The sequence below is a fragment of the Kogia breviceps genome, chromosome 11 (genome assembly GCF_026419965.1).
Source record: "Kogia breviceps isolate mKogBre1 chromosome 11, mKogBre1 haplotype 1, whole genome shotgun sequence".
Lineage (NCBI taxonomy): Eukaryota > Metazoa > Chordata > Mammalia > Artiodactyla > Physeteridae > Kogia > Kogia breviceps.
In genome coordinates this window covers 44,101,386-44,162,333 of record NC_081320.1, presented here as the reverse complement: position 1 = coordinate 44,162,333, position 60,948 = coordinate 44,101,386, and the positions used below count along the sequence as shown (strand labels likewise).

Here is a 60,948-nt window from a genome sequence, read left to right as displayed (position 1 = left end):
TTTTTCAAGATTAAATTCTAATATGCCCAGTTGCAAGGTATGTTTTTTATTATTTAATCATTCACAATAATGTTATGGGACAGGTAATAAAAATATAAAATAATCCCCATTTTATGGATGAGGCATTGAAGGCCTAAAATCAAGCATCAGACTAGGATTTTAAGGCACATCTGTATTTTTGTTTTTTTTGCTTTTTAAAAATTTATTATTTTTGCCTGCGTTGGGTCTTCGTTGCTGCTTGTGGGCTTTCTTTAGTTGCAGAGAGCAGGGGCTACTCTTCATTGCGGTGCGCAGCTTCTTCTTGCAGTGGCTTCTCTTGTTGCGGAGCACAGGCTCTAGGTGCGCAGGCTTCAGGAGCTGTGGCGCACAGCCTTAGTTGCTCCGCAGTATGTGGGATCTTCCCGGACTAGGGCTCAGACCCGTGTCCCCTGAATCGACAGGCTGATTCTTAACCACTGTGCCACCAGGGAAGCCCGGCACGTCTGTTTTTAAGGTCCATGCCGTCATTTGTAATACCAAAAGACTGGAAATAACCTAACTGTCCATCAGATGAACCAGTTAAATTATAGTACATTCATACAATGTAAAACTCTGCAGCCATAAAAATAAAAATGCGAATGTTCTCTATACACTTATAAGGAAATGTTTCCAAGACATAAGTGTTAAGTCAGGGGAAAACCCAACAAGGTGCAGGAGGTATGCATAGCATGGCACCATTTATGTTAGAATGGAGTAAAGAAGAGTATATGCCTGTTTTAGACTGTATGTGCATAAAAACATCATTAGAGGGATAAACAAAAACCTAGTAACAGAGTTATCTATTTGAGATGGGGGAAATGGACAGATGGGGTACAGGAACAGGAGAGAGACTTTTCACTATATACCTTTTTATACTATTTTAGTTTTGAGCCATGTATATGAATTACCAATCCAAAAAAGTAAATATGTATAAACATTTTAAAAGCAGAATAAAATTTAAAAAAACTCCTGTCCTTTCTGCTCTTCCACATGCCTTAGACATCTTTGGAAGGCAGTCTGCATCCTCTTTTCAATGAGACACGCAGGGCAGCAGGCCTCTGGACTCCTCCAGTGGCTGGAACAACAGCGTCAGCACACAGACCAGGAAGGCTGCCTGGCCAGCAAGCAGCGGCAAGCCAAGAACAACCTCTTTCCTTATCCCCGACTTAGAAAAACAAAACCAATACACAAATCCACTCATCAGCATTTCTGTAGCCAGCTGTTAACCAATCCTCTTCCTGCCCTTTACTCTTTCTTTTCTTCCTTTTTCCAGAAAAACCTGGAAAGCTCTGCAAAACTTTGTAAAACGACTTACTAGCTCTGGCTGCCTTGTTGTTTTTCTTCTCTCCTTTGGCCTGTGTCATCCTCTCAGGCAAGGACCGCAGTCTGACTTCCTGCCAGTTCGCCTGCTGGGTTCATTTCAGTGTCTTAAAAGAAAACAAAAACAACAAAAAAAACCAACTATATTTTCCTAAACCTACAAACCTCAAGTTAGAGGTCATTTTGTCCAACTTCATTCAAAGTAGAGCATCCCAGCTGTAAGATTTAGCAGAGTAAATGTATTTGGTTTTAAAAACACAATCCCTTGGTTTCACTTTGTCTATCCAATCAACTCGGAGTGACAGCTCTCATAAAATATCTGCTCTTGCTAAGAATCCCACGGGGCAGGTCTATTTGTGTGTCGAGTTTAGCTGAGCAGAGGGCCCCAGTAAATTTCCATTTAGTAATTCAGTGACTGTCAATCGACACCTAATATGTATCCATGGCTGTCTGAGGCCCTGGGCTGGGGACAAAAACAAACATGACACTCAGCTCTAGCCCTCAATCTCTAATAACCCTGTTAGGGCACCTTCAGTTCATTAATGTGTCTGGACTCCTTCGTTTTGTTCTTTAAATCCATTTGCAAGGTAACAAGTATATCTCTAAGTTGTGGACATTTTCATGGTTAGCTATGTGTCAGAAATATGATGTACAAGAATGGCTTTCTCCAGCCTCTCCCTTTTTAAAGATTTTGGGGAAATAGCTTTTACATTACAAAGATCATAGTCAGAGTTCAAACTCTAGGTAATGTAATCCACACAAGATTCTGTAACCTTTTGGGGTGTTAATTAGTTGTAACAGCGTCAGAGCGTTCAGCTTTCATTAGCTATAATTCCTTGGCTCATATGCAGGAAATTTGAGACATATGTCACGTGCATCAATGAAAGGTTCTGCTCAAATCAAATGTGAGTCTAAAAGCAAGTCATTCTCAGTGACACTGAGCTTGGCAGGGATTCAGGTATCTAGAACCATACCATATACCTCCCCTGAGGGTGCTGGGCCAGAACACTGCCATCGAGCGAGTGCTGCTAAATTTGCTGGGAACACGGGGCAGAAGGCCCCACGGAGACTGCAGGCCCGCTCCCTATTACACAGTGTACAGCATCACCACGAATGATACCATGAGATTAACTCTGTACAGGCTTATTCTCAGAGGAAAACCCCAACCAGATTGAGAATAAGGAACACCACAGACTGAAAGCAGCAGCCAGAAGCTACTGCACCACTCTGGCTTCCACAGATACATACAAAATACACTGGCAGGAAGGAGTGTTGTGTTTCTCAGGTTTCCTGTCAGGACATCCTGGCTTGAAACACAGTTTGTCACTGAAAAATATAAGCTAATTGACAGATGGGAAACTGCCAGATTGTGTCCTTGAGAATCTCAGAAATCTGTCAGCTTGCAAAAGAGAGCTCAAAAGCAGGTATGAAAATCACCCATTTCCATTAATAACAGGCAGATTTTCTTCCAGGTAAAGAAGAACATGGGAACATGGGGGGTATGAATTGATTCAAGGAATGTGGCTTGGGGAAGGTTACATGTACGGATCCTGAGCAGCAGGGCCCTGTCGGTTGTTTTTTTCTTTTTTGGCTGTTCCTCAAGGCTTCTGGGATCTTAGTTCCCCGACCAAGGATCAAACCTGCGCCCCCTGCAGTGGAAGCACAGAGTCCCAACCACTGAACTACCAGGGAATTCCCAGGGCCCTGACTTAAACAGCCTTGGACCAAATTTACAATAAGATTTGACAAACTCGGGGACTTCCCTGGTGGTCCAGTGGTAAAGAATCTGCCTTCCAATGCAGGGGATGTGGGTTTGATCCCTGGTCGGGGAACTAAGATCCCACATGCCAGGGGGCAACCAAGCCTGAACGCCACAACTACTGAGCTGAGCCCACATGCCCTGAAGCCCACATGCCACAACTAGAGAGAAGCATGTGCGTCACAACGAAAGATCCCGCACACCTCAACGAAGATCCTGCGTGCTGCAACTAAGACCCGACGCAGCCAAAAAAATAAAAAGAAAAAAAGGAAAGAAATTGTTAAAAAAAAAAAAAAAGATTTGACAAACTCAGGGTACAAGCATTACAGCATAAGGTGGTAGGCCCAATTTTGCTTGTGATTCTGAAGATCAGCTGTGAATTCCCCATTGCCCCATGGACTTTGCTACCTGCACCGAACGGTTCAGTTCAGCATAAGAGTATAAGGCTGTATATTGAACACTATAAGCCATCTCCCTGGGAGAACTGCAAGATAAAAGAGGATCCATTAAAAGGAGAGCATAGGCCAGGCCCTGTTCTCCAGGTTTGTCATGGCAAGCTCCGGATTACACAGAGCACTCATACATTAATTAATTTATTCATTTACTCATTCAACAAACATTTATAGAACACCTCTGAGGTTGCAAGCACTATGCTAGGTACTGGGAATGCAAAGGTGCATAAGACCCAGATCCCTGTCTTTGAGAAGTTTACAGTCAAATGGTGGAGAGCCAAGAACACCAACACTTAACAGTAAGGCAGTATGTGGATGTTTGCACAGAGTGTGCCTGCCTTGTTCCAAATGTGGTGGCACAAAGAGAGTTAGGGAAGAGCGATCAGAGACTGTGATGCTTGAGCTGAAAACCTGAAGAGTAAATACGAGCCAGCCATGGGAAGCAGGGGAAGGAAAGAATGTTCAGGCAGTGAGACCAACATGTGCAAAGGTAGAAGAGAGAGAGTAGACATGGCTGTGTGGATGGAGAATAGAGGGTGGGGTGGAAGAGATGAGGGTGGATGAGGACATTAGAACCAGGTGACCAAGGCTCTTGTTGTCATGCTTAGGCAGGGGCTGGGTCTCATGTTTATTTTGTCCCCCATGGGGCTCAGAGACACTGGTAGATACATATTAGTTGCCAATAAATATCTGAAGACAATGAGGGGCCACTGATGGGTTTTAAGCAGGGGAGTAACATGACCAGGTCTGCACCAGAGACAGGCATATCCGGGGAAGACTTGAAGAGGCTTAGAGTGGAGGCAGGAAGACCATGGAGGCACCTGCAGTGACTGAGGTAAGAGATGAAAATGGGGTAGTACCAGTGGGAGTGGAAAGAAGTGGGTGGACACAGGATGGGTACATCATATAGGAGAGAGGGGGCTGCCATTTTTAGATCAAAGAGTATGGATATATTTATCATGTCTCATGGGCACTGCAGAAATGATTGGTCAACCTGAAGATTCTTCAAAACCAGAGACTGAGACTATAAAGCTGGTGGTCTCCACTGCCCATTACTGTGTCTGGGTGAGATGCCACTTCTCAGGTCCCCACAGAACTTCTCTTGTGCTTATACCCATTGCCTCTTCTGTACAGAGGAAGCAAAAAGGGAAAACACTGTTCAGAAAAGAAGGACACCTAATTATCTTTAAGTGACCAACCTCTGTCCACATGAACAGGTTGGGTTATAAATGAAGAGGCCCCCATCTCTTTACAGAATGTCTAAGGGAACAACAGGGATCAATTCAAGTCCTTCTTGCACAGAAGAGGAAGCCAGAACTTCAAGAGGGAGAGAGACTTGCCCAAGGCCAGAGCTAGAGAGGAACAGAGATAGCCAAGAACACAAGTGTCATCCCCATTCCCCCCCCACCAATAGAGGAAGTCCTTTAACTTTCCCCCAACCTTATCATTAACAGAGGGGGAGGAAGAGGGGAGAGGTGAAGCCAGGAATGTAAGCTGAGCCAAGTTCAGTTACGGGCCACACCCACTTCCCCAGCTTCAAAGAGAACAGAGGTGACTACTGACTTTGACACTTGCAGGTCAGTGCAGACTTTTGAGGCCCTGTTGTACACCCCTCAGGCTTGTTCCAGTGGGTACTATCTGTTAACACTCGTAGGTCACACTATCTACCTTTGATCTCTCCTTCCTCAACCACAAGCTTCTACTTCCTTGACTATTCTGTCTTATCATGCTCATAAGCCATCAAAACATTTTCAGAATGCCAATATTTTCGTCCCAATTTCACATCTGGCACCAAGAAGGAGTATGATAAACTTTATAGCTCTGAAAGCCTTGGTCAGAAAACAGTGCTGTGACACACAAGGTGGGCAGGCTGAGATCCCTCCTCAACTTCGTATCTCCAGCCTCACAGCCCCATCTGTGAACAGGGAACCTCCTGAGGAAACACATGTGGCTCTGCAGATTCCACAGCCACCCTGCCTCAAGACCTGACTTCCTCCCCTGCCCTCCCCCACCCCCTGAGCAGGAAAAAGAGCACAGAAGGTGCTTCTTTAACTCTTTCCTCTTCCCCGCTTAGCTCTATCACATCTCACGAGGTCAACACCTATTTTCTTAGAACCATGATGTTTATATTTAGGGGTTTAGGGTACAATTCTGTTTTCCTCTATCATTGCACCTGGTTTTTCTGGCTTTCAGAAGAAGTGCTCCATTCATAGATCGTGGCTTATTTTTCCCCAGGCAGTGAGTCATATTTACAGACAAATTTTATCTCCTCAGTCACAACTTGGTCAGCTCCCCCAACTCACAGAAAATGATCAAAGACTATGTGTACTTTAATCTTTATATTAGCTTGCACATAATTCATTAAAAATTTAGAAGAAAAACACCTCAGCACATCCTCCAACCTCCCCACCCCTTGGTTTAATTTTCTCCACAGCACATCTGACATACTGTATAGCCCTTCATCTAACCCTCCTTCTTTCCCTCCCTCCTTCCCTCTCTTCTTTCCTTCCTTCCTTTCATAGTCTTTCTTTCTCCTAACTAGAATGTAAACTTTTTGAAGGTAGGGCTTTTGTCTGTTTTGTTCATTTCTATATCCTTAGGACACAGCTCAGTGGCTGGCACATAGTAGAAACTCAATAAATGTTAAACGAACAAACTGTTGAATGAACAGTTGATTTTCCTTCCCTTTCTCTGGAGCCTACCACTCCCTCTTCTGCCACAACAGTGTTTTTTCTTTGGCTAACAGCTAAGAGATCAGATGACCATGTATTTTACATCAGCTCTACAGGGGAACTTCACTGAAAAGCAGTGGGTATTTCTTCTCCACCTCCAACATCTCCACCTATTGAAATCGTATCCATTTGTCAAGTCCTACCGAATTCTTCTGTGGCACCATCCTTTAACCTCCCCTACCTCTGAAACCACAGCACTCAATGCCTGCATCAGTCATCTAGAATTTAGCACCTTCTGCCTTATGCTGATAATATAATTTTCCTGAATGTGACTGCAACAGGAAGGTCAACAATAAGACAAGGGTAGTATTTCTTTGGCAAAGCTGGCTTCCTGCTCCTGCTCCCCTTCCTTCTACCCTCTTTCCCGCAGATCCCCACTTAGCAATGCTTATCTTGCTGAATTGAACAAGGACCCAGATCTGGGCCTTACACTTTCAGGCTGGCCCATGTGAAGGGACCCACCTCTCAAACACCTATTAACCAAGTTCACACAGAGGTCGCAGGGCATATAAACCAAACGCCTATGTACTGATGCATAGCAAGGAACAGTGGACTAGAATGCTTGAATTAGCCTGACTAGATGATCTTTTCCTCATGGGCTAAAGAGTGCTTGGTAAACAGGGACTCAGAACAAAAGTAACTGACCTAAAGTTACCTCTCTCCTTTATGGCAGGGCCCCCCTTCCCTGCTACAGGAGCAGTCTGACCAAGGGAATCACAGTGTTCAAGCCCCCTTAGTCAAGACATGCCCTTCCTCAGGCAGTACCAGGCCCACTTCTTTACTTCCGAGGATGGCCAACTCCCTTCCGCTCAGTTCTCCAAACTGCTTTATAACTTAACCTAAATTACAACCACTTTCCAGCCCTTCCTTCCTGAGACTGCTCCCAGACATCTGATTAGTGTCCAGTGTCCTCAAACATTTGGGCAACAAATTTACAGACACTTTCTAGGTTTACTTTCATGGAGCGCTATTCATCCATTACATGTGGGTTTTACTGGTCTGAAAGCAAACTTATTTCCTGTCACTTAGGTATACAAGCTACACTGACAAAATAGAAGACATTTCTCCAAATAAGCACCTGAGGGCCCATGCCTTGTACATTTCAGTAAGTTCCTATGACAGTATAGAAAGGACTGCTTTGGCAGCAAAGAGGAAGAAAACAAACTCACCCTCCATTTAAAGTGGCCCAGGGTCAACTAATGAGGATCATCTGCTCTCTTGATCTAAAACACAGAAACTATCTGCCTTGCTCAAAACCAAGGAGTATTTACCTACAAAGCCCTGGGTTTTGAGGAATGACTCCAAAATACCTGGGCCCTTATTAGTTTGCCTTATCTGGGGAATTTCTCTATCTTTTGCTCTAGCCAAGTTCAAGAATTTAAAAAAAGAAAGAAAAGAAAAGAAAATGAAGAGGGGACTTCTGCGTTTGCTTCCCTTCTTTTGTCTCTTGCAGTTCCACATACAACTTAGCAGTGAGTATGGGCTGCCATTCTCAGGACATAATACAGAGAACACAGGCACCCCCATCCCCCGGAGGTAACACTGACTCTAACTTACACAGGCACATTTCTGCCCTTCGCACCGTTGACTGGCAAATGAGCAATGGTTTGTAGATAGAGCAGGTGCAGGAGAGGTGGCTCCTGCCAGATGGTGCTAAAAAAAGGCCCAAATCTGATACACAAGAGTCCTTCCATTAACCCATCCATGACCAAGGCAAAGTGTGTGGGGTGGGGTTGATCTTTCTCTGACTTTGGGGGCTTCTAGAGTCTTAAAGGGTACCCTTAAGTGATCCATCGCTTAAGCTGGTTTTGCCTTGACACAAATGGCAGGGGTGGCCAAGAGACAGGGGATATGGAGGGGAAGCCTTTACTGTAATATGCCTTCACTCATACCTTCTAGATGGTCCTGAGCTTCTCATACCCCAGAGAAGGGCTGACTAGGTACTGCCGCTTTCTTGCCAGAGTCCTGCAGTGGAACTTTAGTATGGCGTCTGAGAGCACTTCGTCTACCATATTCTTGCTGTAAGATGTGATGCATGCCATTTACCCTGCTGAACCAGTTTCCTCCTCTACATAAAGGGATAATTCTACCTAGCTCACACGACCAGCTGTGGGAATGTAATGAGATAACTCGTGTGAAAAGGCAAATACAGTCTCCTATGCATGCTAAATAAGCACTCCAGGGTACACTAGTTTTCTTCTTTCCAGGAGATAGTCTTGCATTCTGTTTACTCAGACCAACTTCCTATAAACTACTGGAGGCTAGCTTGTCCCCAGGGCTCGGGCCATTCCAGGAAACATGTCTTGACCATAGCAGTGTAACATGAGATGAAAAATTCCAGGGAGGGGCAGCTAGAGGAGAAAGACAACTGAAGGGTGCCACAAGGCAGAGTGTGCCCTAGACAGGGCTCCCAGCAGGAAATCCTGCGGCTTCTCACTTCAGCAGTATCACAGATGCTTGGGCCCAAAGAAAATCCCCCTAATACCCTTCCCTAAATTATGACCAGACCCCAGGTTCAACCCATCAGATCATGGATGGACCCTCTGCCTTTTCCTCCAGACCCACTGGGCAGGCTGTGGAGCTCATGCTAGGAAAAGGGAAGCTTCTGTCCATTAAAAATCAGTACAGGGAACCACACAAAGCCTTTTGTTTTAAGGACTACCCTGGGATTAATGCCCCTGCAAAGTGGCTCTAAGGACCCGGTGAGAAAAAGTGGAAAAGCAATTTTTATATTTTGACTGACCGACTACCATGTGCTAGACAGACTAGTAAGTCTGTGGAGTGGATATTTGGCAAAGGAGAAAACCGACAGAGATACGAACGACTCGCTCAGGGCAAACAGGCTGGCTAGAGCCCACGCTCCCTCTCGTTCCCCACCTGGCAGGACAGCCAGGGCGAGGGTCGGCCAATACCGGGAAAACGGGAGGGGCCCGGGTCCCCGGGCGCAGCTGCTCCTTCCCCGCAGAGCTGCGCGGTCTGCAGCTCAGGGTGCGGCCCGGCCCCACGTGCCCCGCCGCCCTGGCGGACCCGTGAGCAGGAGTCCAGGATCGGCCCCGCCCGCGCGAGAGTGCCAGGAAGTCGGTACCCGGCCTCAGAGAGGATCTGAAGGCACCTGGGGCACGCCTGGAGGCCTGGCCGACTAACGACCTCGGAAAGGCCTAGCGTGGGGCCGCCGGCACCCCTCCCCTCCCAGTTCGCCTCGTCAGCACCTTTCCCGCAGCCCGGCCCGCCGCCCTGGCCCACCCCGGCCCCACAGTGGGTCACGAGGCAGCGCCGGAGGATCGTCGACGGGTGCGGCCCGGTCAGTCCTGTCGGGTACAGCGCTCGGCGCCACCCCCCGCCCCCGTCCGGCGCGCGCCACGTCCCCGACCCCGCCCCCGCGAGCCACGCGGGGAACCCCGGTGACGTCACCGTCCTCCAGCTCTCGCCTTCCCGCGCTCTCCAGAAAAGACGCGAAGGTGGTGACGTGTCCGGGGGTTTAATGCGGCTGCGCAAGACACGTCCTCAACAGAACGTCCTGCGGCGCCGCCTGGTGGAAGAAAAGCACCAAACCCGCCGGAAGCGGTGGAGCGGGCGAGAGGAGAACGTGACTGACATCAGCTAGCGGAGCCCAGGCGGCCGCCGCGTGACCGGCCCCGCCCTCGGCGCCGGGAGCCTTATTATTATGCCCCTTCTTTTAAGGTTAAAACCTTGCCTTTTCTCAAACTTATCAACATAAGTTATATTGCTGTATAAAATTTGGGGGGAAAATAAAGGAAAAGATATGAAGATAAGGAATAGCGGTACCCCTTTTCATATTTACTTCCAGACTTTCTTTTACTTTAATCTTGCTGTATGGCAGTGTAAGTACAAAAGCTCTTAAGGAGGGACGAAAAGCAGCAAAGCTAAGTTAGAAAAACACGGTAGAGACTTCCCTGGTGGGGCAGTGGTTAAGAATCCGCCTGCCAATGCAGGGGACTCCGCCTGCCAATGCAGGGAACATGGGTTCGAGCCCTGATCCGGGAAGATCCCACATGCCGCAGAGCAACTAAGTCCGTGCGCCACAGCTACTGAGCCTGCGCTCTAGAGCCTGCGAGCCACAACTACTGAGCCTGCCTTACCTAGAGTCCGTGCTCCGCAACAAGATAAGCCACTGCAGTAAGAAGCCAGCGTACCACAACTGGAGAAAACCTGGGCACAGCAATGGAGACCCAACGCAGCCAAAAGTAAATAAGTAAGAAAACACGGTAGAAGAGAGAAGTGCAGAACAATAGGCAAGACGAAAGGGTAATAGTATTTAATAAGCGTTTAACAGACTATCTTATTTACTCTGCACATCATCCAGATGAGGAAACTGGGGCTCAGAGAGTTAAATAATTTGCCCAAGGTTGCACCGTTAATAAGCAGGTAGCAGAGTGGGAGTCTGAACCCAGGGGTTAGAATCTGAACCTTAAGATGGTGGTCTGGGGAGAAGGGCGAAAAACGGCAGGGAACATATACGGTAGCAGGACGGCTTTGTACTTCTGTAACTGTCGGATGGGAACTAGTTCCTAGGAACATGGCTACTGCCTCCATCAGTTGGATCAGGTTTCCAGGAGCTTGCCATAAAGCAGCCCAGGCTAATATGCTGCCTTGAAACACCTGGCTATATGCAAGGGCCACTAGTTGTGGAGTGTCACCGACCTCTAGCACTGCCAATGAAAGGTGGGAGTCAGCACCTGCTCAGGTATTAGGTCCTGCAACTCAAAGTGAGGCTTGCAGTCCAGCAGCATTTCTTCAGTCCATCAACTTTCTTCATTCAGCTTGATGTTACAAATGCGGAGTCTTGAACCTTACCCTGGAACTTCTGAATGAGAATATGCTTTCTAACTAGATCCCTGGGTGATTCCTATGCACACTAAAGAACTGTTGTTAACATGTCACCCTGCTCCCTTGGTGATACAGGTGGGATGGTAGAAAGATGTGAAGGGAGTTTGTGGAGCTGGATGGTGGGAGGGCAGGGACAGGAAGGAGGTTTTGGTTTTTGTTTTGGCTCAGCCATGTGCCCTGTGGGATCTCAGTTCCGCGACCAAGGATTGAACGCAAGGCACGGCAGTGAAAGCCTGGAACCCTAACCACTAGGCCACCAGGGAACTCCCTGTAAGGAGGTCTAAAAAGAGGATCAAATAAGGAGTATCAGCAAATATCACAAGATGTGAAGGAAGAAAACTAGGAAATCAGAATCTGGGAGATTAAAAAAAAAAAGGAGTATGTTGAGGTGGGGAAGCAGGTCCATCTTGGGAAAATTCACCAAAAAAATAGACACAAGGGCTGTTCTCTGTGACTGACTTTTCTGTGTTGTCTGTGACTTATGCCTGAGAGGGTCCATTCACTCGAAGGGCTGGAGGAGGGCAGCCCCTGTCCATTCTCTCACCTTCAGCACATAGAGTGGGATTTCTCTGAATTCTAGTGGAGGGCAAATTTTGGCCTGTTTCTGACATGGGACACCAGGCAGTGACAGCAGAGTGCTTCTTGGATGACATATACAGGTTATATTCTGTAAGTGGCCAGGCCTGGGGGCTAGTGTGGGTGCATGTGTATGCACACGTGGGCTGGAGGGAAGGGAAGTGATTGGCAGATCAGACATGACAGGAATCAGTGAATGATGGGGTGGACATATGTGACCGGAAATTGCTAGGCCCAGAAAGTCACAGAGCTGATGACATCTGGTACCTTGAGAGAGCCAGGTGGCAGGCCTACAGAACTTCACTTACATGGCTGCTTCTTGGAGTCAGATTTTCTGGAGGTCTCTGAGTGGCCTATCACTCCTCTAAATAGTAGCAAGCTGTTGAGATGATAGCAGTTCTGGTAGAGGCAGGTGTGAACCAAAGTGTTCTGGGTGTAGGAATAGCAAGCTGTTCTCATGATGCCCATCATGTTAGGGCCCCCTCCCATGTTGCCCGGAGGAGTTAAGATGCCATCCATCTCAGACCCATCAATACACTCAGTCTGAGGATGGTCCATCTGTCTGTGCAGTAGACAGGAGGCTGTGTGGGCCTGGAGGGTCTTGCACTGCTCACTCCAGAACACAAATAGTGGCTGCAGCATGGGAAAGCAGCAGGTGGGCAGCCCTCAGAGCTGGGAGACTCCAACGACTAATGGAGGTGCGCAGTGGAGGTACAGATGGGAGTATGTATGGGTGGGTGCAGGGTTTGAAAAGCACCGGACTGGTGGGAGTAGCTAGGACCATGCTACTCTTCTGGCATGGAGCAAGTGTGAAATGAGGTCAATACTGATGGTGTCCCAAAGGTGTCTGGATGCTGGGAGTGGGTGCAGCGACCCTACTGGTACTCCTAGGACCATGCTTGACCTGGTAGACACAGTATCAATGTGGAAAAGGTCAATGTAACTCTGAACCCCATTTCAGATTTTGATGAACTGTGTTGGTGGGCTGGGGTGATCCTGGGTGGAAGACCTTAGCGCTTGAGTGGGGGGGGCCTCTTTGGGTGATTTGCCCCAGCCATATGTTTTATGGCTCCTGCGGTTCTTCTGGCCCCTGTGGTTGGAGTCAAGTACTGCTAGACCCAGCCAGGATTTGCCTGTCATTCACAGGTTTGGCTTGATCAAAAAGCTGTGACTGATGTCCTCAAAGTACTCAGGTTGAAAGACTTCTCAGAATAGGCCAACCACTGTGTTTCCTTGGGTGTTTTTGCTTTTAAGGCAAACACTCTGCCTCACCTAGTTTTAATTTCTCTTCTCTATACCTATCCAAGCCCTTCCTCTCCTTTATTTTATTTTGTCCGTGCAGCACAGTTTGTGGGATCTTAGTTCCCCGACCAGGGATCGAACCCATGCCCCCTGCAACGGAAGCGTGGAGTCCTAACCACTGGACTGCCAGGGAATCCCCACCTTCCTGTCCTTTAAAGCCCAGCACAAGGTCTAATTCTCCATGGACCTCTGGACTCTCCTCAAGGATTTTCCCCATTGTCAGAAGCACTTGGGAGCTCTCCACACAAGCTAGCTCCACAATCGTAGATAGACAACCCTTAATTTGCCTACCCATCACCCTCTTGTAGGGGCACAGCTCCCCCTTTTACCAAAAATGCTCACAGACTCCCCCACCCACACCCCAGTTAGGCCCAGCAGAGCCTTTCTTTGGGGGATTTTGGACTTTGGATCAGAGAGAGTAGAGCAGTCGGTCCTGCTCTAGTGTGGAAGTAAAAGCCATACTTTCAGGTGCATTAAGAGCCAGAATTCCTACCAGGAGATGCTCTGTGCTGAGAGAGAGTGAAGCCTCAGGAGAGGTGGAGATGGGTCAGATGGACCCTGGCTGCAGGGGTTCTGAGGCCTAGCCACACCCCATCTCCACCCCAGGATGGTTGTCCAGCCCTATTTTAATGTCCATGAACCAGTCATTGATTCGCATTTTTGCCTGAGCTGGTTAGAGTTGGGTTTTTGTTATGTGCAGTCAAAACAAAAAGCCTACCTAAGGACTTTTCTTGTCTTCCCAAGGACAGTGAATTATAAGGAATTTCTATTATAAAGCAACATGACAGAGTGGAAAGAACATGCACTTTGGAATAAAATGAAACATTTTTAATGCTGTTTCCAGCAAGATACTTAATCTCAAAGAGACTGTTTAAATTTATAAAAGAAGGGGTGATGGGCTTCCCTGGTGGTGCAGTGGTTGAGAATCCACCTGCCGATGCAGGGGACGCGGGTTCGTGCCCCGGTCCGGGAAGATCCCACATGCCGCGGAGTGGCTGGGCCCGTGAGCCATGGCCACTGAGCCTGCGCGTCCGGAGCCTGTGCTCCGCAACGGGGAGGCCACAACAGTGAGAGGCCGGCATATCGCAAACAAAACAAAACAAAAAGAAGGGGTGATGGCTAAACTCAAAGAATGATGAGGACTAAATGAGAAAAATGATCAAAAGAGAATCTAAATGAAAATGCCTGGGATGTAGTAGGCAAACAGGAAACGTTCATTCCCTTCTTTCCTCCTTAAAGGCAGGGCTTTCATTCTGTGTCTTTTAGTATCTCCATTCTGTGATCAATGAATTAAAAAACAGGAATTGAATTTTACCACCTGTTAAACTTTTTGGAGAGTAAAGAAGGAAAGAAAAACCAAGTAAACAAGCAATTACAAGCATTAGTTTGAAATGTCAAATACTGCCTTGACACCTGGATCTCTTTTTCCTGTTTTACTATCACCTAAATCTCCCGAAAGGTTTATAATTTTATAATTAGGCCAACATGAGATATAATTTGGAAAAACTAGTGACGCTGTGCTTTGAGAAGAGAATAAAAAGGCATGACTGGAATTCTGCCAGGATGATCGTCAACATTCTGCCCTAACCAGGGTATTATTAACTTTCCAACACTGTTGGTGTAAGGCGAGTGCTTCTAACTTCTTAGAGAATTAGGAAAAGGTTGAAACAAACTCTAAAGGTGAGTCCTTCGAGAAGGTATGTGGGCTGGTTTTCTTTTTGTTCCTTTAAAAACTAGCCAGGAATACCACCCAATTTATAATGACGACTATACACAGCAGCACCAAAAGGGCTATGTACAAGAAGAGTTTTTCTTCAACGAAATCCACTTGAATGTGTTGAGAAACCGCACCTTAGCTAAGAGTAGTTCACTAAGGAACAGAGCCATCTAAGTGCCTAACTAGTATTTAAAGTAGTCAAAGGGTGGGGATGTGCAAATTTAGCAGCGGAAGACTCTTGTTTTGCCTCAAGGGAAAGTGATGGTGGTCAGAGGGGCCAGTTCCAAGGGCTGGTCCAGGGGGGGCCGCTGTTCTTGGTACTCCGCCACATGCCCATTGCGGTGATGACCATACTCAAACTTGATCCGCAGCTCGCCAATCTTGGATTGGGGAAGAATATCTGGGATCCACTCAATGATGAAAGGTGTTGGCTCCTTTTGATCTGGGGAAGTGTTGCCTGAAGAAAAAAAAGAAAAAAAGATTGATTAGTACAATTCCAAAATAAATTTGAGTCTGGACAGGACTCCCCTGGTGGCACAATGGTTAAGAATCTGCCTGCCAATGCAGGGGACATGGGTTCAAACCCTGGTCCGGGAAGGTCCCACATGCCGTGGAGCAACTAAGCCTGTGTGCCACAACTACTTAAGTCCATGTGCTACAACTACTGAAGTCTGTGTGCCTAGAGCCAGTGTTCCGCCATAAAGAAGCCACCACAATGAGAAGCCCGCACACTGCAATGAAGAGTAGCCCCCGCTCGCCGCAACTAGAGAAAGCCCGCGTGCAGCAACAAAGACCCAATGCAGCCAAAATAAAAAAATAATTAATTAATTAATTAAAAAAACCTTTGAGTCTGGACAGATCTTACCCTGTTCACAAATTTTAAAAGGAAATGAAAAAGAAGTTTAAAAAAAAACTATATGAGGAAAAAAAAGGGGGGGGGGGCGGCCAACAAGAAGAATCAAGGGAAGGGAAATGTGATTACTGCTGTATGTATCCAAAACAAAGTTTCAGGGAACTGTCTGGCATCCTTAAATAAAATAAGACCCAGCTTTTATGAAAATAGGGCCAAAAGAATCTTAAGGAGAGCGCAGACTAAGAGGAAAAGACAGCTGGATGAGATTAAAAGGGAGACTATCAAGAAAAGGTCAAGGTTTCAAGGAAACTAGAAAGAAACAGAATTTAAATCTACATGGTTCTAAAACATATTAAAAATCCATAATAACAAAAGAGTGTGGTACTGGCATATGTCTAGACAGATTAACAAAACAAAACAGAAAGATCCAAAAAGAACAGGAATTTAAGATAAGGTAAAAATGGCATTTTCAATTAGTAAAAGAAATACAAGTGTTTCTTATAACAAATGGTGTGCATCAACTACATAATTATCTGGAAGAAAATAAAAGGCAGAATCTTACCTCATAACTTACATCAAGATAAAGTTCAGAAGATCAAAGATTTAAATGTGAAAAACTCAGGTTAAAGAATGCTTTTGAAAAAATGTAAAATACTAGCAGAATTAAAAATAAGCATATGGTATCACCTTCAAAACTATGGAGACAATTAAGCATAGAAAACATAGTCCATTTAGCAAAAAACAGAAGAACAAAACGAGACAGAAGACCAACTATATCAATTATAATAAAGGGGATAAACTATTGAAATTGGAGAAAAATCAAAACCAACAATATAATATTGATAAGAGATTCAATAAGAACAAAGTGTCACAAAAAAGTTAAAAGGATGGCAAACATCAGAAAAATGTAAAACAAAAGAAAGCTGGTGTTACTGTTGTAATATTGAACAAAGATGAATTTAGGGCAAATGTTATTTTTACATTGATAAAGTATTGCTATAGACTGAATCTACATTCTCCCAAAATTTCTCCCAAATTTTGTATCCTCCCAAGATTCATAAATTGAAAACCTAATCCCTGATGTGATAGTACTTGGAGGTGGGGCCTTTGGGAGGTGATTAGGTCATGAGGGCATATGAATGAGATGAGTGCCCTTATTTTAGACCCCAGAGACATCCTTGCCCTTTCTGTAATGTGAGGACACAAAGTGAAGACTGCTGATGGCCGTCTTTGAGCCAGGAAGCAGGCCCTCACCAGACATCGAATCTGTTGGTACCTTGATCTTGGATTTCCCACCCCGCAGAACTGTGAGAAATAAATTTCTGTTGTTTGTAAGCCAGCCAGTTTATGGTATTCAGTTATAGCAGCCCAAATGGACTAAGACAATATATTTACAATGACATCTGTCAATAACTCTGATGTACCAAAAACATTGCATTACAATACTCAAAGTCTTTTTGCAATATCAGAAGACATTTAGAGAAACATAACTGTAGTAGGAAATTGTATCACAACTCTGCTATCTAAGTTGTATAAGTCTTAAAGCTATACAAGAATTTACATTGGATAAATAATAACATCTTTGCTAGCACAAATTAATATCATACATTAGGTTAGTGAGAAAATATTTTTAAATCCCTAAAATAAATAGAAATTGAAAAGGCACATCTTCTGACCTCAAAATAATAAAAGTAGAAGTTGATACCTAAGAATATAAAGGTCAAACCAACTCAACCAACTGGAAATTTTAAATACAGTGTTGGGGACACAGAGAAACTAAACTATTATTAGAGACTATTTAGATATTAATAATAATAAGAACCTTAAACGTTCTTATTATCAAACATGAATTTTAAAAATTAACTGATAATTCCAAAAGGTATAAAAATTTAAAAATTCCAAGAAAATGTTAGAAAAAATTTTTAAAGAGTTAGGAGAAATTTTTACAGACAAAAGCATAAAATAGTTCAAAACAGACATTCAGATAAATACAAGAGCCAGTTCTTTGAAAAAGACAATAAATTCTTGGAGTATATAACTATAGACCTAGGTTTTAAAAGTTATGTGATTATAGTGGGAAGCTGCAGCATAGCACAGGGAGTTCACCTCTGTGCTTTGTGACCACCTAGAGGGGTGGGATAGGGAGGGTGGGAGGGAGGGTGACAAAAGAGGGAAGAGTTATGGGAACATATGTATATGTATAACTGATTCACTTTGTTGTAAAGGAGAAACTAACACACTATTGTAAAACAGTTATACTCAAATAAAGATGTTAAAAAAAATAAAATAAAAGTTATGTGATTATACTCTATACCAAAAATTATAAAAATGTACACAATTTAAATTTTGGATGAAAATAGAAGAATTTTTGGGGAAAAAAAATTAAAATTGACTAAAGAAGAGGTAGAGACAGTGAGTACAAATATAAATCAGAAGAAATTAAACAAGTTTTTAGAGAACTGCCTGCAAGTAAAGGTTAGGTCCAAGAGAATAAATACTTTCAAACATTCAAGGAACAGATATTTCCTAAGCTATTTTTTAAAATTAATTTTTATTGCAGTATAGTTGATTTACAATGTTGTGTTAGCTTCTGCTGTACAGCAAAGTGAATCAGTTATACATATACATATAGCCACTCTTTTTTAGGTTCTTTTCCCATATAGGTCATTACAGAGAATTGAGTAGAGTTCCCTGTGCTATACAGTAGGTTCTTATTAGTTATCTATTTTAAATATAGTAGTGTGTTTATGTCAATCCCCAAATCCCAATTTACCCTCCCCTTCCAAGATATTTAATTTGGTCCAAAGCTTTCTAAAATCATTTTCTATATAACTATTACAAAACCTCCAAAAAGCCTCCAAAAAAGAAACTGTAGGCAGTTAATACTTATGAATCAATAATAAAAAATCCTAAATAAAGTATTAGCAAATAGAATCTACATACATATTAAAATAAAAAAAACCACTCAGGATTTATTCCAGAAAGGCAAGATTACTTCAATATTAGACATTTATTCATAAAACTCACATTGTAAATCAATTATACTTAAATAAAATAAATAAATTTCATTGCACTTGGGTCAAAACAGTTTATCTTTTGAGATTTCTCAAAATATGGTAAAAAGGTATTTCAAGGGACTTCCCCGGCAGTCCAGTGGTTAAGACTCCGCCTTTCAATGCAGGGGATACAGGTTTGATCCCTGGTCGGGGCACTAAGTTCCCACGTGCTGTGGGGTGTGGCCCAAAATTAAAAAAAAAAAGAAAAGGTATTTCAAAAAATTAAATTCTAGGGAGTTCCCTGGTGGTCTAGTGGTTAGGATTTGGTGCTTTCACTGCTGTGGCCCAGGTTTAATCTCTGGTTGGGGAACTCCAGCAAGCCATGTGGTGAGGCCAAAAAATAATACATAAATAAATAAAAATAATTTAAAAAACAACTACATTAAAAAAATCAATTCTAGTTCCTAATAAAATACTTAATAAACCAAAAATATGATATGCTGTTATAATAAAAAATTTTTTCTGAAATCAGTAACCAATAGTTCATTATTTAATAGTGAAACACAGAGCAGCTTTTCCCAGAAAAATTCTATGAAATGCTAATGGTATTCCCCTGAAAAGAGTTGACCGGTTAAATAAACTGGGGAAAACTTAAGTTAAATAAAGTTAAACAGGTATTTTAATTTCAGGATCTTTTTAATATGCAAATTTATATATATATATATAATTTATTTTATTTTTTTTTCCCTGGTACGCGGACCTCTCACTGTTGTGGGCTCTCCCGTTGCGGAGCACAGGCTCCGGATGCACAGGCTCAGCGGCCATGGCTCACGGGCCCAGCCGCTCCGCGGCATGTGTGATCCTCCCGGACCGGGGCACGAACCCGTGTCCCCTGCATCGGCAGGCGGACTCTCAACCACTGCGCCACCAGGGAAGCCCAATACATTATACTCTAAGACACTACTCCCTACTGCCTCCCTACTCCAGTTGTAACATTTTCTGTGATCTGAGTATATCATACAACCAGGGAAGTTCTCATGTGGCAAAGTTTCTTTTCCCACCAAAAAAGTTATTACAAAATTGACTGAACATCTTACAGTCAAGGGTCTTAGAATCAAAGAAATACAGTATGTAGCATTTCTCAAATTTATTAGATCATGGAACACTTTTTTCACAGCATACTTATCACTATCTCTTCTTCAAGATAGAGTTGGAAAATGCTATGCTGGAGGAGTTTTTACTATAGTAAAAACGATAGTTTTACTATAGTAAAATGAAAATCTCAGCTGCTAAGTTTTACTATTATTCATTGTTGCTCTTGAAGTTGTAGCTAATTTAACAAGAAAAAAACAATGAGATATAAATATTTGATAGGAAACAAAATTATTATTTTTCAAGTGATATAATTGATTTCCCAGAAACAACAGGTAAACAACTATCATCACTACTAGGAACTCTAATTAAGGAGGGCAATTTGATAGTAATTATATAAAAATCAAGAGCTTTCCATACATTGGCAGTAACAAGTTAGACACATGATAAACATCTTATTCACAAGAGCAGCCAAAAATATATTTCACAATAATTTGACAAAATAATTATAAATTCTAAATTTCTTGGTGACACAGTTCACTGCCCTGACAGTGCTTATAGCCTAGTCTGTGGATAGACAGGTGAGTGTTGCATGGCTAGGAGTGAAGGCTCTGGAGTCCAAAACTGCCTGGAGTTGAGGACCAGCTCCACCACTTTACTAGCTGTGTAACTCTGGGCAGGTTACTGCACCTATCTTCACCTCAGTTTATTCATCTGTAAATGGGGATCACAGAATCTACCTCTGAGTCGGCTGATGAGCATTAAATGGATTAATCTAGGTAAAGAACTTAAAATAACAGCTGGCACAGAGTAGGTGCTCATTAAGTGCTGCTTGTTACAGTTGTCATTATTATTATTAAATTATTATACCCAAGTTAAAAATAGACAAAGAAAAAGCAATTCATCAAATACAAATGACTAATATGAAAATTTACTCTCATTAACATTTGAGGGTAATGCAAAATAAAAGAATGATAAAACAATTTTTTTCTATCAAATCAATAAAGATTAAAAAAAGAAACTCTTGGGGACTTCCCTGGTGATGCAGTGGTTAAGAATCTGCCTGCCAATGCAGGGGACATGGGTTTGATCCCTGGTCCAGGAAGATCCCACGTGCCACGGAGCGACTAAGCCTGTGCACCACAACTACTGAGCCCACATGCCACAACTACTGAAGCCCGCACATCTAGAGCCTGTGCTCCGCAAACAAGAGAAGCCACCGCAATGATAAGCCTGTGCACCGCAATGAAGAGTAGCCCCCTGCTCTCCACAACTAGAGAAAGCACATGGGCAGCAATGAAGACCCAACACAGCCAAAAGTAAAAAATAGAAAAATAAAAAAAAGAAACTCTTTCATACATGGCTAGCAGGAGTAAACTGTAGAAATATTACAATCTTTCTGGAGGGCAGTGTGACAAAAACAATCAAAAGTCCTAAAAATGTACGTAAACTTTGACCCTCCAGTTTAACTTATAAGAATTTACCCAAAGGATATCCTAAATAAATTAGGAAATAATTAAGGCTATAAAAGCTTTGTCTAAAAGGAAATTAATTATAAAAGGAAGCATTGTTCATAAGAGCAAAAAGTTTGAAACAACTTAAATTCAGGATTGACTTGAATGTGATAACTTAATGAATGAACTTTATGAAGCTGTTTAAAAATGTTGTATTCAAAATAGCCAAAAGGTTGAAGCAATCCAAGTATCCAAACAGATGAAATGATACACAAAATGTAGTAGATACATATAATGAAATATTTTTCAGCCTTAGAAAGGAAAGAAAATTTGTCACATGCTACACGTGGATGAACCTTGAAGAGATTATGCTAAGTGAAATAAGCCAGTCACAAAAGGACAAAGATTGTATGATTCTAATTTGAGCAGTCAAATTCATACAGACAGAAAGTAGAATGGCAACCAGGTCTGCGGGGAGGCAGGAATGCAGAGTTAGTATTTAATGGGTAGTTTCAGTTGAGAAAGATGAAAAAGTTTTGGAGATGGATGGTGGTGATGGTTGCACAACAATGCAAAAATACTTAATGCCAGAAAACCTTATGCTTAAAAATGGTTAAAATGTTAAGTTTTATATTACATGTTTTATAATAATAAAAAAAGTTTAAAAAATAATGTTGAAGACAGACATGGAAAGCTGTTCATGATATATTTTTAAGTGAAAAAAGCTGCTGAGATATGATCCCATGTTTTAGAAACGCTTTTCCTTTTCTTTTTTTAAAAAAAATTAATTTATTTGTTTGTTTTTATTTTTGGCTGCATTGGGTCTTTGTTGCTGTGCACGGGCTTTCTCTAGTTGCAGTGAGTGGGGGCTTCTCTTCGTTGCGGTGCGCAGGCTTCTCATTGCAGTAGCTTCTCTTGTTGCAGAGCACAGGCTCTAGGCACACAGGCTTCAGCAGTTGTGGCTTGTGGGCTCTACAGGGCAGGCTCAGTAGTTGTGGTGCACGGGATCAGTTGCTCTGCGGCATGTGGGATCTTCCTGGGCCAGGGCTCGAACCCGTGTCCCTTGCATTGGCAGGCAGATTCTTAACCACTGCGCCACCAGGGAAGCACCTAGAAACCCTTTTCATGCACAAGAAAAAAAGTCTGAAAGAGTATACACCAAAATCTTAATAATGATGTCATCTACAGTGGGTGGGATTACAGGTGGTTTTTATTTTTCTCCTCTTTTATGCTCTATAATGAAATCTATGATTTCTGTATAATGAACAGGTATTACTTCTCTAATTTTATTTTTTTAAAATAAATAAATAAATTTATTTATTTTTGTCTATGTTGGGTCTTCGTTGCTGCGCATGGGCTTTTCTCTAGTTGCGGCGAGCTGGGGCTACTCTTTGTTGCAGTGTGTGGGCTTCTCATTGCGGTGGCTTCTCTTGTTGCAGAGCACAGGCTCTAGGTGTGCAGGCTTCAGTAGTTGTGGCACATGGGCTCAATAGTTGTGGCTTGCGGGTTCTAGAGCTCAGGCTCAGTAGTTGTGGCACATGGGCTTAGCTGCTCCGCGGCATGTGGGATCTTCCAGGCCAGGGCTTGAACCCATGTCCCTTGCATTGGCAGTCAGATTCTTAACAACTGCGCCACCAGGGACGCCCTCTAATTTTATTTTTAAAGTACTGGATCAGATGAAACAAAACACCTTATCCCATGACTGCCTTTACAAAATGTGTGAATGTGTCTTCTTTGTTCAAGGTCAAGCCCCAAAGTCGAGGACAGAGTAATACACACAGGTGACCCTCAAAGGAAGGTGTGCTATTGAAACCACCAATTTACTTACCAACTTTGAGAAAAGTTTTTAGTTCCAAGGGTCGCAGCACTGGTTGCTTTTCTATACGACCATAGGTTTCTGCTATGCTCTCTACTTCTACTTTAGGGCATTTAAACAGCTCATAAGTCCCATCCCGGTTCTGGATAAAACTCCGGGTGATTTCCAAAGGCATCTGCATATGGAGACAATACCAAGAAAGGTGAGAAAGGAAAACTTTCAAAGTAGACAAACATTGGATGACAACAGATTTTATTCATTCTTTTCTAAGTACACTCAAATTAACTAAAATTTCCCCTTGTATTTTCAAGTAAATTTTTTCAACAGTTCTGCCTTTCCTTTTCTCTCTGTAACTTTCATTTGAACCCTTACCAAACCATACTGAACTGAACACCTAATACCTTCATGGCTACATGACTGCTACTGGCACAGACCTGCTCTAAAATCAGTTTTATTCCCTCCCCTACTGCTCTGCTAGCAGCAATCTTCTCCTAAAAACCCTACCAATAGCACCTATAGCTGACCTCACATCCTGTGTGCTTCCACCATCCTTGGGACTAAGCCCGACAGAGCTTGAACTGAATTTTGCCTTTGCCACTAAACAGCAGGCTGAACTTCTCATAGCCTATTTCTCATCTGCAAAATACAGGTAATACCAGTGCATGGTTGTGAGACTGAATGGGGTGATACAGGTAAGTAACGTGCAACACAGAAGCTCCACGACTTGACTTTGCTCTGGGGCTGCTGCAGTGCCTCCTTGAACCCCACCCTTTTCAGGCTAGAAGCTGCTTCTATGACATCCTGCATTTAAAGAAGTTCCTCAAGTGTCTTTAGTGCCAACATAGGCCTTTCCTAAAGTTCCCATGTAAGTTCTATAGCTACCAAACAATTTATTTTTCTGAACATAACAGTGCCTTGCAATTCAGCTAATCTTAATGTATTAAATCACATGATGCTGAGTTTTCCACACTATTCCATTATCATAGGAAGGGAAAATCCTCACATTTTTAGGATCTGCTTGAAAAAAATGTTTTAAAATGTCTAATATTGCCCCTGTGAAAAAGAACACAAACTAATTAGGAATCATTTCTCTAATGAGAACTAAATTGCAGTTTGGAGAGGAACACTGAATTGTGCTGGACCCACGGACTTCACAAATAGTATATCATCTCAAATTATATACATACTTTCTAGCTGTTTGCCAGTTAACCTAGGGCTCACCGTGGCTGGTAGGGGATCATTATTTAATTTACAAGAAAGAGCATCTCTGTTTTCTGATCCCCAAGGCAAAGAAAAAAGGATACTCCAATTTAAGATACATCCTCAAGCTACAGGGAATACCTATTAAAATCAGAGTTGGAACAATAAAGCCATGAATATTTCTGAATAATCTCTTAGTATGAAAAAAAGGAATTCTCTTTGGTATCCATGACTCAAGGAGCTGGTGCAAACATACTTCCCGCACTTGCTTCCCTCTCTGCAGTCCCACGATTGTAGAAATAAACTCTTACCTCTGGGGTATCTAAGATTTGTTTAACTTGCAGGATATTCGTGATATGCCAGGTATACTTGGAAAAGGTTCCCAGTGGCAAAGCATCTTTGCGAACAAAAGCTTCAAGGTAAAAAGGGGGTAAAATTAGACTATCGAAAAATAACATGCTCTTTCACTGAATTTGTTATCCAGTTTCTGGAGAGTTCAGTGAAGTGATATTCCTGCATATAGAATCTCAGCCCTCTAAAAAAGGTATTTTATACACACACACACACACACACACACACACACACCACACACGTTTTGGGTTGGCCAAAAGGTTTGTTCGTTTTTTTCCATAAGATGGCTCTAGTATTGCTTAGTGGTCTTTAACTTCATTTGAAACAATCTTGTTAGATTGTATTGTGACAACTGTCATATCAGTTGCATTTTAAAAAAACTTAACAAAATTGGTGAATTTTTTTTTTTTTTTTTTTTTTTTGTGGAACGCGGGCCTCTCACTGTTGTGGCCTCTCCCGTTGCGGAGCACAGGCTCCGGACGCGCAGGCTCAGCGGCCATGGCTCACGGGCCCAGCCACTCCGCGGCATGTGGGATCTTCCCGGACCGGGGCACGAATCCGTGTCCCCTGCATCAGCAGGCGGATTCTCAACCACTGCGCCACCAGGGAAGCCCCAAATTGGTGCATTTTTATGTAGCCATTTTAATATTGAAGATGGAAGAAAAAAAGCAACATTTTCGGCATATTATGCTTTATTATTTCAAGAAAGGTAAACACACAACTGAAACACAAAAAAAGATTTGTGCAGTGTATGGAGAAGGTGCTGTGACTGATTGAATGTGTCAGAAGTGATTTGTGGCTGGAGATTTCTTGCTGGATGATGCTCCACGGTCAGGTAGACCAGTTGAAGTTGATAGCAATCAAATCGAGACATTAATTGAGAACAATCAACATTATACCACGTGGGAGATAGCTGACATACTCAAAATATCCAAATTAAGTGTTGAAAATCATTTGCAGCAGCTTGCTTATGTGAATCGCGTTGATGTTTGGGTTCCACATAAGTTAAGTGAAAGAAACCTTCTTGACTGTATTTCCTCATGCAATTCTCTACTGAAACGTAATGAAAATGTTCTGTTTTTAAAACAAATTGTGATGGGTGATGAAAAGTGGGTAGTGTACAATAATGTGGAATGGAAGAGATCGTGCGTGGGGCAAGTGAAATGAACCACCACCAACCACACCAAAGGCCGGTCTTCATCCAAAGGTGATGTTGTGTATGTGGTGGGATTGGAAAGGAGTCCTCTATTATGAGCTCCTTCCGGAAAACCAAACGATTAATTCCAACAAGTACTGCTCCCAATTAGACCAACTGAAAGCAGCACTCAGCAAAAAGCGTCCGGAATTAGTCAACAGAAAACACATAATCTTCCATCAGAGTAACGCAAGACTGCATGTTTCTTTGATGACCAGGCAAAAACTGTTAGAGCTTGACTGGGAAGTTCTGATTCATCTGCCGTATTCACCAGACATTGCACCTTCAGATTTCCATTTATTTCGGTCTTTACAGAATTCTCTTAATGGAAAAAATTTCAATTCCCTGGAAGACTGTAAAAGACACCTAGAACAGTTCTTTGCTCAAAAACATAAAAAGTTTTGGGAAGATGTGGGATTATGAAGTTGCCTGAAAAATGGCAGAAGGTAGTGGAACAAAAGGGTTGAATACGTTGTTCTATAAAGTTCCTGGTGAAAATAAAAAATGTGTCTTTTATTTTAAAACCGAAGGAACTTTTTGGCCAACCCTATATATATATATTTTTGGGCCGTGCCGTGAAGCTTGAGGGATCTTAGTTACCCCACCAGGGATTGAACCTAGCCCCGGCAGTGAAAGTGCTGAGTCCTAACCACTGGACCACCAGGGAATTCCCTAAAAAAGGAATTCTAGAAGCAAATCTATAATAGAGTTTTGGCAGAAAAGTGATGAATCAAATGATAAGGATTTCTGCTATAAAATGTCTCTGATGCTTCTTTTGAGATATTGCTTATTTTTGACATCTTGGAAACTTGTTTGTTTGGTAAGTCTACACACAGAGGACTCTATTATAAAACAGCCTCTTACAACTTTAGATAAGTCAGAGGTCAAATCATAATCCTTAAAATAACTACATAGAGTTTAAGCCTGCTCACATGGTTGCCAATCTATTGCCCTGCCTCCCAGATTATAAAGGGGTTCCACTGAAGGACCCAAAAATATCTAAGCAATTGGTAAAAATTAATGTATTAGGCCTAAAATGGTTTTTTTTTGTTTTTGTTTTTGTTTTGGCTGCACTACTCAGCATGCAGGATCTTAGTTCCCCAACCAGGAATCGAACCCATGCCCCCTTCAGTGGAAGTGTGGAGTCCTAACCACTGGACTGCTAGGAAATTCCAAGCCTAAAGTTTAAACTGGAATCATCAACACTGTCTCAAGGGACTTCCCTGGTGGCGCAGTGGTTAAGAATCCGCCTGCCGATGCAGGTGACATGGGTTAGAGCCCTAGTCCGGGAAGATCCCACATGCCATGGAGAAACTAAGCCCATGCACCACAACTACTGAGCCTGCACTCTAGAGCCCGCGAGCCACAACTACTGAGCCCACGTGCCACAACTAATGAAGCCCATGCGCCTAGAGCCCATGCTCGGCAACCAGAGAAGCCACCAGCCCCTGCTCGCCACAACTCAAGAAAGCCCATGTGCAGCAATGAAGACCCAACATAGTCAAAAAAAAAAAAAAAAAAAAAGATAAATAAATAAATTTATTTAAAAAAATACTGTCTCAAAAGTCAGATAGATAAGATAAGGTGTAAAGGCAGAGATATTTATGGTCCTAAGCAGAGAGATTCATAGCTTGTACTATTCAAAGACAGAATTAAACATTAGTCCTGGGAATTCCTGGCGGTTCCGTGGTTAGGACTCTGAGCTTCCACTGCAGGGGCACAGGTTTGATCCCTGGTCAAGAACTAAGATCCCGCATGCTGAATGGCTCGGCCAAAAAACAAACAAACAGAAACACTTCAGTCCCTATTACATCATCAAATAACAATTTACTGAAGAAATAGCTCTGATTTCTAGCTGTAGTTACTCTTGGGCTATTTTTCCCTGAGCAATCTTTTCCTTCTCCTTTTCTCTCCCTTATTTCCTTATACTACCAAATAAGTATCTTGAGATCTCTAGTAGAAAGATATTATATAAAACCAAGAAATAAGTATCAGAATACTGTAATTATAAAATGTTCCAAGCCTGAGAATCACTCTAAAAATAAAATCTCCCTTCATCATAAATGGGGAGTCATGAAAAACAAGTTTTAGTTTTTGACACATACTGTAATATGCTTCCAAGAAGCCAGCCCAAACAGCAATTGGAGCCTGCAATGCTTTTGTTGAAATTGGTTCATATCTAGAAAATATCCAGCTTCTTGGTGGGCACCTTCATTGTGCTTCATCGGTGATTCTTTTACCAACATTGTGCTTTTGGAATCTTTCCATCAACTCTTACTAGCATAAGCATGGGGCCTTTGAAGAGTGTGATCATTATTCTAAGAGCTGATGAGCTAAGGCTTCATGTTCTGAGCATGTAAGTAGAAGTACTAGTCATGAAAATTCCACACAATTTTTCCCAAACATTATTCTCTAAGGTCAAGACATCTATTGCTATTCCTGAGGAAAAATCCCATACCTGTAGTAGAGTTGGGAAGCCGTTTTTTTGCACTTCCTATGGATATTCTCTGTTGCAGGGCATCAAAAAAGGACTGAGGAATGTGGAACACCAGTGGCTCTGGTTTGCCTATAGGAAATAAGAAGAAGCTCAATTAAAGTAACTCAGTGGGCTTTCTGGTGTGTAGGGGAAGGTGGAAGAAATGGAATTGATGGGTAGTAATAACTAAAAATACCACTGAGATTTCTTCATACAGAGGTAAAAAGAAGGCTTTGATTGACCTTTATGAGTCAAGCACTGTCACCTGTGCTACCCGTGATCCCTTGCAATTGTAACAAATACAGCACACTCTTGTCATCTACCAAAGATAACTTTTCAAATCCCTAATTTTGTAAACACTGCCACAGCACAGACTTCTCCCTTTAAAGAGGACATGAAATGAGATGAGAACATTGAGGCTGAGTTGAGTAGGTAAACTTGATTCACTCCTGCTCACTATCCCAGGCACCTGCTGTTTGCATTCATTTTCTCAGATGGTCAGGACCGTGAATGCCAGAGACTGCAAAGTTAGGACACTTTATCCAGTAAGCATCAGTCTTCTCTCTGATGTGAAGACAGGCAAACTGTTTGAAAATACGTAACAAACCTCTTTTAAAAAGTTGCAAGACACTAGGTCAACAAAAAGTCAACAGAAAGAGTGTTCAGGGGAGAGGGTGAAAGAGTTCAGAGTTTTCCTTAAAAACTCTGCCCAAGAAGCAAGCTCCAACAGAGGGAAAACATCCAGAACCACATGGCTTAACATGTAACTTCCACCTGCCTGTAAAAGGTGTAGTTCTTAAAGACAGTTCAGCTGCCTTTCTGAAATAAAGATCAAGCCAAGAAAAATGAAAATGAAAGTTTTTCTAGAATTCCATATTAAGGTTTTACATTCTATCAATTGATTTTACCTACTTAATTGAAGGCAGAATGCCAATGACAAAACTGTCACTGCTTTTGAGCCACTAAAATTTTTTTTTAATTTTTTATTTATTTATTTTTGACTGCATCGGGTCTTAGTTGCGGCACGCGGGATCTTTCGTTGCGGTGCGTGGGCTCTTCATTGCGGTGTGCAGCCTTCTCTCTAGTTGTGGCGCATGGGTTCCAGAGTGCGTGGGATCTGTAGTTGTGGCGCCCAGGATCCAGAGCGCGTGGGCTCTCTAGTTGAGGGGCTTGGGCCTTAGTTGCCACACAGCATGTGGGCTCTTAGTTCCCCGACCAGGGATCGAACCAGCATCCCCTGCATTGGAAGGCAGATTCTTTACCACTGGACCACCAGGGAAGTCCCAAGCCACTAAAATATTAATATCTGGGCAGTTTAGAGAAGTCACTACAGAAAGGTTTTTAAATCTTTCATCTTGAAATTAGATTATGGGCTACTTGCAGAGATCATTACAACTCTAAAATTGCTAACTTACCACAACTCAGCTGATGGGATGCTAGGGTTTAGGTAAATTAATCTTGAAAAGCCCTTGTAAAAGACACAGAATCACAGTCCAGAAGAGAGCTGATGGTGACTTTGACAAAGGTGGTGGTAATGGAGATGGTGAGAGGGGGTGTTACAAGGAATGGGATGAAAAAGGACCACGGTTTATAGTTTACATTATTGTCAATGTTCTATTTTAAGTTCTGGGAGGTGGGTTAGTAGGTATTTATTATATTATTTAAAACAATATATAAGTAAATTTTTAAAAGAAAAGAAAAACATAGACTTTCTCTTTAACCTTCCCTAGCTTATTTTGTTTTTCTAAAAAGTAACTTCTGAAGTTTTATTTATTCTGAATTAATATAAATAAAACTAAGCATGTATTTCAACACCTCCATTCTTGTCCCTTTCTTCACCATGAAGACACAACTGATCTAATCCTTCAAAACTCATGTCCTCCTACTGAGTGTCTGCTGTTGGGCTACTATTCAGTTTGGGGTGCTTTATTTTTAAAATGATATTCATAAACTTCAACATATTCAGCAAAGAACATCAAAATGATGTGAGGTTTGTACATATGCCACGAGGAGTGTTTGAAGACCTGAGATGTATCACTTGGAAAAGAGAAAACCTGTCAGGCAGAGCCAAGGGTGTGTGCAGTGGCGGGGACTGTTATTTGAAAACAGGAACAGACTTATTCCATGTGACTAGAGCACAGAACTAGAACCAACAGGAAGTATTATCAGCAAACATTTCCACTTAGTATGAGGAAGACCTTCCTCACAGTTCTCACTGTCTAACAATGTCATGAGCTGCCTCAAAAAGCAGTGAGCTGCTCATCTCTGCACAAAGTCTAGAAAACCATCCATCAAGGATGCTTTTAAGGCAATGGGCAAGGCTTGGTTGGATGGTCCACCTCTGAAACTGCTGAGGTTCTATGAGGCTATCACGATCAACCCCAATCCAGCTTGTGTTCTCCAATCTTCCTTAGCATGTCTGTGTAATTTTATATGACTATCTTAGTCTCACAGGTTTAGATTTTTTCTAAACTTTTTCCTCCCTTGCTTTAAGTTTGAGGGTTAGAATGATCTTCTAAGGCTTTGGTATCTCCCTTACCAAACACACACCCATGCATACCCCAAGACCAAGTCTCTCTAACTTTACTTATTATTTGCTGTGGTTTTTCTCTTCCATCTCTAAATTCATTTTGCTGGTCCTGCATTTTGATTATGTGATTATTCCTTTATTTCATTTAGATTTCTACTCTCTTGCGGCCCAGTGCGCTCTAGACTAAAGCCCAATTACTTTTTCGTCAAAACAGAGTAGAACTATAACACAATTACTTTAATTTCTCCTACTTTCAGCAATAGCCCAGTTGGATGACCAATACTTACCATCAAACTGATAGTGCATGGTTTGATGGATGCGTTCTGTGACACTGGCCAGCCAGTCCTGGAAGGATAAGGTCACTTGTGCCTCATCTAACAGCTGACTACAGCCTAGAGAAAACAAAACTCTTCATTAACTTTTTTCTTACAGAATTTAACAGTTAATTGAAGTTTGAAAAAGCTAAGGAGTTTATACATAAAAGAGGAACAAGTTAAAATTCAAAGAAAGTAGATACAATAAGTGAAATGGAATATTACAGGATTCTTTTAAAGAATCCAACTAGAAGAAAAAAGAAATAGAAAGCTCTGAGAGACTAATGGGTTTAAGATTAACCACCACAAAAAATTTGCAGCCTTTCAACATCAAACTGCAAATTGAAGAATGGCCTTGTATAATGGCTGTTTTAGAGCCATTAATTGGCCCTATTCCTGATGAATATGTCTATATACCCAATGACCTACCATTCTATTCTATTTCTTCTCCTGAAATGTTTTCATATGACTGAAGTATATATTCCTTTTTATTATGATTATTTTTAAAATAAATTTATTTATTTTATTTTTGGCTGCGTTGGGTATTTGTTGTGGTGCGCGGGCTTCTCACTGCGGGAGCCTCTCTTGTTGCAGAGCACAGGCTCTAGGCACAGAGGCTTCAGTAGTTGTGGCTCGCAGGCTCTAGAGTGCACGCTCAGCAGTTGTGGCACACAAGCTTAGTTGCTCCGCGGCATATGGGACCTTCCCAGACCAGGGCTCGAACCTGTGTCCCCTGCACTGGCAGGCGGATTCTTAACTACTGTGCCACTAGGGAAGCCCTATCCCCTTTTATAAAGAGATAATGATGCCAAAACTACTATTCATTTAAATTACAATTCTCATAAATAAATGCATATAGTGATAATTTGGATTAAAAGCTATTTTCTATTTTCTTTGCACCAAAGTGATAAAAATTTGTTTAAAATCTTCTACCAGATACTTTTGATTTGTTTACTTTCTGACCATCCAAAAACATTTATTCTTTTTTTTTTTTTTTTTTCTGTACGCAGGCCTGTCACCGCTGCGGCCTCTCCCGTTTCGGAGCACAGGCTCCGGACGCGTAGGCTCAGTGGCCATGGCTCACGGGCCCAGCCGCTCCGCGGCATGTGGGATCTTCCCGGACCGGGGCACGAACCCGCATCCCCTGCATCGGCAGGCGGACTCTCAACCACTGCGCCACCAGGGAAGCCCAAACATTTATTCTTGGACTGTGTAAGTTCTTAATTAATTAATTAAGATTTGGTCTTGTATTGTTTGCTATTTATGTATCGGTCTTGTCTTCAAAACCAGAGTATGAGGGCAGGGATAATGTCTAATTTTTAATCACCCAGCCATATTATATGAGAGTTAAGAAATTGTCAGCCCCCAAACATACAAGCTTAACTATTCTGAGTAGAAAAATGACATATATAAATTTATAAGTTATATTGAAATTAAGTCATTCTGTCTCTTAAATGTTACTGCTTTTAGGTGTTTTCAAAGTTCACTAACTTTGGAGAGTGGACTATATTTGACTTTCTCAACAAATATTTATTAGTATAATTGTAAGATATGTTTCTTCTTCAATTTGGAACCCCTATACCAAATTGCATATGGGTAATCAGCAACAAAAGGAAAATATTTTATAAAATACGTGCTGTCAAAACATGTCAGTGGGCTTCCCTGGTGGCGCAGTGGTTGAGAGTCCGCTTGCCGATGCAAAGGACACGGGTTCGTGCCCCGGTCTGGGAAGATCCCACATGCCGCGGAGCGGCTGGGCCCGTGAGCCATGGCCGCTGAGCCTGCGCGTCCGGAGCCTGTGCTCCGCAACGGGAGAGCCCACAACAGTGAGAGGCCCGCGTACCGCAAACAAACAAACAACAAAAAAAAATGTCAGTAATTTTTGTTGCATTTGTTATTTAAAGACAGTTTTGGGGGGACCTCCCTGGTGGCGCAGTGGTTAAGAATCCGCCTGCCAATGCAGGGGACACTGGTTCCAGCCCTGGTCCGGGAAGATCCCAGATGCCGCGGAGCAACTAAGCCCGTGTGCCACAACTACTGAAGCCCGTTTGCCTAGAGCCTGTGCTCTGCAACAAGAGAAGCCACCGCAATGAGAAGCCCACGCACCAAAATGAAGAGTAGCCCCGCTCGCCACAACTAGAGAAAGCCCGTTTGCAGCAACGAAGACCTAATACAGCCAAAAAAAACAGGACAATTTGGGGGACTTCCCTGGTGGTCCAGTGGTAAAGAAACCACCTTACAATGGAGCGGACGCAGGTTTGATCCCTGGTTGGGGAACTAAGATCCCCCATGCCATGGGGCAACTAAGCCCAGGTGCCACAACTACTGAGTTCGTGAGCGTCAACTAGTGAGCCCGTATGCCGCAAACTACAGAGCCCATGCATTCTGGAACCTGCACGCCACAACTACAGAGCCCACGCGCCCCAGAGCCTGTGCGCCACAGCTAGAGAGAAGCCTGCACGCCACAACGAAGAGCCCGCGCGCCGCCACGAAAGATCCGCATGCCTCAACGAAGATCCCAGGTGCTTCAACTAAGACCCGATGCAGCCAAAAATAAATAAAATAAATAAGTAAATAATAAATAAATCTTTACCAAAAAAAAAAAGATAATTTGGTTTTGAGCCTGATTTGAGACCAGTGGGACCGACAGCACAGATCTTAGTCTCAGGGCCTGCTAGTATTTATCTAGGGGGACAATATGCAGCATTTCTTTTGATGATATTGCTTTGGGCATCTTTTTTTTTTTTGCCACCCTGCTCAGCCTGTGGGATCTAACCAGGGATCCAACCCACGCCTCTTGCATTGGTAGCGCAGAGTCTTAACCACTGGACCACTAGGGAAGTCCCCTCTTTGGGCTTCTTCAGGATGATTTTCCACCTCTTTAGCCTATCCTGGGGAAGTGAAACTTACCCTGCCTTTTTAATGAAGAAGCAACCACAGGCTTTTTCAGGCCACTTTTCCTTAGATTACTGCTCACTGCATCTTGAGGCAGCAGTGAACTGTTCGTCTGTGCACCTAAACCACAAATCATTATAGTGTTTAATAAAATGTCTGCAGAATATAAATCGATTCAATATTAATTTCTGAAGTCCAAAACATATAAAAAGTCCTTGCTAATTTCTAAGTTAGCTTCAGTTTCTAGAAAGAATTAGCATTAGCCTTTATACATAACATTTTAAGTGTCTTACACTCTTTACAGGAAGTTGGTGGGGGGATTAGAAGTGAAAGGAAGAAAAAAATTCACCCTTTGTTCCCACCTTTCAGACAATCACTATTAATTTTCTGGTGAACTACTGTCCATTTTCTTTATTGTAAATAGTTTATTTTGCTGGTTTTGTGCTTTAAGTAGCTCTAATTATACCGGGATTGCCAGATTTAGCAAAACAAAATTTTTTTGAACTTCAAACAAACAAATATTTTTTTAGTATAAATATGTTCCAAAGATTGCATGGGAAGTACTTATACCAAAAATTTATTCACTGTTTATCTGAAATTCAAATTGAACTGAGCATTATGTACTCTATCTGGCTACCCGAGTGAGCTAACATTTCTCCAAACTTTTTTTTTTTTTTTTTTTTTTTTGCAGTACGCGGGCCTCTTACTGCTGTGGCCTCTCCCGTTGCGGAGCACAGGCCCCGGACACGCAGGCTCAGCGGCCATGGCTCACGGGCCCAGCTGCTCCACGGCACGTGGGATCTTCCCGGACCGCGGCACGAACCCGTGTCCCCTGCATCGGCAGGCGGACTCTCAACCACTGGGCCACCAGGGAAGCCCCAAACTTTTTATAGTCATTTTTCACGGCTGCCTGGTATTCTATCAAGTGGTTTATCATGGGTCATTTAACTATCCCCAGTGGTTGGCCCTTAGTTGTTTCTAATTTTTCAATATTATAAATAACTACACAATAGGCATCTCTGGACAAAATGCTTTTCCTGTACAAAGGATTATTTCCTTTAAAAAAAGATTATTTAGAAGTGGGATTACTGAGTTAGAGGGTAAAAAAAAATTTTTTTTAATTTCAAATTTTCCTGGGAAAGACCCATAATCAAACATTTAACCACAATCTCTGCTCTATATTGCTGCCAGAATTACCCCTCAAAAACACAGAAATAACCATGTCACTTTGTTTCTCCATCTTTCTCCAACTTCCCAGCACCTGAATGCCTGTGCCTGACCACTTGACCCACCTGCAGCAATACTCCCTCTATGGGTAGGAACATTTTTTAAGGTTCTTAACAGATACTACAAATGATTAAAGCAACTTACACTACACTAGCCATGCTGAAGAACACTGATTTTACCTTTGCCTGTGGTCTCATCGCTTAAATATCTTTGCTAATTTGGTATCCCAAAGTATCTTGTTTTAATTCTGCATTTATAAAATGTTTGCATTTCTCTCTTCACTAGTGCATTTGGAGTTTGGTCCTCAGGTGCGGACCGGTAATATTTTCCTTTTGTTTACAGCCTAGGTCTTTTTTATTTAATTATTTTTTAAAAGATTTATTTATTTGGCTGCACTGGGTCTTAGTTGTGGTATGTGGGATCTTCGTTGCCACGTGTGGGATCTTTAGCTATGGCATGCTAATTCTTAGTTGAGGCATATGGGATCTAGTTCCCTGACCAGGGATCGAACTCAGGGCCCCTGCATTGGGAGCATGGAGCCTTAGCCACTGGACCACCAAAGGAAGTCCCTAGAGCCTAGGTCTTTTAACACTTACCGACTACGACACTTCAGCATTTTCATACTGATTTATATGAGTCTTTAACTGACACTGATATATTTGAATTTAAAAAGAAAAAAAATACATATATGGTGCCACCTGCTGAAGATGCAGATAACAAACTATATTGCTAAATTATCATGGAAAATATAATTAACCATTGTCACAAATTTAAAAAAATATATCTATTGATGAAAATTTCATAACACTGTCCTAAGGCAAGAGTAAGGTGTAAGACTAGTCTGATTGATTAAGGGATGAGCAAACTAAACGTGGAGTTTGGTCAGATCTTATACTTGGCCAGTAGAACCGACTCTTAGCTTCACTTGAGAAAGAATCATCAAGGGAGAGTAAAACTTTTTTCAGGAAATAACAACAACATTATTTCTTACACTTGCTGAGATTCAGTGAAACACATAAAACACAGTAAAACCACCTCTAAAGGTAACACCACCAAACAAACCAAACAGCTTCTCACCAGATACTTCCTCCTTTTTCCTCTTCTTTGGCTTAGAGGCAGTAGACTCACAAGCTGATACTGTTGATTCTGAATGGCAACCTAGCTGGGGCACAATAACCTCCTTTAGACCTAAGATATAACAAATTTCTGAATTATTAATACTACCCAAGAGTAAGTATGCGTCCCTATCTAGAGAAAATTAATTTCTAAAAATCCAAATCCCCAAAACAAATTATAGAGTCTGCTTTAAAATCAGTTCCTTTAAAGAACTCTCCCAAACATATGTTTTTGTTCATAGACCATTAATATGATAAAAGGCTCTACAGAAAAATGTAAAACTAAAAAGTTGGGAGTTGCTGCCAACTAAAGATGGTTCAGAAATGAAAATAAAAAGCATCTACAAGATAAAAATGTTAAAAACATAATATGTAGAAACATTTAAAGATCTTTTGAGCAAGGTACTAGTTTTCCCCATCTTCAAAGAAAAGAAACAAGCAAGCAAGACAAAATAAGAGGGATTTTGTTTGTTTTTTCTTTGTTTTTACTAACATAGGGCATCTGTGGAGTAAAAAAATCAAAGCAAAACTAACTTTGCTAGATTCATCGTTTCAATGAAAATGCACAAGTAGTCTCTTGATCATGAATTTCAACTAACCAACCAACCAAACTTTATGCAAGTATGCTCACTGGGATTAAAAGAAGGAATGCTTTTCATCTGATTTATCTAGCAACTGCTTCTGAAGGTTGCTAGGACAATCTCCAGATGCCATCAGTGGGACACTTTCATTGCCATTTTAGAAAACCAGAGTAACTGTGTCAACGACACCACCTACCGCTGGAATCAAAATTTAGGAAGTCTGAGAATTCCTGAGCCAATGTCTCGTCACTGGCAAAGGCACAGATGCAAGCAAAGAAATGAATGCATCTCTGGACCGCCTCATCCTTGGAGGCATTCGACTTCTGTGATTTCAGAGTCTGGCAGGAGCAGAAGAAACGGCGCTCAGGCAAGCTTTTGGCACTGATTTTCTGCACAAACGATGTATGCAAATACCCCAAACTATGCTTCTGGCTTGCCTTGCATTTCACCACCAAAATGTTTTTAGTAATCCTCTGTACAAGGGGACCTGTGGGTTCCGTGGCCAACTGCCAGATGGTTTGCTTGGTTTCTGGGGAGGCCTGCACTGCATTCAGGACCGAGCTCTTTAGTGTCAGAGGGGTGGCCTCTGCCTGGCAGTTCACGGCCAGCTTGATGTGCTGGCACTGGTTTTCCACAACACCCTGGGCGGCAGCTTTCAAGCATGCGGGGACATAACACCGTCCAGAGCTCAGCTGAGTGATGATTGTCCCATCCACCGTCTGGATGGTCGTCTCTGAAACACCTAGCTCCACAAAGCATCGGTAATCAGGGCCCCGGTCTCTTTGCCGCACCGAGTAGACTTGCAGATCAGAGCCTGTTATGATTTTGACAGCTTCAACACTAGGCTGCTTCCGTGCGCCATACCGGAATATGGTTCCACATGTCTTGTTCTTACAGCTCAGTCCCCGGGTTCCATTGTATGTGCCACAGCGGGGACACTTCCTGATTCCCCTCAATGTGGCCTTCCCCAAATCAGATAAGAAAGCTGGGACTTTTGTCCTTAGAGAGTTTGGTTCCATTTTTCACAGGTCCTAGAAAAGGCAATAAGCCCATCAGCATTAGTATATATGCACACACACAAACGAAGTTAAAATTACTTATGATATTTATTTTTTATTTTTTTTAACATCTTTATTGGAGTGTAACTGTTTTACAATGGTGTGTTAGTTTCTGCTTTACAACAAAGTGAATCAGTTATACATATCACTTATGATATTTAGTATACAAAGTAAAATGTAAGAAGCTATCCACTATTTTCAAATTGTACCCTCAAAGAGAACATCCAGTTAAACCCTCAAGCAAAATAAAAGTGGGAGGAGATATGGGGATATATGTATATGTATAGCTGATACACTTTGTTATAAAGCAGAAACTAACACACCATTGTAAAGCAATTATACTCCAATAAAGATGTTTAAAAAAAAAAAGTGGAGGAAACTTTGCCTTTTACATTTCACATCTCTCTCTCTCTCTCTCTCTACATATATATATGTATATATATATATATATATATACATATATATATATATATATATAGTTTTTTTTGGGGGGGGGCCGCATCTCATGGCATGCGGAACTTTCCTGACCAGGGATCGAACTTGTGCTGCCCCTGCAGTGGAAGCACAGAGTCTTAACCACTGGACCACCAGGGAAGCCCTCTCTCTATATTTTTTAAGTCCTAATGTAATAACTGAAGCATTTTTCTAGATTCAATCCTTTTCTATACAACAACCTAGATTAGTGAACCTACATCTTTTTTTTTGGCCATGCCATGTGTCTTGTGGGGATCCTCAGCGGTGAAAGCGCAGAGTCCTAACCACTGGACCACCAGGGAATTCCCTAGTTAGCCTAATCTTTACATGCACACAGATGTTTGACTTGAGCAAAGACTGGAGTATGGGAAAGATGAGTTCTTTCCTTTCCACCATTCCCCACAAAACCCAGCCCAGTCCTACCTCTATCAGTTGCCAGAGCACCCAGAAAAAGTGTAACCTGAATTCATAAGACCTAAAAGGTGTTTCATTAGTTTGTGATGATCATATAGGACAGACGAAGACATAATCATGTGCATAGTAAATGACACTGCTTAACTCAAAGTCTTCTGAAGTTTGAGCTCTGTGGTGTAACAATGCAGACATTCTGCCTTCTCCTTCTCAACCACCCAATGGCAAAGCTCATGTCCAATGTTCCACAGTCAAAGATTCCCACTGCCCTGAGTGGAGACCTTGGAGACCTATAAGTAAAACAGGAAAAAAAAAGTTATACAAAGACAGAATGATTCTTTCCTCCTAGAAAAGGAATCTAAGTCTTTCACAAATACTTGAGAAATATTTGATAGAAATTGTTATAGTTGCTTTGCTTTTCCTCCTTGACCCCAAAGAATGGTCTTTTTTTTTTTTTTTTTTCTGCGTTGGGTCTTCATTGCTGCACGCGAGCTTTCTCTAGTTGCGGAGAGTGGGGGCTACTCTTTGTTGTGGTGCGCAGGCTTCGCATTGCGGTGGTTTCTCTCGTTGCGGAGCATGGGCTAGTGTGTGGGCTTCAGTAGTTGCAGCACGCGGGCTCAGCAGCGGTGGCGCACGGGCTTAGTTGCTCCGCGGCATGTGGGATCTTCCCGGACTTGGGCTCGAACTATCTATCTATGTATCTATCTATGTATCTATGTATCTATCTATTTATGGCTGCGTTGGGTCTTCATTGCTGCACACGGGCTTTCTCGAGTTGTGGCGACTGGGGGCTACACTCCGTTGCAGTGTGTGTGGTTTTTTTAAAAATTATATTTATTTATTTATTATTTACGGCTGCGTTGGGTCTTCGTTGCTGTGCACGGGCTTTCCCTAGTTGCGGCAAGCGGGGGCTACTCTCAGTTGAGGTGTGTGGGTTTCTCATTGTGGTGTTGTGGAGCACGGGCTCTAGGCATGCGGGCTTCAGTAGCTGTGGCACGTGGGCTCGTGGCACGTGGGCTCGTGGCTCGCAGGCTCCAGAGTGCAGGCTCTGTAGTTGTGGCACATGGTCTTAGTTGCTCCACGGCATGTGGGATCTTCCTGGACCAGGGATCAAACCCTTGTCCCCTGCATTGGCAGGCAGATTCTTAACCACTGCGCCACCAGGCAAGTCCCAAGAATGGTCTTGATAAAAGACTTTCCCTTCACATCTTCTATAGTCCACTGATTAATAAACTGGAAAGTACAAATTTAAAAAGCCTAAGAGGTCTCCCTGGTGGCGCAGTGGTTGAGAGTCTGCCTGCCGATGCAGGGGACACGGGTTCGTGCCCCGATCCGGGAAGATCCCACATGCCGCGGAGCGGCTGGGCCCGTGAGCCATGGCCGCTGAGCCTGCGCGTCCGGAGCCTGTGCTCTGCAACGGGAGAGGCCACAACAGTGAGAGGCCCGCGTACAGCAAAAAAAAAAAAAAAAAAAAAAAAAAAAAGCCTAAGAATGCCCACCTTCTCACTGGCTATGAACTAACCCCCCAACTGTAATATCTGTTGAGTGAATAAAGCTTTGTGAAGTATGATTTGCAGCAGGGTTCTCCACCTTGGCACTACAGACGTGTAGGGCTGGGTAACCCTTTGTTGCGGGAGGCTATCCTATGCATCACAGGATGTTTAGTAGCATCCCGGGTCTCCACCACCAGATGCCAGTAGCAGTCAACACACTTTCCCCAAGTTGTAAAAAAACAAAAATGTCTCCAGATATTGCTAAATGTCTTCCTGGGGGCAAAATCACCTGTTAAAATCCACTGACCTAGAGACATTAGCCTGTTTACACAGCATTTCCTTCTTAGGTCAATAAACTTCTTTGATAGGTACTGTCATTCAGCTAAACATGGGTTTTTAGGATAAAATGTTGTTCCAAAGTCAATTATCTCTGTGACCAAGACTTTTTTTTTTTTTTTTTTTTTTTGTGGTACGCGGGCCTCTCACTGCTGTGGCCTCTCCCGTTGAGGAGCACAGGCTCCGGACGCGCAGGCTCAGCGGCCATGGCTCACGGGCCCAGCCGCTCCGCGGCATGCGGGATCTTCCCGGACCGGGGCACGGACCCGCATCCCCTGCATCGGCAGGCGGATTCTCAACCACTGCGCCACCAGGGAAGCCCTGTGACCAAGACTTTTAAGTTCTGAGCTTCAGATTATTTTATATATAAATCAATTTTTTAAAAACCTTTTTTTATTTTTAATATTTATTTATTTTATTTTGGCCGAGTCGGGTCTTTGTTGTGGCACATGGGATCCTCGTTGTGGCATGTGCGATCTTTCGTTGCGGTGCACGGGCTTCTCTCTCGTTATGGTGTTTTCTCTTTTCAAGTTGTGGCGCGGGCTCCAGAGTGCACGGGCTCTGTAGTTTGCGGCACAGCAGGCTCTCTAGTTGAGGCATGCGAGGTCAGTAGTTGTGGCACGTGGGCTTAGTTGCCCTGTGGCATGTGGGATATTAGTTCACCGACCAGGGATCGAAGCCACGTTCCCTGCATTGTAAGGCAGATTCTCTACCACTGGACCACGAGGGAAGTCCCATATAATTCAATTTTAAAATTACACTGATGATGATGATGTCATATTAGCATTAAAGTGTAAAAACAGAACAACTTTGCTCATTAAGGGAGGAATTATTTGCCAGTTATAGTTTATTTTGTAAATAAATCATGTAGAGCCACGGTGTTGTGCTGTGGGGAAGGGAGACGGATTTGTAAATCCCGGAGCAAGGTTCTGCCTACCCGAGGCCGCTGCTGTGCGGAGACCCCAGGGGAAACCACTGTCACCATGGCTGCCCAGGAGGCAAAACCTTCAACTGAGGACTTGGCTGATAAGAAGGAAGGAGAATATATTAAACTCAAAGTCATCGGACAGGATAGCAGTGAGATTCACTTCAAAGTGAAAATGACACCACATCTCAAGAAACTCAAAGAATCATACTGTCAAAGACGGAGTTCCCATGAATTCACTCAGGATTCTCTTTGAATTGCTGATAATCACACTCCAAAAGAACTGGGAATGGAGGAAGAAGATGTGATTGAAGTTTATCAGGAACAAACAGGGGGTCGTTCAACGATTTAGATATTTTAATTTTTTTCTTTTCCCTTAATCCTTTTTTATTTTAAAAAAATAGTTCTTTTGTAATGTGATGTTCAAAACAGAATTGAAAACTGGCATCCCATCTCTTTAGAACATCTGGTAATTTGAATTCTAGTCTCCATTATTCATTATTGTTTGTTTTCATTGTGCTGATTTTTGGTGATCAAACCTCAGCCCTGTTCATATTGCCCTCTCCTTTATAAAAATTACGTGTGTGCACAGAGAGGCCGCCTTTTCCAGGACTGTGCATTTACAGGCTTGTGATAAATAAGATTGACTAATGCGAGTGTTCATAATGACGTTCCAATTGGCCCTGAAGTTCTAGCATGTGATTGCTTCACTCCTGGACTGTGACTTTCAGTGAGAGATGGAAGTTTTTCAGAGAACTAAACTGTGGAAAAATGACCTTTCCTTAACTTGAAGCTACTTTTAAAATCTGAGGGTCTGGACCCAAAGAAGAGGAATAGCAGGTTGGAGTCAAGGTGACAGAGGTGGTGAAAATAATGACTAACTTCAAAGATGGCTTCACTGAAGAGAAAGCATTTTAAGATGAAAGAAAAATCTTGTCAGAAGATCCCAGAAAAGTTCTAATTTTCATTAGCAGTTAAAGTTATTCATGCAGAAGTGTATACAGCAGAACGCTGTTCTTTTTGACTTTATTTGTACTTTTTGGCCTGGGATATGGGTTTTAAATGGACATTGTCTGTACCAACTTCATTAATATAAACAAAATATTTGTAAAAAAACAAACAAACAAACAAAAATCATGTAAATCTATGATCTTTTCAAAAATGCAAATTGAAAAAAATGTTAAAAGAGTCATCTTACAAAATAATAGTGCAAAAGCAAACTAAAAAGCTAAAGACTCTTTTATGCCCCACTATTATCACTACCACTATCCCTACATGTCCCCCCAAATCCTCACTTTTCAAAAGTAAATACAGTTAACAGGCTGCCATATATCCATCAGATTATTTTCTTTATAAATAAATAAATACATATATGTACAGATGTGGGTTTTTGTTTTTAGAAAAACTGAATTATATTATACTCATTGTTCTGAAGTTTGCCTTCTTAACGTTTTTCCATAGATTTCTTCCCATGTCAGCACAAATGGCTTTAACACCATCTTTAGTTGCTGAACAGTAATCTGTAGTGTGAACAGACCATAGTTGAACCAGCTCTACCAGTGGGTTTTTAGTTCTAGACAATGCTGCAATGAACATCCTAAACATTGACCTCAGTACATAGATGCAAGTATTTCAGTAGAAAAGATTCGGAACATTGTTTTTAGTTTTCGTAATGTATTGGGTACAGAATAAGATTTTATTGGGAGAAAAAAGTTCTACTTCTAAAAATATTATCATCATTAAATATAGCTTATTCATCCTATCTCACTTTCTATACTCAAATACATTCCAGGCAGATAAAATATTCAAATACAAAAGATGGAACTGCTAACACAGTAGAACAACAAAAGGAGAGAATTTTTTTCTTAAAATATTTTTTAAGGATATCAGATTGAGGATGGCCTAAATGACACAAAACCTAGAATCCAGAAAATATTAAATATTAAATCGAGAAATGATTAATTTTTTCCTATTTATTTCAGTGTTTTTTTAAAAAAAACTTCTTTATTGAGGTATATTTTACATACAATAAAATTCACCCATTTTAAGTGTACAATTCAATAATATTTATAAAATTTATAGAGTTAGGTATCCATCACTACAATTAAGTTTTAGAACACTTCCATCACCCCAGAAAGATCCCTCTTGCCTTCTGGAGTCAATCACCATGCCCACCCTTAAGCAATCACTAATCTACTTTCTGTCGCCATAGATTTACCTTTTCTGGACACTTCATATAGATGGAATCATATGATATGTGGTCTTTTTTTTTTTTTTTTTTGCGGTATGCGGGCCTCTCACTGTTGTGGCCTCTCCCATCGCGGAGCACAGGCTCCGGACGCGCAGGCCCAGCGGCCATGGCTCACGGGCTTAGCCGCTCCGCGGCATGTGGGATCCTCCCGGACCAGGGCACGAACCCGTGTTTCCTGCATTGGCAGGCGGACTCTCAACCGCTGCGCCACCAGGGAAGCCCTGATATGTGGTCTTTTATGTCTGCCTTCTTTCATTCAACATGATGTTTTCAAGGTGTGACCACATTGTAGCATATATCAGTACTGCATTCCTTTATATTGCTGAACAGTATTCCATTGTATGGTTATATCATTTTGTTTATCCATTTACCACCTTATAGATACTTGGATTGTTTCCACTTCAGGGCTATCACGAACACTGTTGAGAACATTAACATGCAAGTCTTTGTGTAAACAAATGTCTTCATTTCTCTTGGGTAGATACCTAGAATTAGAATTACTGGATGGTAGGGTAAGTTTACGTACAAGTTTTTAAGAAACCACCAAACTGTTTTCCAAAGTGACTGTGCCATTATACATTTGCACCAGCAACATATGAGGGTTCCTTTCTCCATTTCCTGGCCAACATGTGTTACTGTCTCCTTGGTTATAGCCATTTGATTATAGTGGGTGTGAAGTGGTATCTTACTTGGCTTTTATTGCATTTCCCTAATGAATAATGATGTTGGCAAAATTTCATGTGCTTACTTAGCCGTATGTCTATCTCTTTGGGGAAATAACTATTCAAACATTTTGCCCATTAAAAAATATGTCTCATTATATTTGATTACATAAAAATGAAATTTTTCTTTATGGAAAAAAGTACCTTAAACTAAGTCCGAAGATGAAAACAAACTAAGCAACAAAAGCAGTGCAAGACTTGTATGATGAAAACTACAAACCATAATTGAAAGAAATTAAAGACCTAAAAAATGGAAAGACATCTTTTCATGTTCATGAACCAGAAGACCTGATATTGTTAAGAGGCACTATTCCTCAAATTGATCTACAGATACAAAGTAATGTATCCCTATCAAAATCCCAGATACCTTTTTTTGCAGAAATTGACAAGATGATTCTAAAATTCATAGGGAAATGCAAGGGACCTGGAAGAACCAGAACAATCTTGAGAAAGAACAAAGTAGAAGGACTTACACTTCCTGATTTCAAAATTTACTACAAAGCAAATTAAGACAATGTGGACAGAGAAGGACAAATACTGTATTACATCACTTATATGTAGAACCTAAAAAAGCCAGACTCATAGAAGCAGAATAGAATGGTAGTTGCCAGGGGACTAGGGGATTGGAGAAATGGGGAGATGTTAGTGAAAGGGTACAAACTCTTCCAGTTATAAGATGAATAAGTTTTGGGGATCTAATAAACAGCATAGTTATTATAGTTAGCAATACTGCATTATATACTTGAAAGTTGCTAAGAGTAGATCTTAAATGTTCTTACCACAAACAAGAAATGGTAATTATGTGATGTGATGGAGGTGTTAGCTAATGCTATGGTGGTAATCATTTTGCAATATAAGTGTATCACACTTTAAACTTACACAATGTTATATGTCAATTACATCTCAAAAAAGCTGGAGGAAAAAAAGACAATGTGACTTAGACATACAGATATACAAATCAGTGAAAGAGAATTGAGAATTCAAAAGTGAAACCTCAAAAAAAATAAACAAAAAGTGAACCCTCACATTTATGGTCAATTGATGTTCAACAAGGATGCCAAGATCATTTAATGGGAAAATAACAGTCCTATCAACAAATGGTGCTGGAACAACTGAATAGCCACCTGCAAAAAAATGAAGTTGGACCCCTGCCTCACACTGTATATAAAAATTAACAAAGTGGATCATAGACATCCATGTAAGAGCTAAAACTCTTAGGAAGAAACACAGGCAAAAATCTTCATGACTGGGACTTCCCTGGTGATCCAATGGGGAGGACTCCACGCTCCCAATGTGGGGGGACCAGGTTCAATCCCTGGTTGGGGAACTAGATCCCGCATGCATGCCACAACTGGGAGTTCACATGCCAAATCTAAAAACAGTGCCACAACTAAAGGATCCTGCATGCCACAATGAAGACCTCGCATGCTGCACCTGACACCCAGCGCAGCCAAAATAAATAAACAAATAAATAAATATTTTTTAAAAATATAAATAAATAAACAAATAAACCTCGAGACCCTGGATTAGGCAATGGTTTCTTAGATATAACACCAAAAGCATAAGTGACAAAAGAAAAAAAATAGAAAAATTGGTCTTCATCAAAATTAAAAACATTAGTGCTTCAAAGGACACATCAAGAGAGTGAAAACATAGGGACTTCCCTGGTGGCACCATGGTTAAGAATCTGCCTGCCAATGCAGGGGACATGGGTTTGATCCCTGGTCTGGGAAGATCCCACATGCTGCGGAGCAACTAATCGTGTGCGCCACAACTACTGAGCACAAGCGCCACAACTACTGAAGCCCGCACACTCTAGGGCCCACATGCCATAACTAACGAGCCCGCGTGCTTCAACTACTGGAGCCTGCACGCCTACAGCCTATGCTTCAAAACAAGAGAAGCCTCTGCAATGAGAAGCCTGTGCATTGCAACAAAGAGTAGCCCCCGCTCGCCACAACTACAGAAAGCCCGCACACAGTAATGAAGACCTAATGCAACCAAAAAATAAATAAAATTTAAAAAAAGAAAGAAACTGAAAAGATAACCTACAGAATGGGAGAAAATATTTGCAAGTCATATGATAAGGGACTTATAAGTTAACAATAAAAAGACAAATAACCCAATTTAAAAATGGGCCAATGAGACTCCCCCTTGCAAGAGCATCAGATTCACAACTAACTGCTGAACAATTATTGAAAGGAAGACACTGGAACTCACCAAAAAAGATATGCCACATCCAAAGACAAAGGAGAAGCCACAATGAGATGGTAGGAGGGGTGCAATCACAATAAAATCAAATCCCATAACTGCTGGGGGTGACTCACAAACTGGAGAACACTTATACCACAGAAGTCCACCAACTGGAGTGAAGGTTCTCAGCCCCACATCAGGCTTCCCAACCAGGGGGTCTGGCAACAGAAGGAGGAACTCCTAGAGAATCAGACTTTTGAAGGCTAGTGGGATTTGACTGCAGGACTTTGACAGGACTGGAGGAAACAGAGACTCCAGTCTTGGAGGGCACACACAAAGTAGTGTGAACGTCAGGACCCAGGGGAAGGAACAGTGACCCCAAAGGAGACTGAACCAGACCTACCTGCTACTGTTGGAGGGTCTCCTGCTGAGGTGGAAGGTGGCTGTAGCTCACCGTGAGGACAAGGACACTGGCAGCAGAAGTTCTGGGAAGTACTCCTTGGTGTGAGCCCTCCCAGAGTCCACCATTAGCCCCACCAGAGCCTGGGTAGGCTCCAGTGCTGGGTCACCTCAGGCCAAACAACCAACAGGGAGGGAACCCAGCCCCACCTATTAGCAGACAAGCAGATTAAAGTTTTACTGAGCTCTGCCCACCAGAGCAACACCCAGCTCTACCCACCACCAGTCCCTTCCATCAGGAAACTTCCACGAGCCTCTTAGATAGCTTCATCCACCAGAGGGCAGACAGCAGAAGCAAGAAGAACTACAATCCTGCAGCCTGTGGAACAAAACCCACATTCACAGAAAGACAGACAAGATGAAAAGGCAGAGGGCTATGTACCAGATGAAGGAACAAGATAAAACCCCAGAAAAACAACTAATTGAAGTGGAGATAGGCAACCTTCCAGAAAAAGAATTCAGAATAATGATAGTGAAGATGACCCAGGACCTTGGAAAAAGAATGGATGCAAAGATCGAGAAGATGCAAGAAATGCTGAACAAAGACCTAGAAGAATTAAAGAACAAACACCAGAAGAATTAAAGAACAAACAAACAGAGATGAACAATACAATAACTGAAATGAAAAATACACTAGAAGGAATCAATAGCAGAATGACTGAGGCAGAAGAACGGATAAGTGACCTGGAAGACAGAATGGTGGAATTCACTGCTGCGGAACAAAATAAAGAAAAAAGAATGAAAAGAAATGAAGACTGCATAAGAGACCTCTGGGACAACATTAAATGCAACAACATTCGCATTATAGGGGTCCCAGAAGGAGAAGAGAGAGAGAAAGGACCCACGAAAATATTTGAAGAGATTATAGTCAAAAACTTCCCTGACATAGGAAAGGAAATAGCCACCCAAGTCCAGGAAGTGCAGAGAGTACCAGGCAGGATAAATCTAAGAAGAAACACGCCAAGACACATAGTAATCAAACTGACAAAAATTAAAAACAAAGAAAAATTATTGAAAGCAACAAGGGAAAAACAACAAATAACATACAAGGGAACTCCCATATGGTTAACAGCTGATTTCTCAGCAGAAAATCTACAAGCCAGAAGGGAGCGGCATGATACATTTAAAGTGATGAAAGGGAAGAACCTACAACCAAGATTACTCTACCTGGCAAAGATCTCATTCAGATTCAACAGAGAAGCCAAGAGAATTCAGCACAACCAAACTAGCTCTACAACAAATGCTAAAGGAACTTCTCTGAGTGGGAAACACAAGAGAAGAAAAGGACCTACAAAAACAAACCCACAACAATTAAGAAAATGGTAATAGGACCATACATATCAATAATTACCTTAAATGTGAATGGATTAAATGCTCCAAACAAAAGACACAGGCTTGCTGAATGGATACAAAAACAAGACCCGTCTATATGCTGTCTACAAGAGACCCACTTCAGACCTAGGGACACATACAGACTGAAAGTGAGGGGATGGAAAAAGATATTCCATGCAAATGGAAATCAAAACAAAGCTGGAGTAGCAATACTCATATCAGATAAAATAGACTTTAAAATAAAGAATGGGGGCTTCCCTGGTGGCGCAGTGGTTGAGAATCCGCCTGTCGATTCAGGGTACATGGGTTCGTGCACCAGTCCGGGAGGATCCCACATGCTGCGGAGCAGCTGGGCCTGTGAGCCATGGCCGCTGAGCCTGCGTGTCCGGAGCCTGTGCTCCGCAACTGGAGAGGCCACAACAGTGAGAGGCCCACGTACCACAAAAACATAAATAAATAAATAATAAATAAATAAATAAATAAATAATGGTACAAGAGACAAGGAGGGACACTACGTAATGATCAGGGATCAATCCAAGAAGAAGATATAACAATTATAAATATATATGCACCCAACATAGCAGCACCTCAATACATAAGGCAACAGCTAACAGCTATAAAAGAGGAAATTGACAGTAACATAATAATAGTGGGGGACTTTAACACCTCACTTACACCAACGGACAGATCATCCAAACAGAAAATTAATAAAGAAACAGAAGCTTTAAATGACACAATAGACCAGATAGATTTAATTGATATCTATAGGACGTTCCATCCAAAAACAGCAGATTACACTTTCTTCTCAAGCATGCATGGAACATTCTCCAGGATAGATCACATCTTGGGTCACAAATCAAGCCTCAGTAAATTCAAGAAAATTGAAATCATATCAAGCATCTTTTCTCACCACAATGCTATGAGATTAGAAATCAATTACAGGGAGAAAAACATAAAAAACATAAATACATGGAGGCTAAACAGTACATTCTAAATAACCAAGAGATCACTGAAGAAATCAAAGAGGGAATAAAAAACATATCTAGAGACAAATTACAACAAAAACACAAAGATCCAAAACCTATGGGATGCAGCAAAAGCAGTTCTAAGAGTGAAGTGTATAGCAATACAAGTCTACCTCAAGAAACAAGAAAACTCTCAAATAAACAATCTAACCTTACACCTAAAGGAACTAGAGAAAGAAGAGCAAATGAAACCGAAAGTTAGTGGAAGGAAAGAAATCATAAAGATCAGAGCAGAAATAAATGAAACAGAAACAAAGAAAACAATAGCAAAGATAAGTAAAACTAAAAGCTGTTTTTTTGAGAAGATAAACAAAATTGATACACCATTAGCCAGACTCATCAAGAAAAAGAGGGACAGGAATCAAATCGATAAAATTAGAATTGAAAAAAGAGAAGTTACAACAGACACCGCATTAATACAAAGCATCCTAAGAGACTACTACAAGCAACTCTATGCCAATAAAATGGACAACCTGGAAGAAATGGACAAATTCTTAGAAAGGTAAAATCTTCCAAGACTGAACCAGGAAGAAATAGAAAATATGAACAGACCAATCACAAGTAACGAAATTGAAACTGTGATTAAAAATCTTCCAACAAACAAAAGTCCAGGACAAGATGGCTTCGCAGGTGAATTTTATCAAACATTTAGAGAAGAGCTAACACCCATCCTTCTCAAACTTTTCCAAAAAATGGCAGAGGAAGGAACAGTCCCAGACTCCTTCTATGAGGCCACCATCACCCTAAAACCAAAACCAGACAAAGGTACTACAAAAAAAGAAAATTACAGACCAATATCATTGATGAATATAGATCAAAAATCCTCAACAAAATACTAGCAAACAGAATCCAACAGCACATTAAAAAGATCATACACCATGATCGAGTGGGATTTATCCCAGGGATGCAAGGATTCTTCAATATACACAAATCGATCAATGTGATACACCATATTAACAAATTGAAGAATAACAACCATATGATCATCTCAATAGATGCAGAAAAAGCTTTTGACAAAATTCAACACCCATTTATGATAAAAACTCTCCAGAAGTTGGGCATAGAGGGAACCTACATCAACATTATAAAGGCCATATATGACAAACCCACAGCAAACATCATTCTCAATTGTGAAAAAGTGAAAACATTTCCTCTAAGATGAGGAACAAGACAAGGATGTCCACTCTCATCACTGTTATTCAACACAGTTTTGGAAGTCCTAGCCATGGCAATCAGAGAAGAAAAAGAAATAAAAGGTATACAAATTGGAAAAGAAGAAGTAAAACTGTCACTGTTTGCAGATGACATGATACTATACACAGAGAATCCTAAAGATGCCACCAGAAAACTACTAGAGCTAATCAATGAATTTGGTAAAGTTGCAGGATACTAAATTAATGCACAGAAATCTCTTGCATTCCTATACACTAATGATGAAAAATCTGAAAGAGAAATTAAGAAAACACTCCCATTTACCATTACAACAAAAAGAATAAAATACCTAGGAATCAACCTACCTAGGGAGACAAAAGACCTGTATGCAGAAAACTATAAGACACTGATGAAAGAAATTAAAGATGATACAAACAGGTGGAGAGATATACTGTGTTCTTGGATTGGAAGAATCAATATTGTGTAAATGACTATACTACCCAAAGCAATCTACAGATTCAATGCAATCCCTATCAAATTACCAATGGTGTTTTTTTACAGAACTAGAACAAAAAATCTTTTTTTAAACATCTTTATTGGAGTATAATTGCTTTACAGTGGTATGTTAGTTTCTGCTTTATAACAAAGTGAATCAGCTATACATATACATATGTCCCCATATCTCTTCCCTCTTGCGTCTCCCTCCCTCCCACCCCTCTAGGTCGTCACATAGCACCAAGCTGATCTGTCTGTGCTATGCGGCTGCTTCCCACTAGCTATCTATTTTACGTTTGATAATGTATATATATCTATGCCACTCTCTCACTTTGTCCCAGGTTACCCTTCCCCCTCCCCGTATCCTCAAGTCCATTCTCTAGTATGTCTGTGTCTTTAAAAAATCTTAAAAATTTTATGGAGCCACAAAAGACCCCTAATAGCCAAAGCGGTCTTGAGGGAAAAAAATGGAGCTGGAGGAATCAGACTCCATGACTTCAGACTATACTACAAAGCTACAGTAATCAAGACAATATGGACTTCCCTGGTGGCACAGTGGTTAAGAATCCCCCTGCCAATGTAGGGGACACAGGTTTGAGCCCTGGTCCGGGAAGATCCCAGATGCCTCGGAGCAACTAAGCCTGTGCGCCACAACTACTGAGCCTGTGCTCTAGAGTCCGTGTTGTGCAACAAGAAAAGGCACAGCAATGAGAAAGAGTAGCCCCCACTCACCACAACTAGAGAAAACCTGTGCGCAGCAATGAAGATCCAACACAGTCAAAAATAAATAAACAAATGAATAAATTTTTAAAAAAGACAATATGGTACTGGCACAAAAACAGAAATATAGATCAATGGAAGAGGATAGAAAGCCCAGAGATAAACCCACGCACCTATGGTCAACTAATCTATGACAAAGGAGGCAAGGATATACAATGGAGAAAAGACAGCCTTTTCAATAAATGGTGCTGGGAAAACTGGACAGCTACATGTTAAAGAATGAAATTAGAACACTCCCTAACACCATACACAAAAGTAAACTCAAAATGGATTAGAGACCTAAATGTAAGACTGGACACTATAAAACTCTTAGAGGAAAACATAGGAAGAACACTCTTTCACATAAATCACAGCAATATCTTTTTTCATCCACCTCCTAGAGTAATGGAAATAAAAACAAAAATAAACATATTGGGCTTAATGAAACTTAAAAGCTTTTGCAAAGCGAAGGAAACTACAAACAAGATGAAAAGACAACCCTCAGAATGGGAGAAAATATTTGCAAGCGAATCAACAGACAAAGGATTAATCTCCAAAATATATAAACAGCTCATGCAGCTCAATATTAAAAAAACAAACAACCCAATCAAAAAATGGGCAGAAGACCTAAATAGACATTTCTCCAAAGAAGACATACAGATGGCCAAGAAGCACATGAAAAGCTGCTCAAAATCACTAATTATTAGAGAAATGCAAATCAAAACTGCAATGAGGTATTACCTCACACCAGTGAGAATGGGCATCATCAGAAAATCTACAAACAACAAACGTTGGAGAGGGTGTGGATAAAAGGGAACCCTCTTGCACTGTTGGCGGGAATATAAATTGATACAGCCACTATGGAGAACAGTATGGAGGTTCCTTAAAAAACTAAAAATAGAATTACCATATGAACCAGCAGTCCCACTACTGGGCATATACCCAGAGAAAACCATAATTCAAAAAGACACATGCAACCCAGTGTTCATTGCAGCACTATTTACAATAGCCAGGTCATGGAAGCAACCTAAACGCCCAACGACAGATGAATGGATAAAGAAGATGTGGTACATATATACAATGGAATATTACTCACCCATAAAAAGGAATGAAATTGGGTCATTTGTAGAGACATGGATGGATCTAGAGACTGTCATACAGAGTGAAGTAAGTCATAAAGAGAAAAGCAAATATCGTATATTAACACATGTATGTGGAACCTAGAAAAATGGTACAGATGAACTGGTGTGCAGGACAGAAATAGAGACACAGATGCAGAGAACAAACGTATGGACACCAAGGGGGGAAAGCGGCAGGGGTGGTGGTGGTGGTGTGATGAATTGGGCGACTGGGATTTACATATATACACTAATATGTATAAAATGGATAACTAACAAGAATCTGCTGTATAAAAAAATAAATAAAAGAAAAATAAAAATGGGCCAGTGATCTGAATGGATACGTCTCCAAAGAAGATATACAGATAGCCAATAAACACATGAAAAGATGTTCAATATCATGTCATTAAAGAAATGCAAATCAAGATGTCAGTGAGATGCCACTTCACAGCCACTAAGATGACTAAAAAAAGATAGACAATAACAAGGGTATAGAAAAACTGGAACCTTCATACATTGTTGATGGTATTACAAAATGGTGCAGCCTCTTTGGAAAATTGATCGTTCTTCAAAATGTCAGAGTTACCATATGACTCCCAAGAGAATCTATATCTATCTATCTATATCTATATTTATATCTATATATGCCCAAAGGAATTGAAAACATACAAAAATTTGTACTGGTGTTCGCTGTAGTAGTATTCATAAAAACTGGAAAGTAGAATCAATCCAAATGTCCAACAACTGATAAATGGGTAAATAAAATATGATATATCCATACAATGAAATATTATTTGGCCATAAAAGGGAATGAAGTTCTGATACATGCTACAGCATGGATGAATGAGCCTTGATATATTAGGCTATGTGAAAGAAGCCAGACATAAAAAGCCTTACATTCTATTTATTTATTTATTTATTTATTTTATTTATTTATTTTTTTTGCTGTATGCGGGCCTCTCACTGCTGTGGCCTCTCCCGTTGCAGAGCACAGGCTCCGGACGCGCAGGCCCAGCGGCCATGGCTCACGGGCTTAGTTGCTCCGCGGCATGTGGGATCTTCCCGGACCAGGGCACGAACCCGTGATCCCTGCATCGGCAGGCGGATTCTCAACCACTGCGCCACCAGGGAAGCCCCTTTTTTTTTTTTTTTTCTTACATTCTATTTAAATGAAACATCTAGGATAAGCAAATGCACAGAGACAGAAAGAGGAGTGGTTACTAGGGTTGAAAGGGGGGACTAGGAGTGACTGCCATTGAGTGTGATGTCTCTTTCTGGGGTAATGAAAGGTTGCACTACTCTGTGAATATACTAAAAATCGCTGAATTGTAACATTTTTAAAGGGTGAATTTTATGTTACGTGATTTATGTCTCAATAAATCTGTCATTAAAAATAAAGGGAAAATATGTGGAACACAAATAACAAAGGGTTAATTTCCTAAAATAAGAATTTTTAGAAATCAATAAGAAAAAAGAAGCAAACCCACTAGAAAAAATGAGCAAAGGGCATAAAAAGACAGCTTATGAAAAAGAAAAAAAAATGATTTTTTTGGCGGTGTGGCTTGTGAGATCTTATTTCCCCAACCAGGGATGGAACCCAGGCCCCCAGCAATGGGAGAATGGAGTCCTAACCACTGGACTCCCAGGGAATTCCCGAAAAATGATTTTAAACGTCCAAAATTCAACCTTACAATAAGAAAGAGGCAAATTAAAACAAGACTTCAGCAAAGTGACAAAAAAGATAAACGTTATCACATGAGCATGTGGAGAAACAGGCACTGTACATTATTGTAGGAACGTAAACTGCAATATCATTCTTTAAAGGGATGTAAATAAAATAAACTTACAACACACTTTGACTTAGCAATTCCACTTTTAAGATTTCATGAGTTCTAGTCTCACATGAACACAAAATATGTACAGGGGTACTCCATGCAAGGCTGTCCATAACTGCACAAGAACAGAAGCAGCTTAAGAGCTAACTAAATCATGGTGTAACCATACAATATGCTACTATAGAGCCACTAAAACGAATCAGATTTATATGTATTGATACGGAACAAATATCAAGATATACTGTGGAGTAAAAAAAAAGGTATAATACTTCGTGTATAATGTGATACTCTTGGTTTAAAAAAGAAAAAAGGGGAGATACACATATACAGAATATGTTGCCTCAGAAGAAGTGACTTGGGACTTGAGAAATAGTGGGAAGGAGATATACATTTCACTGTTCCACACGATTTGAATTTTAAACTTGTACTAGTATCACTTATTACAGATTCTATATTGAAAGCATATATAAACAAGTAATACATTTTGTAAATGATAGGGATAGAGTAGGATTAGTTAGTTTAGAAATCCCACTAGGGGATTAAAGACAGAAAGGGAATTTTAAGGGCGTTTGGGAGACTGTTGTAAGCTAATGACCACTCAAGAAAAGAATCCAGTAACCTAGCAACAATCTACACTATCTTGAAGGAAGACCAGGTGCATCCAAGCACCAGACACACTCAAGCCACAAATCCTGGTAGTTACAACACAAGACAATAGATATGGGGTCTGAATCTTGTTACATGAAGTCAGGGAGTTAATGATCCTTGAAGAGTAGCATTTCTGCATGTAGCCAAGACAGGAATATAAGATGAAAGGGGAAAGAAACTAGGTGAGAGGGGACATTATACAAAAACTTGAGATGAATTACCATATCTTAGTATAATTTACCACCCTTTTGCTAATATACATATGATTTAAATAGTGCCAAGGCAGTCCGGGTTAGACCAGATAGGGTCTAAGGAGGAACTGATGATGTAAGCCTTGACGTCTGCCCAAGACTGAGGAAGAAAGTGGTGTTCTCCCTTCCCCACTTTTTCTTTGATTATAAAAATATAGCCCTCTTTGTTCTCAGGGCTGTGCTCCCCTGCTGTCCAGCTCCTATCTCTCACAAGCCTCCTATACTAATAAACTCACTCTTCACCTGCCACTTTGCCTCACGCTGAATTCTCTGAGCTTCAATAAGTCCTGACACCAGGTGAGCAGTTTCAACTAAAAGACAGTGGGTTCGAGTCCCCTCCTAAGTCAGGGATTGTGGGTTCAATTCCCAATGTGAGGTGCCAGGGGGGGCTGGAGTCCCGGTCTGAGTTTTGGTTGGGTCCCACCCAAGAAGAAGTGCAGTTTCATAAAGAACCTGTATTTGAATCCTGCCTAAAAAAGGGTCTCCTCTCCCTGGAAAGTTTACTAAACAGCCTCCTCAGATGGTGTAAACGGACTGGTGCTGGAAGAGCTACCCCACGAACACTCCCTGTAGTGCTGGGTTTTCAGCCCCGTACTATTCGGCTGTAGAGCTACAGTTTGGTGAAGGCTTGTGAAGCACAGTAGTAAGTGAAGAGAACGATCACCATAAATAAAACATAAACTTGCTAACGTTTACTGAGTACAAATAAGCTTTTCCCATTCATTTACTCATGTACTGCTCACCACGATCCTGTGAAGTAGGTATTATTTTATCTTAGAGATGAAGAAACTGGCTCAGAGAAAGTAGTGATTTGATTAATGTCCCTCAGCCAGCCTCTAGATAATCTAACGTGACTTTGGAATCTGCTGGATTCCGTCAAACCACAAGTGAGAGGAAGGGGCAGGACTAGAAGCCAGGACTCTCAACTCCAGGTCCAGGGTGCTTCCATTGCCCCGCACTGCCTCGGAATAGTGGAGAAAGGCCTCTGGGGCCATGCAGACAAGACCCCTGTCATCCGGCCTGCAGGACCCTCACCTCGCCCTGGCTTCCGGGATGCGGCCAGCCCCCGGACGCACCCACCTGGGGACCTGCTTCCCGGCATCCTCCCCGTGCGACCGCTCACTTCCGGTCGTAAGTAGGCCCAAGCAGAAGCATCACCTGCCCGGCACCCTGCTCTTGGGAAACGCTATCCGCCGGGATTCCCAGCTCTACGCCCTTGTCCCATCGCCGATCCCGCCCTCTGTCAACACAGCCCCCTTACCTGCCCTGCGCCCCCCACCCCGCCGTCCCAGGCCCCCAGCTGATGACCGCCCTCACCTCCTCTCTCTTCGCCTGCCACGGCCTTTTACAAACACGGCCAAACTGTTCGCTGTAACGACAGTCGTTATTGGCCAGAGCCGCCCACGCGCGGCGAGAGCCCGCCCACCTCAGCTCACGTTGTCTGACGGGAGTTGTAGTTTCCTCCTCCCGGAGGCGGCTGACAATTGTTGGGGGATCCGGTGGTGAAATCTGCGCCTACCTGGCGGCTGTACTACTTATGTTCTTTGCTGTGGAAAGAGTGCTTCCGGCCAACCCTGCTGGTACTGGAAGGTACAGACAACTCTAGGGCTCGTCATGACTGTCTCAGGCTTGAGTGAGTCCTATTTCTGAGTAGAATTCCATTAGTCATTGATGCAAAAATCCCCTTAGATTTTCTACATTTTTAGCAGATGCCGGCTGCGATTCAGTGTTTTGTCAAGGGGGTCTTGTCCACCAAAGTATTCGCTGTTTCTGTCACTTGTGTGTTTGCATCAAGTTATCTTTTTCTCCCTTAATTATACTCTGACATATTACTTGAACGTTTTCCCATATAAGGCGTTGGAATTGGGTTCTGGTATGATCTAGTTTTGATCCTTGGAAAAGCACAGAATAAATCTAATAAATAAGTCTAATCAAAAAAAAAAGTCTAATCAAATAAATAAATTTGTGCTCCTGAGTACAAATGTGTTAAGGGTGAGGCCTGTGTGTGTGTGTTGGAAAACTCTGGAATGAGATTGCCTGCACCTTTAGCCTTCATCCTGCTACTTATTAGTGGTGGCACTGTGGGCTGGTCACCTGAGAACTGTCAACGGAAATAATAAAAATGTTTAAAATAAAATAAAAATGTGAGAGCTGTGAGTTTCAATTTTATTCAGGGACTTACTTAGGACCATAGTCAGGGAGACAACCTCTCAGATAGCTTTGAGGAAGTGATCTGAAGAGGTATGGGGAGAGGTTAGTACATCTGTGATTTTGGAGAAGGGGTATATGCAGTCAAGCACACAGCTTGGTAGAAGATTGCTGCTGGTCACAAGGCACAGATAATGATTTCAGTGTTTTTCTAAGTATGGGAAGATACAAGAAACTGGGTTCATAAAATCTCCCGAAAATATCTATATGAAGTCCTATTCTGCCAGTTTTCCCAGAGCATGAAGTGCCCCATTTCTGATCTCCACCCTGAACTCCTTTCAGGGTGTGTTGAAGGTCAGTGACTGCAGTGGCTAATGACTTAATCCTTGTTGAGCCAGAAGGTGAGTGACATTCTTTAGCTGGCAGAACCGTAGTCTTCCCAACTGTTAATAAGAGAAGTGATCCCTTTCATGATTAAGGTTTGCTATGTTGTTTCTTAAACTGGAGGTAGGGGGAGAAGGGCACATTTTTTTTTTTTTTTTTTTTTTTTTTTGTGGTACGCGGGCCTCTCACTGTTGTGGCCTCTCCCGTTGCGGAGCACAGGCTCCGGACGTACAGGCTCAGCAGCCATGGCCACAGGTCTATCCGCTCTGTGGCATGTGGGATCTTCCCGGACCGGGGCACGAACCCGTGTCCACTGCATCGGCAGGCGGACTCGCAACCACTGCGCCACCAGGGAAGCCTGGGCACATTTTTTTTCAGGAAATTTTTCCAATTTTGTCTTTCCACTTCAATTATAAAGTTTTAAATGATCATCAGTCTATCCTGTATCATCTAGATGATCACCTAATAATACTGTGGGGTTTCAATGCCTGGTTGTGTTTATGATTGTATTAGTACCAAGTGATTATCTAAAGCAGTTGTTCTCAACTGGGAGCACTGCTACACATCTAGTAGATGCCATGGAAGATCCTGCAATGCACAGGACAGCCCTTACAACAAAGAATTATCTGGACCAAAATGTCAGTAGTGCCACAATTGAGAGACCCTGTTGTAAAGAGAGAGTGTTTAAAATTTTCTCAATGGAATTGCCCAAATGTGTCCTAAGAGATCTGTGGATTTTCTGCTGAGACACATTATCTGTTCCAGTCAGAAAGGAAACTATCAAGCAACCCCATTCTAAAAGAGGTTTCTTTCTTCAAGCCAGACACTCAGGGTTCTTCCATTCCTTCTTCAAAGAGGGATCTTTGAAGAAACATTGCCATCATCGAAGTCATTTCTGAGCCCTCTTCTCATAAATAGGATTCTCAGAATTGCACAATATTCTCAAGATATGGTTCATTATGGTATGTTAATTTTCAGTATATTAATATTTTTTTACCTAGTCACTTTACTTAATTCTCTCATTGGTATTTTTTTTAATATATAGACTATTTTTTTAAAGTTTATTTTTGTCTGTGTCGGGTCTTAGTTGCAGCACGCAGGCTCCCTAGTGGCGCACTGGCTCCAGAGTGTGCGGGTTCTGTAGTTTGTGGCGTGCGGACTCAGTTGCCCCGCGGCATGTGGTATCTTAGTTCCCCAACCAGGGATCAAACCCACATGCCCTGCATTGGAAGGCGGATTCTTAACCACTGGATCACCAGGGAAGTCCCTGCCCATTAATTTCTAACCTTTCTTTTCTAATATAAGCATTTAAGGGTATACATTACTTTCAAAGTGCCATTTTACTTGCATTCCACAAATTTTGATATACAGTATTTTTATTTTCTTTAAATTTTAAATAATTTAAAATTTTCACTATGGCATCTTCTTTGACTTATAAGTTATTTATACATGTGTTTTCGTAATTGATTTCTAACCTAACTTCTTTATGGTCAGAAAAGATGATAAGCTACTTATTTTGATCTCATAGAAACTCTGCCTTATTTATTTATTTGTTAATAGATGAATAATAGCTTCTGATATTTAAAGGCATTTCCAATAAAAAGAATTTGTGTGGTATTTGCACATTAGAACAAATATTCACAGTTCTTTGATTTTTGCCAATTGGCAATAATTATTCTTCAACTTCCCTTACCCTTCTAACTCCCGTGACCTTTTAAAACCAGTATTTTCTTAGGTATTCCATGTGTGCATGAGAACAGATGTGTATATATTTTCTTTGCTATTAATTTGGCTACATCAGCTTCATTTAGGGTTTCCTGATATATATCTTTCTGCATACTTTTGTTTTAGATGTTGCTTCTAAGCAATGCATCTAGATTTTAAAAATCCAATTAGACAATCTCTTTTATTAGCTTAGTACATTTATTATGCTTGTTAATCCATTTGGAATTATTTCTACCATCTAATTTTATTTCTACCATCTACCATCTAAGATTGGTTTGTCTGGCTTTCTCTATGTTTCTTTTCTTTTTCTGCCTTCTTTTGGATTTCTTTTGTTACCTCCTCTTTTTGGAAGTTATATGCTCTATTTTTATTATTTTAGTGACAATCCTTTACATTTTAACTCAAGGCCAAAGCTAATACATTTTTCTGCTATTCTCCTAAAAAAATATAGTGCTCTTAGAACACTTTAATCACCTCCTGTCATATATATTATTATTATTCAGTATTTTATTTTAGTTCTCCCTTAGAAGAAGGCACTATTATTGTTGCTTTAGATTAAACTACATATGTATAAATTTCTTTGCTTACCATTTCTTTTTGCAGCTCAGACGTTTGTTTTGGGATTTTTTTTCTCCCTGAAATATATGCTTTAGAAGTTCATTTAGTATTGGATTTATTGTTGGCAAATTCTCTTGGCTTTTCTTTTTCTATTTCATCCTCATTCTTGTATGATTGCTTTAGGTTGGTTGTTTCTTTAAGCACATTGAAGATATCCCTCTGAATTCTGGCCTATCGTCTTGCTGTTGAAACATTTGATGTCAGTCTAATTGTCATATCATTGTAGTAGTCTTTTTTCACCCCCTCTCTGCAGCTTTTAAAATGTCTTCGATAATCTGCAATTTGACTATATATGTAAGCATGGAATTCATTTTATT

The 60,948-nt window shown here is 41.5% G+C and overlaps 2 protein-coding genes and 1 pseudogene across 7 annotated transcripts; 1 reads left to right on the top strand and 2 right to left on the bottom strand.

Moving 5' to 3' along the window:
- Positions 1-401: 401 nt before the first annotated feature.
- Positions 402-12,194, bottom strand: LOC136792080 (uncharacterized). The gene is made up of 4 exons (XM_067006914.1): positions 12,014-12,194; positions 9,194-9,718; positions 1,334-1,445; positions 402-428 (listed from the first exon to the last, which is right to left on the bottom strand). Exons 1-3 carry the CDS (start codon positions 12,192-12,194, stop codon positions 1,387-1,389), a joined length of 765 nt encoding a protein of 254 aa, XP_066863015.1. The 3' UTR covers positions 402-428; positions 1,334-1,386.
- Positions 12,195-14,799: 2,605 nt separating this feature from the next.
- Positions 14,800-57,145, bottom strand: C11H2orf42 (chromosome 11 C2orf42 homolog). Of its 6 annotated transcripts, none has more exons than XM_059079808.2 (10): positions 57,074-57,129; positions 38,775-39,052; positions 37,016-37,850; positions 36,201-36,311; positions 33,912-34,016; positions 30,975-31,079; positions 28,140-28,247; positions 24,447-24,547; positions 22,948-23,110; positions 14,800-15,181 (listed from the first exon to the last, which is right to left on the bottom strand). In XM_059079808.2, exons 3-10 carry the CDS (start codon positions 37,836-37,838, stop codon positions 14,973-14,975), a joined length of 1,725 nt encoding a protein of 574 aa, XP_058935791.1. In that variant the 5' UTR covers positions 37,839-37,850; positions 38,775-39,052; positions 57,074-57,129; the 3' UTR covers positions 14,800-14,972. The 6 variants fall into 6 exon arrangements, with proteins under 6 accessions (XP_058935791.1, XP_066863544.1, XP_066863546.1 ...); XM_067007443.1 differs by having other exon boundaries at positions 38,911-39,052; positions 57,074-57,125; XM_067007445.1 differs by lacking the exon at positions 33,912-34,016 and having other exon boundaries at positions 38,911-39,052; positions 57,074-57,145.
- Positions 41,575-41,883, top strand: LOC131765875 (small ubiquitin-related modifier 1-like; annotated as a pseudogene).
- Positions 57,146-60,948: the final 3,803 nt, after the last annotated feature.

Excerpts from the sequence above, each read along its gene's own strand:
- LOC136792080 (XM_067006914.1), bottom strand. The coding sequence starts at position 12,194 with ATGGGAGGGGGCCCTAACATGATGGGCATCATGAGAACAGCTTGCTAT. Across the intron at positions 9,719-12,013 it reads TGACTCCAAGAAGCAGCCAT|CGCGGGAAGGCGAGAGCTGG; the intron begins GTAAGTGAAGTT and ends TTTTCTGGAGAG. Across the intron at positions 1,446-9,193 it reads GGGCCCCTCCCGTTTTCCCG|ACACTGAAATGAACCCAGCA; the intron begins GTATTGGCCGAC and ends TTTTCTTTTAAG.
- C11H2orf42 (XM_059079808.2), bottom strand. The coding sequence starts at position 37,838 with ATGGAACCAAACTCTCTAAGGACAAAAGTCCCAGCTTTCTTATCTGAT. Across the intron at positions 34,017-36,200 it reads GAAAAAGGAGGAAGTATCTG|GTGCACAGACGAACAGTTCA; the intron begins GTGAGAAGCTGT and ends TTTGTGGTTTAG. Across the intron at positions 31,080-33,911 it reads TTCTTCATTAAAAAGGCAGG|GCTGTAGTCAGCTGTTAGAT; the intron begins GTAAGTTTCACT and ends TGTTTTCTCTAG.